Raw genomic sequence first — 50,712 nt, forward strand, 5'->3', positions numbered from 1 at the left:
AGCAGTATACTGTGGTTACTTGGTTCCAAAAAGTGAAGACAAGTTTTCTTCAACGGTAAATCTGTGCCTGGTTTGCTGGGACTAGTTACAACATTACGTCATCCTTGAGAGAGTACATGGTGTGTATATGACGTAATTTGTAACTAGTTACAAATTGTCTGATTTGTAACTAGTTGATTAGCAGTATACTGTGGTTACTTGGTTCCAAAAAGTGAAGACAAGTTTTCTTCAACGGTAAATCTGTGCCTGGTTTGCTGGGACTAGTTACAACATTACGTCATCCTTGAGAGAGTACATGGTGTGTATATGACGTAATGTTGTAACTTGTAACTTGTAACTAGTCCCAGCAAACCAGGCACAGACTGTATGTAGTTGTTCTAGTTACAACTACATACAGAGTATGTAGTTGTAATTTGATTAGCAGTATACTGTGGTTACTTGGTTCCAAAAAGTGAAGACAAGTTTTCTTCAACGGTAAATCTGTGCCTGGTTTGCTGGGACTAGTTACAACATTACGTCATCCTTGAGAGAGTACATGGTGTGTATATGACGTAATTTGTAACTAGTTACAAATTGTCTGATTTGTAACTAGTTACAAATTACGTCATATACACACCATGTACTCTCTCAAGGATGACGTAATGTTGTAACTAGTCCCAGCAAACCAGGCACAGATTCACCGTTGAAGAAAACTTGTCTTCACTTCGAAGAGACCAAGCGAAACGATTACTTGCGCGCTCTGCTTGCGCAAGTAACTAGAACAACTACATACAGTCTGTGCCTGGTTTGCTGGGACTAGTTACAAGTTACAAGTTACAACATTACGTCATATACACACCATGTACTCTCTCAAGGATGACGTAATGTTGTAACTAGTCCCAGCAAACCAGGCACAGATTTACTGTTGAAGAAAACTTGTCTTCACTTTTTGGAACCAAGTAACCACAGTATACTGCTAATCAACTAGTTACAAATCAGACAATTTGTAACTAGTTACAAATTACGTCATATACACACCATGTACTCTCTCAAGGATGACGTAATGTTGTAACTAGTCCCAGCAAACCAGGCACAGATTTACCGTTGAAGAAAACTTGTCTTCACTTTTTGGAACCAAGTAACCACAGTATACTGCTAATCAACTAGTTACAAATCAGACAATTTGTAACTAGTTACAAATTACGTCATATACACACCATGTACTCTCTCAAGGATGACGTAATGTTGTAACTAGTCCCAGCAAACCAGGCACAGATTTACCGTTGAAGAAAACTTGTCTTCACTTTTTGGAACCAAGTAACCACAGTATACTGCTAATCAAATTACAACTACATACTCTGTATGTAGTTGTAACTAGAACAACTACATACAGTCTGTGCCTGGTTTGCTGGGACTAGTTACAAGTTACAAGTTACAACATTACGTCATATACACACCATGTACTCTCTCAAGGATGATGTAATGTTGTAACTAGTCCCAGCAAACCAGGCACAGATTTACCGTTGAAGAAAACTTGTCTTCACTTTTTGGAACCAAGTAACCACAGTATACTGCTAATCAAATTACAACTACATACTCTGTAGACTTACCGTTGAAAGCCCACGGTATCTGGTGGGACCAGATTACACAGATGACCATTTCTGATGACGTAAGTCATACAACATTATGTTTCTGGATTGTATAAAATCACGCAAATTTCAAAACGTTAACCATTAAGCTTAAAGTCGTTGTAGTATATAACTAAATAACAGAAATCCATAGTAACTGAATACGAAGGTGACATTGCCAAGGACCTCAGAGCCGACCTACCATAGTAACTGAATACGAAGGTGACATTGCCAAGGACCTCAGAGCCAAGGACGGTCCCAGGTGACATTGCCAAGGACCTCAGAGCCAAGGACGGTCCCATCCTAAATAAATACGCAAGTGACATTGCCAAGAACCTCATAGCCGACCTACCATAGTAACTGAATACGAAGGTGACATTGCCAAGGACCTCAGAGCCGACCTACCATAGTAACTGAATACGAAGGTGACATTGCCAAGGACGTTAACCATTAAAACGTTAACCATTAAGCTTAAAGTCGTTGTAGTATATAACTAAATAACAGAAATCCATAGTAACTGAATACGAAGGTGACATTGCCAAGGACCTCAGAGCCGACCTACCATAGTAACTGAATACGAAGGTGACATTGCCAAGGACCTCAGAGCCAAGGACGGTCCCATCCTAAATAAATACGCAAGTGACATTGCCAAGGACCTCACAGCCGACCTACCATAGTAACTGAATACGAAGGACATTGCCAAGGACCTCAGAGCCGACCTACCATAGTAACTGAATACGAAGGTGACATTGCCAAGGACCTCAGAGCCAAGGACGGTCCCATCCTAAATAAATACGCAAGTGACATTGCCAAGAACCTCACAGCCGACCTACCATAGTAACTGAATACGAAGGTGACATTGCCAAGGACCTCAGAGCCGACCTACCATAGTAACTGAATACGAAGGTGACATTGCCAAGGACCTCAGAGCCAGGGACGGTCCCATCCTAAATCAATACACAAGTGACATTGCCAAGGACCTACAGCCGACCTACCAGTTCAGACAGTCAGACGTATACATCTAAACAATGGACCCATCTACAGGTATACCTTCGAATAAAAGAATTAAGAAGAACAACATAATGACCATCAAAGCATTAAGTTCTTTAGGAGTTGGAAGTCGTGAAAGTTGGAAAATCTTAGGACAAGTAATTACTAAAAGTGAAGAACGTAAATACACCAAAGGAGACGGAGTATACTTCTTCTTTCGGATTTCAGACAGTACAGCAACAATTAAGGTAATAGGATTTAATCAACAATCAGACAAGTATTTTAATTTAATTGAAGTAAACAAGAGTTATTTCATTACTGACGGACAATTTAAAGACATAAATGCCATTTATCGTACTGAACGTGAACAATATGAAATTATACTGAAATCAAAGACAGAAATTATTCCTTTTGATGAAGAATTACAACTTGTGAAACCAGTGTTTACTTTCACCAGGATACCTGATATACAGTTTTTAAATGAAAGATCTGTAATAGACGTATTGGGGATTTGCATTCTTTTCTCAGAAGTAGAGATTATTGAGACAAACAATGGAGCACGTAAAAAAAGAGAATTACAATTACTGGATTCATCAAATACAAAGATTATATATACAGCTTGGGGAGATTCCACTAACATGGATACAGTACCTCCTTTCTCCATTTTAATTTTACAAGAAACGACCGTAACCAATTATAAAGACAAGAAGACTCTGACTAGTAATACAAATACTATATTACATAGGGACCTTGATATACCAGAAGTTCAAGAACTAAGAATATGGTTTGATGCAGAAGGAAAAAACAAATTAAATGAGGGACCAACAGAACAGCTTTCTTTTCATATGAACAAGTTAAATGACTTAGAGACGAAAATATTTATTGGTTATTTGGGGAAGATTATTGACTTTAAATTGGAAGATTCGCCGAACAAATTATGTCGAACCTGTAATGGATTGGTTTTTCCACTAGCGACTAAAGGTTACTTCTGTAGCCTATGTGAATTAATATCTGACAATTGTAAATCTGGATTAAAGATAATATTAAAAACGCAAGATACATTACTGGATGATAATTTTATCCAAAATCTTTGGATAAGTTGTCAACATGATATTATTTCCAAAACATTGGGTCAATTAGAAGATTACTTGATTGATTTAAATATTAATAATAAAAAGAAATTTAATGAGCATCTAGATGAATTAAAATCTGAAATCCTTATGTTTAAAATCTGCATGGAAATTGAAACAAATAACATTAAAATCACAGCGTTAAATATAAAAAAAATTGATAAAAAACAAAGCAAACTTATTGATTCTTTATGTAAATAAATATGATTACATATATACATGAACTTTGAAACTTTTTTCTAAATGATTTTTCTTTTTTCAACTGGAATCCACATACAACATCAAATACAGAAGAAGACAAACATAATCTCAGCCATCTCAACACGCCTTAGCCTCACTATTAGAATAGGAACATGGAATGTTCGGACCATGCACGAGACAGGAAAGACCATGCAAGTAGCAGGAGAAATGAGGAGATATAGCTTACATCTGCTAGGAATCAGCGGAACACGGTGGATCCAATCTGGACAACAAAGATTGACGACAGGAGAACTCTTGCTATACTCAGGACACGAAGAAACAAAATCCCCGCACACAGAGAGGGTAGGTCTGCTGCTATCCAAAACGGCTCAGGGGGGACTGATGGGATCGGAAACACATCGATCAAGAATTATAACAGCCTACTTCAGAACAAAGGAAATTCAGAAGATCACTGCAGGACGTACAAACAAGGAGGAGAGCAGATGTGGCATCAGACACCAGATCACCACCTTGTAGTTGCCACACTAAAGCTGAACCTGCCAGGAAGTGCTTGGACCAAAGAAGAGCAAGCAGAAAGTATAGATATCAGAAGAAACACTACTAAAGACTGAGACAGAAGAAGTCCGACATCAACAACTGCCGAACACGGTCAAGCAAGACGAAAACCCAGAAAGACTACACGGAGACCAACAAACAGGTAAAGAAAACTGTGGAACCCCAACCAAGCTGTAAATAAAGAAGGCCATCACTCAACTCAAGAACGGGAAGGCGACAGGACCAGACAACATCCCTGCAGAGGCACTGAGGGCGGACACAGATGCTTCTGTAGAGATGTTACACCCACTGTTCAAGGAGATCTGGGAGAAAAGGAAAATTCCAACTGACAAGCCCTTACATGGAACCCACAAGGCAAAAGAAAAAGAGGGAGGCCAAAGAACACCTGGGCAGGGACCTTGACACTGACATCAAGCAGTGTGGACTGACATGGAAACAGCTGGAAAAGAAGGCCCAGGATAGAGGACTCTGTCGAACTGTAGTCAACGGCCTATGCTAATAAATATTATTATAATATATACATGAAAAAACCTTTTTTTTTCCCAAGTGGAATTCATGATTCCATATACAGCTGCCAATCAGTAAAATTGGCCCAGGATAGAGGACTCTGGCGAACTGTAGTCGACAGTAAGTAAGTAAGTAATTTCTTTTTTTTAAGTAAGTAAGTAATTGAACAAGACCTACCAACATCGCAAACTGAAACACCACGGCCATATTCACAGGAGGAAAAACGTCAGTCATCAAAGAGAAGATGACCATTTCTCCTGTTCAAGGAGATCTGGGAGAAAAGGAAAATTCCAACTGACTGGAAGGAAGGATACCTGGTCAAGCTCCCCAAGAAAGGAGACCTCAGCCAGTGCCATAAAAACAGAGGAATCATGCTGCTGTCAGTACCAGGAAAGATCTTTAACAGGATTCATCAACAGCTGCCTGAGGTGAATTCTGAGCATCCGCTGGCCAGACACCATCAGCAATAACGACCTCTGGCAGAGAGCGAGGTTACCACCAGTGGAAGAGGGGATAAAGAGAAGAAGGTGGGGATGGATAGGCCACACACTCTGGAAGCCCAATACCAGCATCACAAGACAAACCCTTACATGGAACCCACAAGGCAAAACAAAAAGAGGGAGGCCAAAGAACACCTGGCGCAGGGACCTTGACACTGACATCAAGCAGTGTGGACTGACATGGAAACAGCTGGAAAAGAAGGCCCAGGATAGAGGACTCTGGCGAACTGTAGTCAACGGCCTATGCTAATAAATATTATTATAATATATACATGAAAAAACTTTTTTTTTCCCAAGTGGAATTCATGATTCCATATACAGCTGCCAATCAGTAAAATTGGCCCAGGATAGAGGACTCTGGCGAACTGTAGTCGACAGTAAGTAAGTAAGTAATTTCTTTTTTTTAAGTAAGTAAGTAATTGAACAAGACCTACCAACATCGCAAACTGAAATACCACGGCCATATTCACAGGAGGAAAAACGTCACTCATCAAAGAGAAGATGACCATTTCTGATGACGTAAGTCATACAACATTATGTTTCTGGATTGTATAAAATCACGCAAATTTCAAAACGTTAACCATTAAGCTTAGTGACATTGCCAAGGACCTCACAGCCGACCTAGCATCCTCAAAGCACCACACCAGCACCGGTCTACCACCAACAGCTCTACCATCACCACCAGCTGCCAAGCAACTCACAGCCTACCTGCACAACCAGCCGCCAAAGCACCACACAGCCGACCTACCAGCTGCCAAGCATCTCACAGACGGCCTACCAGCCGCAAAGCACCTCACAGACAAAGATCTAGATCTGTAATAGCCTGTAGAACCGGCAGAAATCTACAGAACTTCCTAAACACTTATCTAAAAGTCAAACGTATACATCTAAACAATGGAACCATGTACATATACAAAACCATGTACAGACATGACTAAGAAACATATTTACAAAAATAAGCGAAAAGAATATATGAGAAATTACAGGAAATCAAAAAAAGAAATGAAAAAAAACAATGAAAATAAGCAAAAAGAATATATGAGAAAATACAGAAAATCAAAAAAAGAAATGAAAACACAAGAGGAAAAAGGAAGAGAAAAACGAAGGGAAATTTATCAAAACAATCAACAACAAGGAATTGAACGTCTTCTAAAAAGAAAAGATTCAAATTATAAAAAGAATCTGTGTAATAAAAAAAAAATATATAACCTTAAGAACAACGAAAAACGAAGGAAAATACTATGGGATATACGTCAAAAGAACAAAAAACATCAAGTTAAACTGACAATCACGGAGAAGAGAAGAGAGAAAATAGAAGAAATTAAGGGAAATGAAACACTGCGTTGTCAGAACATGATTGAAACTATTGAAAAATTCCAAAATGCAGTAAAAGAAGGACCTGTTTACATCTGTACATGTTGCCACAGACTTCTATATCGACAGACTGTCTCAATATTTAATGAGATAAAATACTCTGACGATGTTAAAGAGATAAACAACCTGACAAGATTGGTATTTGACCAGGAAAACAGAATAAGAATACCCGGAGAAAATGAATGGATTTGTTATACATGTAATAATAATTTGAAAGTTGGTAAACTACCCAGTCAGGCAGTGGCCAATAATTTAATACTTGAAGCTGTTCCAGATGAACTTATTGATTTAAACTCGATGGAAATTAGATTAATTTCTCAACGTATTCCATTTATGAAAATGGTTGTCTTACCAAAAGGAAAACAGAAGAAGATTGTTGGTCCTGCGATCAATATTCCTTGTGATCTCACTCCAATTTGTACTTTACTTCCAAGATTACCTTGTAATGCACAAATACTTTCTTTGAAGTTGAAAAGAAAATTGATATATAAAGGACATTACATGTATCAATATATCAGACCAGAACGAATTATAAAAGCATTAACTTGGTTGAAAAAAAATAATCCACTGTATGAGAATGTTACTTTCAAGGAAGATTGGGAAAAGGAATGGAAGACGTCGGATTCGAATATGTGGGAAGCCTTTATAACTGACCCTCAACAGGATAAACTTTACAAAAGTAAACCTAAAGATGTAATCGAAACACAATCATTAATATCAAAATCAGATACTCCTTTGGAAGATGATGATAAATATCCAATAATTGATAAAACAACTATCAATTTGTATCGAGAACAACAATTTAAAGTTGTTAATGTTAAAGGTGATGGAAATTGTTTGTTTAATGCAGTTTGTTATCAAATGAATTACCAGCATATAAAAAAGATGAATGGACCAGAATTAAGAAAACTACTTATTGAATACTTTGAAAAAAATCCCACAATAAATGGAATACATTATGGTAATTTCTTAAATAATGATAAGGATGAAACTCAAAATTGTAACCAAAATGTCCTATGGAAAGGTTATCTAGATGATCTGAGAAACAACGCCTGGGGTGATCATATAGCAATTCAAGGTTTAAGTGAAATGTTGAATTGTAACATAGAAATAGTTACAACATTATGGAACAAACCGACGACAATTGTTCCATCAACTAATACTGCAGATCAAAATATATGTATTGGTCTCATCGATCAATCACATTATGTAGCTTTGATAAAGATACATAAGGAACAAGTTACAGATGAAAATAAGTTTGACAACGACTACATGGATGACAATCAGGAGGAAAAATATCGTGGTTTACAATACGAATCATGTCTTCAACCAGAAAACCTAGAGACTGAAAAATACACTTTTTCCGTGGCACCAGGAGAAAGTGGAAAACCATTACACTTACTAGAAGATGAGAAATTTGAGGTAATGGCATTTCCAACTCATTACCCAACTGGAAAAATTTCAGGAATCAGGCCTGTTAAATTAACATTTCGACGTTACTTCCAACAACGTCTTTTAAATGTTGACACAAGATTTGCCAAAGATGTTGAATACCTACTTGCCAGTCAGTATGGTGTGGAATGCAAACAAGTATGTGACAGTGCATCGATCATGTTACGACAGACGAAAGGAAGAGAAATTAAAGGTCTAACTATAAATGCAGGTTTTTTAAAAAATAAATATAATGTTGAAGGATTATTAAGAAAAGATCAGGCTTATAGATTTTTGAAAGATGTCAGAGGTTCGAATGTATATTGGCAAAGGACACTATATGATCTGCTGGGTTACCTACGTCAAAAAGATATACCTGCCGTTTTTTTGACATTATCATCAGCTGATCTTCGATGGCCAGAAGTTATACAGATCATTGCTCATCAACATGGAATCAAATTCACTACTGAAGACATAATGAATATGAGTTTTGAGGATAGGAGCAAATGGTTAAGAAGAAATCCTGTGACTGCTGCAAGACAATTTAATTATAGATTAGAAATCTTTATACGAGATTTTATAAAATCTAAATTAGGACCACTAGGAGAAGTAATCGACTTTGCTTTCAGAATCGAATTTCAAGCAAGAGGTTCACCTCATGCTCATAGTATTTTATGGATCAAACATGCTCCGAAACTAGATGTAGATGACGAGGAAAAAGTGAAGAGATTTATAGATGAAATCATAAGCTGTAGTTTACCGGATGAAAATGAAAAACCAGAGTTAAGAAAATTAGTAGAAACATTACAAACACACGTTCATTCATGTGCATGTAAGAAGAAAGGAAATTGCAGATTTAATTTTCCAAAACCACCAAGTCCATTCATTATAATTGCAAGGGAAACAGATTCGGATGAGGAGTTAAAACGAGCACGTACTCTATTAAAAAAGGTAATAACATTCATACATGAAGACCAACTATTAGACAATATGCAGTTGAATGAAATGTTAAAATTACTTGAAATTACAGAGGACGAATACAAAACAGCTTTAACCGTTTCAAAGAGAGGAAATACGGTTATACTAAAAAGAAGACCAAGTGAAATATGGATCAATAACTACAATCCCGATATTCTTATGGCATGGAAAGCTAACATGGATATACAATACATTACAGATCCATACGCCTGTGTAATGTATGTAGCCTCATACATGATGAAAACCGAAAAGAACATGGGACAACTATTAAAAGTTGTATCAAATGAATGTAGAGACATGAACTTCAAAGATCAAATAAATAAAATAAAATCAGTATTTCTCAACCATAGAGAAGTTTCAGCACAAGAAGCAGCATACAGACTACTGTCACTACCTTTAAAGAAAATGAGCACTAAGGTAATATTTATAAACACTAACTCTAAGAATTCTCGGGTATCCATGATGAAACCATTGAAAATTATTCAAGATATGCAAGATGATGAACAGGATATCTTTTATTCTAATATTATCGAGAGGTACGCTGCAAGACCAGATATATTAGAAGATATTTGTTTAGCAGAATTTGTTGCTAATTACAATAGAAAAACGAATAATGATGACATAATAGAAGACGTAGAAATTGAAAAAAAAGAAGAAAACCAAAGAACTAATTTTATAATTCTAAAACATGGACTAGGTATTATGTACAAACGATGTAAAGAAGCTGTCATTCGATTTCATAAATACAATAAAGAAACAGAAAAGGAAAAACACTTCCGTGCTGAGTTAATGTTGTATTTACCATGGCGAAATGAAGAAGATGATCTAATAAGTGTATACAATAATTATGAAAACCATTACAATACCAAGATTGATGTCATTTTCAAAAATGAGAAGAAATACAGTATAAATCCAGAAGCAATAGATGCAGCTATAAGGAACCTTGAAACTAATGGTCCACCGGAACATGCTTGGGAAAATATTGCTCCTTGTACAGAACACGAAGAAATACTTATACGAAAGGAGGATGAAGAGACGGAACGTGAAATAAGTCAAGAGGACTTGGATGCTAATACAGAACTTGTATCTAGGAATCGAAGAAACTACACAGGGGATCTTTACAAACAAGAAGTCAGGAGAGATATATTATCTCATCAAGAATATTGTAAAATGATGAGATCATTGAACCAGAAACAAAAACAATTAATGGATTTCCATCGTCAATGGTGTAAAAATGCAGTTGTTGCTTTAAAGGAAGGAAAAAAACCTGTCCCATATCATATCTTCCTTAGTGGATCAGGTGGAGTTGGAAAGAGTCATCTTATTAAACTGATCCATTATGACTGCATGAGATTATTCAAATCAGTTAACTACATAAAACCCGATGACACTATTTCTATGATTACGGCATCGACAGGAATAGCAGCTTTTAATATTAGAGGTGTGACACTCCATTCCGCTTTATCTTTAAAATCATCGAGATTTGGAAATAATTTCTTACCACTGAATCAAGAAAAGGTGGCATTACTAGAAAATTCCTTACAAAATCTGCAATTATTAATTATAGATGAAATTTCTATGATTGGTGCAGACATTTTTCTCCAAGTACATAAACGATTAAGTCAAATTAAAGGCACAAATGTTATCGAGAATCGTTCAAAGGTACAAGAACTGTTTGGCAATGTATCTATTTTAGCCGTTGGAGATCTATTCCAATTACCACCAGTAATGCAAAAATACATCTTTCAAGGTACAAGTAATGAAATGGCTAATATATGTGGTAATGGATGGGATTCATTTAAATTGTTGGAACTTAATGAAGTAATGCGACAGAAAGATGATTTGAACTTTGCTGTAATGTTGAATCGCGTCAGAGAAGGAAAAATGACAGATGAGGATATCCAACTATTACAATCAAGAGAAATAAATCCTAATGATGATAAATACCCAGAAGATGCACTTCATGTCTTTGCAGAAAATGCATCTGTCGATGAACACAATAAGTACAAACTTGATAAACTAAATATTACTATTTGTCATATAAAGGCAGAAGATAGTAAAAAAGATAAAGACACACGGTTATTTGATCTGGATTGCACAAAAAGTAAACTATCACAAACAGGAGGTTTACCAACAACACTCAGTATAGCAATTGGTGCACAAGTGATGTTGACTACTAATGTAATGGTATCTGATGGATTAGTCAACGGTATCAGAGGACTTGTTGAGTATATTGACTTTGAGAAAAACGACACCTATGTTACAGTAATACTTGTTAAATTCCAAGACAAAGATGTTGGTCTTAATGCGAAGTCTAATAGTAAATATAAAAATTACCCAGAAGCAGTTCCAATATACAGACATGAAGCTATAATTTTCCATGGAGGCAGAAGAACAGGATCAACAAATAGGTTTCAATTTCCGTTGACATTAGCTTGGGGATTAACTATTCATAAGGTTCAAGGTTTAACTATACAAGAGATTGTCGTATCTATGAAGGGCTCACGTTTTAACCCGGGACAAGCCTATGTAGCATTCAGTCGAGTGAAAAGGATAAGAGATCTATATATACTTGATTTTAGTCCTAAAAAGATCAAAGTAGATAAGAATGTAGAAAGAGAAATGATACGATTACGACAATCACCTCTAGAAAATCCAAATATACGGAAGATAACTCAATTACCATTAAAACATTCATTAAAAATTGGATTGTTGAACATCAGAGGTTATCTAACACATTTACAAGATATAAACTCAGATTCCCAACTCGAAATGTTGGATCTAATAGCTTTTACTGAAACACACTTAAATAAAAATAATAACATTACTTTTAAATTAAAAACAATGAACACCAATTACAAAACAATCAGGAATGACAGAGAATCTGATATAGGTGGGGGAGTTATGTTTGCTATAAAAGAAGATATTGCCATTGAAATAATTCAAAAAGAAATCGAGATATTAGAAAAAGTAGAACACTTATGTATACATGTAAAAAATAAAGATCTATATATCATTCTTATGTACAGATCACCTAAAACAAACCTTACGGAATTAAACACATTTCTCAAGAAAATGGTAAAGTATCTATCATCTCCGACTTCCACAATTATGATAATAGGAGATTTCAATGAAGACCATTATACTGAAAAAGATATAAATATAAAGACCTTCATGTCAAGATTAGGCTTTAAACAATTAAATACAAATCCAACTACAGATTTCGGAAGTATTTTAGATCATGTATATTTCAACAAATTTGAAAGTATTATTACAGAAATTGAAGTTAGAGACACATATTACTCTGATCATGATTTAGTATTAATATCACTATAGTACAAAAATAAATTACAAAAATGAAATACATTTAAAACAATTGACAATTTACAATAAGTAATAAAATAATTATACTGTATAATATATTTTAATTCAGTTTATATACCTTTTTTTTTCATCACATATCAATGATTCATTTTTCTGTAAAAAAGTAGTTAGGTAGCAAATAGTTACACGTAATGATTATACATTTCAAACGTTCCTTCACAGAGATACTGAGATGTGATACTTTCCAGCGGTCGAAAGTACTTGCGCGCTCTGCTTGCGCACTAGTAGGCCATTTATGGCCTACTAGTGTGCAACAAGCAAGTATGCACTCGGCAGAGTGCAGTTCTAGTTTTAAGATTATTTTTTCCTTAATACACTAGTCCTGCACGTTCAACTAACTAAAAGCCAGAATCTACTCATTATTCAATTCTATCTACTCAATTGCAACATTAACTAATGTTTGTTCGAAATATCTACGCATAGTTGGATGTATAATGCCTTTCGTTTAGCAGACATTTATTTTGCACGAGCTGAAATTTAAATCGTGCCTTTATATTTTATAGTTTAATTTAAGTAGTTATCCTACTTTTAATAATCAAATATACCAGTAAGACGTGCGAACGCAGCTGAGACCCTGCAGATCATGTCTGTCTGTCTGTCTGTGTGTCTGTCCCGCTGTTACTGTATATGTGGACCTGACCCCTTTTGTGCCCTTATATGGAGCTGAGTGGACCTGGCCCCTTTTGTGCCCATATATGGAGCTGAGTGATTACTGATGCAACACACTCCATATTTGGATAGCGGGAGTCGGGACAGACACACAGACAGACAGACAGACAGACAGACACAGACATACATGATCTGCTAGGTCTCATAGTAAGTGCTCACTGATTTCGCAATAATACAACTAACTCAAGTTTAAATGTGATCAACATGCAAATTATTTAAATTACTTAGACATTCAGCTCCACCTTGTGGTGGAGAGGTGTCATTGTTCCATTGTGTTGAATGAGACTCTTGTACAAAGCAGGTGTAGAGAGTTTTGGTGTAAATCTAATCTACATAATAATATATAGCCTAACTATACATTTATCCGTTGTGGTCCTTTTGGGCGAAAGGGGAATAAAACAGAATACCATTTGTATTTTTCCCTGACCCTGTTCCTTTTGGAGAAGGGGGCAGGAAACAAAGATAACAAGAAACAAAAACACGAAAAACCCAACCAATACAAACTAGATTTTGTCTTATTTTTAACCTATTCTAATCTAAACGGTGGATATATTTAAAATATTAGGTCATGTTTATCAGCCAACCATCTTTTTAATGTGCATTTAAAGTTTTCGAAGGAACTGATCAGCTTGAGGCTGGAAGGCAAGTCATTCCACTGTAGTGCTGCAGAATATAGGAATATTGCTGTAAAAATGGCAGGGATTAAAATCAGTAGGGCTACCTCTGGTGTAGTGCTGTACAAAGCAAGTGTAGAGTTTTGGTGTAAATTTAATCTACATAACTATCAGTGGCTTCTCAAAGTGGAGGTGGGGGATGAGCATGTTTCTAGTATTTGTGGGGGTATTCAAAGTGTGCTAAATGTATTGTCTAACTATAACGCACATGTGCCACAGACAAATCCTCAGTGTCAATGCTAACATAACTGGGTCTGGTACACAAGGTTGGTGCGTGGCGTTTCAAAGACCTTTCTTGCAATAGTGTGCCAGGTTTTATCTTGTAGTCCAAAAGCTGAAAGGCTTCTTTTGTTTAAGTGGGACATTTGGTATATAGTATTTTTTTTTATTGGCCTGAAATATTGTATACATACAATATGCCGGCATTGAGCTTTTTTGGCATTTTTTTAGCAAAAAAATGCTGCTATTTGTACCAAAATGACCACAAAAGCTTTATACCCTGTATAGCATAACGATGCAATGTATATCTCTGTTTGCAAAATGCTGTACCCCCTCCAAATGTATACTTTTCCCATTTTGATTCGATTTTGACACTTGCTTTGGCAATGTAAACACATGCCAATAAAGCTCATTTGAAATCAATTTCATTGTGTCGTTATTATAGACTAGATTATAGACTATTCAAACTCTAGACGGACCTGGCCCAAAATTATTAGTGCAGTCGAGCCCAGCAGCCTGCAAAAACTCAACAGGACCGAAAATGAAGACATGTTCCTTATATGGCCACTACAGAATTCATTCCATGTTGATCCGACCGTCCATGTCAAAGCACCAGCGCTCTTCCAGCAGTCTGCCATCAACAAGGCGAATGCGTGCACGCAACCTCGCCCTTTAGCTTCTCGCCCTCATGCGTCTTACTGGTTTTATTTAGAGCTCATCATGAACTATCTAGGCCTACCTAGATGTGTGTTTTCTCCATAATCAAATATACAGGATTGTAGATTTAAAAACGCTTAGTTTTCTGATCACAGTGAGTCATTTGTCCAAAATGAATCAAGTTTTCCCAACAAATGGCATTCTGTCATTGGAATTTGAGATCAACTCCACCATCATGCTTTCCTTGAACAGGAGTGTGTTTACTGCGGTCAGAAAATGTATTGACAATTCTGCTGCTGGCCTATTTATGCTGATGTTCTCCCAAACTGTTCACCCCTGACACTTATTGTATTAGTTATGGATTCTTGCAAATATCCTCATCCCTAATGAATATTGACAATTTGTGAATCCACTTTTGCTATTGCCTTGGTCGTGGTTTTTGGTTCAATGTTTTTTTCAAAATAACATTTATATTGAGTAATGCCATTTAAAATGTAATAGTAAAAAAAGATGAAAAAAACTAATCTAATAACGCGTCCACCTTTACATCATCAGAATTATCTCATTGTGCAATTTTTCAATTGCCTAGGTTACATAAATTAGCAAGACATGAAGTCATGAAATGTAGAAATAAATATGACCCAGTGCAAATGTTCGGAAGGGTAGTGATAATACATCACATACATATTAATACATTATTATTATGATATAGAAGAATAGAGCAGAGCAAGGCAGATTTTGTCACTGAAAAAATATATATATTGTAGCGGCCAGCTATGGCTGCAGCCAATGGGACTGTCTTGGGGGTGGGACTTCTAGAGTGAGTGACGGGGTCCTAGGTAGAGGCTCTCTGTGCCGGGTAGTTTGGTTGAGAGTGCACGTTTACCTAACTAGGAGATATATCAATGCTGTTGTTATATGAGTGTCTACAAAGGAATAAAGAGGGATCTTTATCGTTCATGGTAACTACGTCTCTGCCTCCTGTTCCTGGGATCGTTACACTGGTGTCTGAAGAAAACTAAAACTAAAGACGGATTGTCGTACGGAGACGTAAGTTGCGCGCATTGTTTACTAGCTAGCTTAGCTTCAGTTAGCGTGTTAGCTAGACCGGCCGTTAGCATGGAAAGCTCCGGTGGAGTGAAAATAAAGAAAGAGCCGCGGAACGGAGCAGATTATGGGCTGCCTGGACCGTCGGACGTCATGCCCCAGCTAGAGTTGGCCACGGAGGCTGACCACCGCGGAGGTCGCGCCGCGGGGGACGCCACGGACAGCAAACAGCCGCCGCCGCCGCCTCCTCCTCCCGCCTTTTCTCCCGCGTCTGCTGCCTCGGTGAAGACGCCCAAGTACAATGGTGGCTCGGACTGGGAGGCGTTTCATGCTCAATTTGAACTGCTGGCAGACGCTAGAAGGTGGGAATCAAGGGACAAGGCACTGCAGTTGGCTTTGTGCCTTGAGGGGGACGCTCTGTCATGTCTCCTGCTTCTGGACCCTGTGCAGCGGCGGTGCTACGATGCCCTGGTGGGGGCCCTCAAGAGGCGGTTTGGAACGTGGTCCCAGCCAGCGCTCTTGAAAAATGAACTGAGGGGGAGATGCAGGAAGCCTGGTGAGTCGCTCCGGGGGCTGGCTAATGACATTGAGGGCCAGGTGCGGCGGGCATACAGTCACATGCCCGCCGATGCACGGAGTGAATTGGCTACTGATCTGTTCGTCGGGGCCATCTCCCCCCCTGATCTGCGTGTGCAAGTACAGCTCCAGCACCCGAAGTCTCTGCTAGAGGCACTGGAGGCGGCTATAGAGAGAGAGAGCCTGCAGGGTGCTGCTGCCAGCGGTGGGCAGGAAGTGAGCCCCCATGCGGTGAGGGCTGCGTCAGGATGCCCCGCCAGGGAGGAGGTGCCAGCATGGGCGGCTGAGATGACTGAGCTGCTACGGGCGGTGACTCTACAGGTACCGCCGCCGCGTGGCCCGCAGGTCTGCTGGGGGTGTGGCCAGCCCGGCCACATACTACGGAGGTGCCCTGCTGCTCTCCAGAAGCGGGGAAACTCCTCGGGGTCCGCATAGACGGGGATATGCGGGCCCCCATTTCCACCGCTGCCCCAACAACGTCAGCCCAGGCCTGTTGTCCAGCGGAGGGAGCCCAACGGTGCAGCGAGGGGGGAGGGGCTCCATCCCCCCAAGAAGTAGATGACAGCACGCCGCCACCTTCTCAGCCTCGCCCGTCAGCAGGAGGAGCCCAACGGTGCAGCGAGGGGGGAGGGGCTCCATCCCCCCAAGAAGTAGATGACAGCACGCCGCCATCTTCTCAGCCTCGCCCGTCAGCAGGAGGAGCCCAACGGTGCAGCGAGGGGGGAGGGGCTCCATCCCCCCAAGAAGTAGATGACAGCGGTGCTCCACCGGTCGTGGTGGGGTGGATCCGTGGGAGCTCCGGGGGTGGGAGCTCCTGCCATGTCGCTGTCACGGTCCAAGGGGTGCCTACTGCTGGCCTGGTGGACACCGGGTCGTCGGTGACGCTGGTGAGGCCGGACGTCCTGCCCGGCGGGACAACACTGCAGCCCACAGCGGTGCGCCTCCGCACGGCCACAGGTCAGCTGGCTCCCATGTTGGGGAAGGGGCTGATGTGGTTGTGCGTGGGAGGCAGACGTGTTCGCCATCTGGTTTGGGTGGCGGACGTGCAGGACTGCTTCATCCTGGGACTGGACTTCCTCCAGGACACGGGGTGTCTGCTGGACATGGGGAGGGGTACGCTTAGCTTCCCAGGGGGTCCTACAGTTGCCATGGGCCCCCTAGCTACCGTCCCCCTGCCCCCTGCCCAGCCCATCGTCCAGTCTCTATCTCCGCTGGCCCCTGTGTTCATCCCGCCACCCTCCACCAGCTTTACCCCGTGCCCAGCGTGGCCTCCCCAGGGGGGGGAGGAGACGTCGTTCGACGCTGGGCACCTCCAGTGCCAGTCAGCAGCCACGGCCCTGCCCGACGAGGGGGGCGGAGGGGGGCTGCCTTCAGGTGTGTGGAGAGAGGAGTACGGGGACTTGGAGGAGCAGCAGCAGGGACAGCTGAGACAGCTGCTTGTGGAGTTCCAGGACTGTTTCGCGATGAGTGAGAGCGAGGTGGGGAGGTCTACCATGGCAGAGCACGTGATAGACACTGGACTTGCGGCGCCCATAAAGTGCCGGCCACGCCGCCTCCCCCTCGCTCATCAGCAGGCATGTGACAAGGCCTTGGAAGACCTACTGCAGGCGGACTTCGTTGAGCCGTCAGAAAGCCCCTGGGCGGCGCCCGTGGTTATGGTCCCAAAGAAGAACGGAGACTGGCGGTTCTGCGTCGACTACAGGCGGTTGAACGACGTGACCACGAAGGACTCTTATCCCCTCCCCCGCATCGACGAGTCCTTGGACCTAGTCTCCGGGTCCTCGTGGTTCACCACACTGGACCTCAAGAGCGGCTACTATCAGGTTCCCCTCTCCCCTGAATCTCGCTCCAAGTCTGCGTTCTGCACCGGGCGGGGGCTATGGCAGTTCAAGGTCCTTAGCTTCGGTCTTTGTAATGCCCCTGCCACCTTCGCCCGGCTCATGGACAAAGTGTTGGCTGGTATCCCCCGCCAGGAGTGCCTGGTGTTTCTCGATGACTTTTTGGTGCACGGCCGCTCCTTCGAGGTGGCCCTGGAGTCCCTGAGGCGCGTTATGGAGAGGATAAGAGCTGCGGGGCTGACGTTGCACCCTGAGAAGTGCCACTTCATGCGCAGAGAGGTAACTTTCTTGGGGCACGAGTTGGACGCGGAGGGCATCGGCACCATGAATGACAAGGTGCGGGCGGTGGAGGAGTGGCCCACCCCCCGTGACCAGAGTCAGTTGAAGAGTTTCATCGGTCTGGCCTCGTACTACAGGAGACATGTGAAGGGCTTCGCCACCATTGCATCACCCTTGTACCGACTGCTGGAAAAGGACAGAGACTTCACGTGGACTGAGAGGTGCGAGGAGGCGTTCCTCGGTCTGAAGCAGGCACTGTGCGAGGCTCCGGTCCTCGCTCCACCTGACCCCACACTGCCCTTCATACTAGACACTGACGCTAGCGGTGTGGGGGTGGGGGGAGTCCTATCCCAGCTGTGGCCGGAGGGAGAGAGAGCAGTGGCGTACTTTAGCCAAAAGCTCAACAAGGCTGAGCGGAACTACTGCGTCACCCGCCGGGAGCTCTTGGCAGTAGTACTTTCTACCAGACACTTCAAATACTACCTGTGCGGTCTTCCCTTCGTGGTGAGGACGGACCACTCAGCTCTCCAGTGGTTATTGACTTTCAAGGAGCCAGAGGGACAGGTTGCCAGGTGGTTGGAGGAGCTGCAGGAATACGACTTCAAGATAGAACACCGGCCAGGGGCTCGTCACACTAACGCGGATGCCCTATCACGCCGGCCGTGTGCGACGGAAGGTTGCCGCTACTGCGAGAGGAGAGAAGCACGGGAGCTGGAACAGCGTACGGAGGGGGAGGAGTGTGCAGCCGTCAGAAGGATCGAGGAGGTCGTCTGCAAGGAGCTGCAAACTGTGACGGACACCCAATGGAGAGACAAACAGGAAGAAGACCCGGACCTGCAGCCCGTCTTGCGGTGGGTGGAGGCTCAGCAGCGCGTGCCATGGGAGGCGGTGGCGCCCCTCTCCAAGGCGACCAAGGGTCTGTGGACTATGTTCGACTCACTGCGGCTGTCCGGAGGAGTACTACAGCGGGCGTTCAAGACGGCGGCCACCGGGGAGGAGCAGTGGCAAGTGGTGGTTCCTAAGGACCTGCAGGAGACTGTACTGAAAGCCATGCACGGAGCAGGTGGGTCAGGTCACTTTGGAGTCACCAAAACACTCCGCCGCCTTCGACAGAACTTCTACTGGGGGCGGCAGAAGAGGGACGTCGCTGACTTCTGCCGTCGCTGTGACCTCTGCGTTGCCCGCAAAGGCCCTGCCGGGCGCTCGCAAGCGCCACTCCAACAGTTCCCGGTGGGGTGCCCGATGGAGAGGGTGGGGATAGACATTACAGGGCCGTACCCACGCTCCGAGGGGGGCAACTGTTATGTCCTCTCCGCCATAGACTACTTTACTAAGTGGCCAGAGGCCTACGCCATCCCAAACCAGGAGGCAGTAACGGTCGCTGATGCCCTGGTGGAGGGCATGATTAGCCGGTTCGGTGCCATGGAGTCCCTACACAGCGATAGGGGGACGAACTTTGAATCCCGGGTGTTCGCTGCCATGTGCGAGCGCCTGGGCATACACAAGACTCGCACTACCCCGTTGCACCCCCAGAGCGACGGGTTGGTAGAGAGGTTTCACCGGAACATGGGAGATCAGCTTGCCATCGTCACCTCCCGACACCAGCGGGACTGGGACAAACACCTGCCCCTGGTGCTCATGGCATGCCGCTCGGCAGTACAGGAGTCGATGGAGTGCACGCCGGCTCTCCTCATGCTGGGACGAGAGTTACGCACCCCGGCTGAGCTGGTCTTCGGTCTTCCGCCGGACGCCCCGGCCGTTCCTGCAGGGCCGGAGTACGCCAGGAAACTGCAGGACCGCCTGGACTCTGCCCACAGCTTCGCCCGGGTGCAGCTACAGGGGGCCGCAGTGAAGCAGAAGCACTACTACGACGTGAAGTCCCGGGGCCGAGACTTCGCACCAGCGAGCTAGTCTGGGTCTACAATCCGTTGCGGAAGAAGGGACGGAGCCCCAAGCTGGACAGCAAGTGGACGGGACCCTGCAAGGTGTTAGAGAGGCTGGGAGAGGTTGTTTACCGTGTGCAGATGCCTCCTCGGGGAAGGAAGGTAGCCCTCCACAGAGACAGACTGGCCCCCTACAGGGGGGGTCCCCCCTCCCCCGACACGGACGCACCGGCGACCTCTCCCTCTCCTCCGGCAGCCCAACTCCCCCCCGGGTCTCCACCCATGCCACAAGGAGAAACTGTTTCCCCTGCTCCTACACCCTTGTCCCGTTCCCCCCCTGACCCCCCCCCGGGCGCCCTTCCCTCCCCCCCTGCCCCTGTCCCCCTACCCCCGACCCCCACGAGGTCTCGGCCGAGGAGGCGGACAAGACCTCCGGGCCGTCTGGGAGACTATGTGGTGTCTTCTGGGGCACTGGTCTGACAAGGACGTTGTGAATTGAAAAAAAAAAAAAAAAAAAAAAAAACAAGAGTTGTGAACTGTATTTGGGATGTGGGGGATGTATTTGATTTCTTGCTTTGATTTCTAGGCTGTTGCCGTGGTGTACGTTGGCTGTTTATCTTGCCTGTTGGCCCGGTCCTCGGGGTCGAGGACTTTTGTGAGGGGGGGGTAGTGTAGCGGCCAGCTATGGCTGCAGCCAATGGGACTGTCTTGGGGGTGGGACTTCTAGAGTGAGTGACGGGGGTCCTAGGTAGAGGCTCTCTGTGCCGGGTAGTTTGGTTGAGAGTGCACGTTTACCTAACTAGGAGATATATCAATGCTGTTGTTATATGAGTGTCTACAAAGGAATAAAGAGGGATCTTTATCGTTCATGGTAACTACGTCTCTGCCTCCTGTTCCTGGGATCGTTACACTATATACAAACGCGATAAAGCTACAGTAGTTTTGTGTGTGTGTGTGTGTGTGTGTGTGTGTGTGTGTGTGTGTGTGTGTGTGTGTGTGAGTGTGTGTGTGTGTGTGTGTGCGCGCGCGCGTGTGTGTTGTGGGGGGCGGAGTTAGTAACGCCCACAGCTCGCTCTGCATGTCCTCCCTTACGTCCTCAGAACACACATAAAAAGGCAGGCTCTGAGCTCTCAAATCACTCAGTTTTCTAACTGCAACTACAGCTGAACTCAAAATGTCAGGGCGAGGAAAAGGAGGAAAAGGTCTCGGAAAAGGAGGTGCTAAGCGTCATCGCAAGGTCCTTCGTGATAACATCCAGGGAATCACCAAGCCCGCTATCCGCCGTCTGGCTCGCCGTGGCGGAGTGAAGCGTATCTCCGGTCTGATCTACGAGGAGACCCGCGGTGTCCTCAAGGTGTTCCTTGAGAACGTGATCCGTGACGCCGTAACCTACACTGAGCACGCCAAGAGAAAGACCGTGACCGCCATGGATGTTGTCTATGCTCTGAAAAGACAGGGACGCACTCTGTACGGATTCGGAGGTTAATAATGCTGACTTGATCTACCAACAACCCAAAGGCTCTTTTAAGAGCCGCCCACACCTTCTTTAAAGAGTATTACCCAATGTTGTACTCCATTGAGCTACCGTTAACTTGGTAGTGTATTAATACGGTTCAATCATGTGGTAGTGCAGGATCCAGTGGTGAGACACTTGGTTGTGGAGCCTCAACCATAAAAGATTGGTTGAACAACTACTTTAGCATAAGATTAAAAGTTGAAACTCTGTAAGGCCTTTAATGAAGGAGATTGCGTGCTGTTAAACAACACGCACAATGGGTGCCCCTGGAGGGGTAACGAATAGTTGGGATTGAAAACATAATATCAGATCTACAAGCTGACAGTGCAACACATTGAAGCAGATTTATGCCTACAGGGCATTAAGAACAGACAGGGTGGAGGAGAACAAGTACAGAGCCAAATCCGTTCAACCGTCCAAATATAGAGGTTAAGAAGACAGTAGCCTCTGACTGAATGTAATAGTTGGAGCCACAAACTGGCAATCAAATGTTCAAGTTTATTGGGAAACATCATTGCATAAGTTCATAACTATGAATTTGGATGTTTCTTACAAGAGGACCGCTCTGTATATTAAAAATCACACCTGCATGCTCTTATCTAACTCATGTTGCTATGTGACAAAACAAACATTACATTATCTTTATTCTTTTAAAACAAACATTGCACTAAAAACAAACATTAATTATCCCTTCATTGTCAATACATGGCGGTTTTAAAACAAACATTATAGGATGGGATTCAAACAACTATATAAAACAACACAACAGTTTCTATTACATCTGGCAAAGCTTGTACTCTCTGGATGAATGAAATTTGCCATAAAGAACATGTTAATTAATGTAGTAGTTAATCCGGTTCCTGGTTTCAGCAGGCCGGTTTCTGTCAGGTGGGACCTGATGCCTGGACATGATACACACTCAGTTTATCATTATCTTACTTTGCAATATTCAGAATACAGTGTTTCCCTGCATAGTAGTGATGATAACCATCATCTTTAATCAACCATCATCTTTCAGGCTAGGACTTACATAAGAACACACCATGCTGCCTGAGCTCTCTATTTTGGCTAATTAACATATTATTATATTAATACTAACGCCGGGAATATTGTCATCTTCTCAATGAATGCAGATATAGATATACCTTTATAATGGGGAAATGTGGGTGTCATAGCAGCAACAGCAGTCATAAAGGAGGATCAATGCAAAATCAAAACAAAACACATTATGATAAAAAGGGGCTTTAAATTATACATTTACCATACATATTAATAATGTATAAAAGGGACAAGGGGACAATAGAGCACACGAGCGGGAAAACATAATACAGAAAACTCTCTATGGTAGGATCAGCCAATCAGATGATAGTAGTCACACGCTTCATTTGCATTGGCTCTGTATAAATAGTCGTACGAGAGCGTCCTCTTACACATTCTTCACTGCAACTGAACTGTTCTGTTGAATACAAGCACAATGCCTGAAGTAGCAAAGCCAGCGCCCAAGAAGGGCTCCAAGAAGGGCGCCGTCACCAAGACTGCCACGAAGGGCGGCAAGAAGCGCAGAAAGGGAAGGAAGGAGAGCTACGCCATCTACATATACAAGGTCCTGAAGCAGGTCCATCCCGACACCGGTGTCTCTTCCAAGGCCATGGGCATCATGAACTCCTTCGTCAACGACATCTTTGAGCGCATCGCCGGTGAAGCCTCCAAACTGGCTAACTACAACAAGCGCCGCACCATCTCATCCAGGGAGATTCAGACCGCCGTTCGCCTGCTGCTCCCCGGTGAGCTGGCCAAGCACGCCGTGTCTGAAGGCACCAAGGCTGTGACCAAGTACACCAGCTCCAAGTAAACTCATCTGTCTGCTCTAAACACAACGGTCCTTTTAAGGACCACCCATATTTTCCAAGAAAGGGTTTATCCAAATGCTATAAGCAAATGGCCATTTCAGAGCCAGTAGTTTAAACGCAAATGGCCTTTACAGACTGTCTGCTAATCCAGTTAGTTCAGGTCAGTCATTTGACGCTGATCTGAATAACAATGCTAACACTATGTATGTAACTTGTTAATGAAGTATTGTGCACTAATTAATAAGCAACAAAATGATTGCTGTAAATGGTGTTCAACATTATGAACTTTAAAAAGCTTGTCATGTAGATTTCATATTCGCTCCACTACACTAGCAATCATGTAAAAATACATGGCAAATTGATCAGAGTTAAATACGTATTATGCACTGCATCATATGTACTTGGAAGTAAAACCGATACGGTATCAAATTAGCAATATGTAAATGTCATATATACATATGAATTAATGCAAGTAAAATAAATCAATGCAATGGCTAAGCAAATAGACTAGCGTGTGAGAGTATGTCTAGTTTGCAATCCCAAAGCCTGTGTAGATAAGGTTTGAAAACTAGGCTTATATAATGTATCCATATTGCTCAATAGATCACGAAAGTATTGCTTATATAAATAGAAGTGACTCTTTATATAGAAACAGTGGGTGGCTCTTAAAAGAGCCTTTTTGGAGTTTGTAACTTGAAGGAGAATTATTTCTTAGCGGCTTTCTCGGTCTTCTTGGGTAGCAGAACAGCCTGGATGTTGGGCAGCACACCGCCCTGAGCGATGGTCACTCCACCCAGCAGTTTGTTGAGCTCCTCATCGTTGCGGACGGCCAGCTGGAGGTGACGAGGGATGATACGACTCTTCTTGTTGTCGCGGGCAGCGTTTCCAGCCAACTCCAGGATCTCAGCGGTCAGATACTCGAGGACAGCAGCCAGATAGACCGGGGCGCCGGCACCGACTCTCTGGGCATAGTTGCCTTTACGCAACAGCCTGTGAACACGACCCACGGGGAACTGGAGCCCGGCACGGGATGAGCGCGTCTTAGCCTTCTGCCTGACTTTTCCTCCGGTTTTTCCTCGGCCACTCATTTTGATGTAGATTTAGTTTTGGAGTTGAATTTCGAAGAGATGTGCTGGACAAGAGGCGCGCGAGATATTTTATACCTTCAACAACACAGACTGTCACAGAGAATACTACTTTCTTTATGTGCGGGTGTGCGCCCCACCAATCAAAGAAACGGACGAGAGCGCGGGCTGAGTGTGTATGAGCTTCCAACCAATCAGTAGGCTAGTAGTGGCATGAAGTGCGCCTCCCAAAGAAGGAGGTTCCTGACCAGAGACGGCGTCTCAGAGCCAATGAGCTAAAAAAAAGCAGCCGTTTGCGCCCTTTTTGCTACAAGACAATAAATCAATCAAAGATCATGAATGAGAAGCTTCTTATTATAAACTCTAAACTGACTGTCTTTGACTTTGTCTTGTAAGTAAGCATAGCTAGTAATAGTATACACCATATTATGTGGTAGTAATCATTTGTAGGAAATAATATTACATTTAGCCTACATTTCACATGGATTCCAGACAGTACCTATATTCAAGTTCAATGCACATTTTAGTTCTAGTCCACAATCAACACTTATTTGCAGCAAAGCAACGACGAAGTTTAACCACATTAAATATGCTCTGAATATATAATATGAATTAGATGTTAATTATCTTGTTAAGATCCCTACTTATTTTGTATATATTGTGTATTGTACATGCATCCCTGTGTTATTTTGTCACAAGTAGAAATGCTTATTTATTTGCCCCAAAAAACGACCAAACATTGCTTGATTGGTACGTGTGAATGAGGCCTTACGGCCTATTCATAGTCTGGATTTTCGGTGGTGAGGTGACCATCGCTTCGGTGGTGAGCTGACCACCGGAGCTGAAATAACGTTGAGCGGTGGTGAGTAAAAACAGAGAGAAGGGCTGGAGTGGTGGCGGTGATTTGCTCTTTACCGTGGCTTGTGACGTCATGTGTTAGTTCGGCGGTCACCCCACCACCGAAAATCCAGACTATGTATGAGCTTTTACTCAACTGGACAATTGTATCTCTCACCTCTTGTTTGGTGATTGCCCCACCCGTAGAGTTATGGCCAACCTCCCTCAAATCAACTGAATCAAGGAAAGCATGCAATTTATATTCATCAATCGTAGTTTTCTAGTACATTCTTTCACAAAGATTTCTAACAGTTTCCCTTTTCATCTTCTCATCTTCTACCATGTCAACATTTTCATTTAAAATTGCACTGCTTACTTTGGAGTTTATTTTATACATATGTATTAGACAAAGTGCATTGCTGGACGCATTTGTGTCACCCATATGTAACCCACAAATTAGGTTGTACTATATTAAATAAATAAGTAATTAAAATTGATTAATGGAGTACGTAATTCATGACAGCAACATTGATAAACTAGAAAAAGTGCCCTTCTGAGGATAGGACTTTGTGAGATGTTTGGCAAAATGTTTAGGAGTAATATAAAAAGGTTTTTTTGTTTTAGTTCTTTGCAACAATTTTCTTAATTTTGTTGAGGAAATGCAGAGCCAGATCACTCATAGCATCTCTAAGGATAGAATTCTGGATGAGCAGGACATGTGCAGCATTTTGAACGGGCCACTCCTGAAAACTTTGGAAGACAATCTTAATTAGCCAATCAGTGTAGAACAGACTCGTCTTTGATCACATGACTACAGAGATCATGTGGATCGATTTGCGTGAGATTTGGATGAAATCTGTGCGACTAACATAAGCAATGTGTTTTGCAGAAATCGGCCTCATGGTGGCGCTATAACCGGCAGATGTGGAGGGATGCAGGGACAATGTTTTTCCATGGCCTCTAGGGAGTGAGCATACATAAGATGTATACAGATCGATGCAGTTATAGCTAAAAACAACACCGTGTGGCTGATTTGGGGAAAACATTGTGGCATGTCGTCCACGGCTAGTGGAAATGTGCTTGTATAATTTCACGGAAATTGCACACTGCGTTTGTAATTTGTGGCATTTTTTCGAAACGGACAAATCGTGTGAGCTTTGGAAGCCAATCTTAGCCAATCAGGATGGAAGATGGGAAATGGTGCCGCTCCGTGTTGATCACATGACTATGGAGATAGTGTATACCGAATTGTGTACATAAAATGGTACCGGTGTAATGTGTAAAATGTGTACGAGTAATCTACAGAAATTTGTTTTTCGTAAATCGGCCTCATGGTGGCGCTATAACAGGCAGTTGAGGAATATTCGTCGTTGGCATCCAGGGAGTGTGTGTGTGCAAAGTTTGGCATGGATCGGGCCAACGGTGCCGGAGATTAGCTGATAACGGACGCATGGAAGGACGGACGGACGGACGGAAGGACCCGATCTTGTAGATCTGCTACTATTTTATTTTTTTTAATCCTGAAAAGTAACAGTTTTCTTACCCCGACAGAGACGATATATTCCCTACACAACAACATTTTGTGTCGCACGCTGTGACAATTAACTGCGTTGAGATCCAGTGACCATTATGGTGGGAGGGCCTTGCATGTCAGTGTGGCCACCAGTCGTGTCCTGAACTTCTTGCAAAGGAATATGTAGATAAGTGGATCCAGACACGCGTTCGTGGTCGCCAGCCAAACGGTGGTGTAGTGGGCGATGTGCATGGTGATCTCTTCTCTGCAGCCACGGCTCGCGGTGTTTGGGCGGTTCAGTATGTAGGGAACGAGGAAAAAGTGGAAGGGGGCGAAGCAGACAAAGAACACCACTACTACCACAAAGACCGTGGCTTTGGTTTTGCGACAGGCCGCTTCGGAGCTGCTGCTCATGGTGGCTTTGTAGGACTTGTACACCGTCCGGCTGATGAACGAGTAGCAGACCACCATCAGAGCCAGTGTGCACCAGAACACCACCTGGACACAATACATCAGCAGAAAGTGTGTAAAACAGTGGGGATTTTGTTTTTGTGCAAGCAAAAAAAGAATAGGGGAGAAAAAATCACACCCATGTGAAATGAGGGGCGGTGATGTAAAATAAACGGTGACAAAATCAACATTAAATTATCTTTATTGTTAATGGCATTTAATGTTTTTGTTAGGGACAAGATGACGTGAACTTTCCCTTCATTGTCAATGGTGTTTTTAAAACAAACATTGAACTAAAAACACATTTTTAGTTTCTAAATATAAATATCTAGTATAAATATAAATATACATATCCAGTTCATCCACCTGAATAAGTAGGTTACACCCAAATAAGTGTGTACAGGATATTAGACATTAAGCTGTAAGAAGAATATATTCAGCGTGATTCTTCACAAAAAAAATTGCTTACAATTACAATGTATAAAACACACAAGTGTCTGTATTGTATGAAATGGAAAAAACAATTTGTCTTCTATGAGTGCAGAAATGCTGTATACCTTTATGCCTATGTCATTGGAAAATATATGACAGCACCCTTTTTAGGATATTTTCCATTGCGCTCTAATCTGTTCCTTATAGATTAGGTCGTAACTATGTGAAGCCCAACAAAAAAGCGCGTCAAAACAGCCGCCTCCGTTATTTTCAATTAACCTATCCCACACCGGCGGCGTCAGACGCGCGCGTTCACGCCTCGCCTGACGCTCCGATGCGCCGCTGTGCTATTCTCCAGGCGTTGCCGCACGGCCTCCATTTCGGGGATCCGTTGGGCGTGGCTGGCAGGTCTGTACTAGCGCGCCGCGTCCTGTGGGTGTTGCTGTGCGGCTATGACGCGCGGCAATACTGACAGACAGTGTTGGGCATTAGAGTGATGTTAAAATGCTACAGTAATGCTAAAGTATATCACCAAGTTTGCATGCATGCGTTACCTGCATATGAACAACGTTGATCTTATGCATGACCAGACCATGCTCGCTCATCAGGGAGGTACATTGCAGTTCGCCTGGAACAATGAGCCGCGGTGGTTGCTTGTTCAGGAGGACGATGTCTGCTATCGCTAGAGATGACAACACCAGCCAGACGGTGGCACTCAGCGCCTGACCCACCCTGACCTTCTGCACAACGTATTCCCCGAATGGCCAGACTATCTTCAGGTAGCGGTCCAGACTAATGAGGCCCAGGAAAACGATGCTGGTGTACATGGAGAGGTAGAACACTTTGAACGAGTAGCGGCAATAGGCCACAGACAGGCCCAAGGGGCTGACGCCTGCATAGTACAGCACCTTCACGGGGATGGTCAGAGTCATGAGAAGGTCAGCCACGACCTGTTGGCGAAGGAGATTTGACATTTGATAGGTATATAGAGCTGTATTGATACAGGCGAGAAGAAATTAATTTGCCAGAGGCAGCAGATACTGCAAAGGCAGCAGTGACACAAAAGAACAACATAACAAAAAAAGGGGAAAAAAGGTTTTAGAGATAACATATACCATGAAGGTATTTACTTGTTACATTAACCCGTCGATATTAATGTTATATAATTATTATCAATAACAGTAATGTGTTCTCTTGTCATTCGTCAATTATTTGGGGACCCACGTGCACTATCCTCGCGCCCCCGCCCCCCCCCCCTTAAGCAGTAAGACTTTACTGCTTAACCCATTTTGGGCGGGAACCCCTTTTTGTGTTTTAAACATTATGTTATAATTTAGCTATTGAAAAATAGCAGATATACAAGCTCATAGCGCGCCACCAGGTGGCCCTACAGAAACATGTCAGAAATCTGTCAGAATTTAGAAATATATTTATTTTTTTCTCGACGTCAGGCATACATTATCTGCTCCTCAGTCCCTCCAGTTTGCCTGCATTCAGTTTAGTTTGTTTTTGAAGACCTATATATACCTGGATGTTGACCGCCCTTTTGCTTGCTGGATATTGGATTTGTTGTTTGTCAGGACATGATAATTGAACAAGGAAAACAAATGCAGTGACCAACTTTTATTTACAGGGAAATAGCAACGTTTCGGCCTCTGCGGCCTTCATCAGGCTATCTTTATGAACACAAATGAGAAAGCATCCTTTTTGTAGGCTGTCTGGCCTAAAGGTAAGCCTATCAGAACAAACGAAATGACATGACATCACTTAACTTAAGGTGACAGGTACTCATGTGGTTAAATGAGAACAAAAAAGTAATATATAAAACCCAATACACCCGTGCAAAGTAATAAGAAAAAATCATAATAATCCATATTAATCATGACAGTATACAAATGGTAATATTATTAAATAAAGTATACAAAAATCATGATCAAGAAACATATTGCAGGTTGAAACTTCATGAAAAACTTTCCCTGTGAAAGAGAAAAGGGAACAGTTTACAAGAGGTTAAAACCAGGTACAAAATCAAATCATCAACAATACAATAAGTTAAAAACGATATGGAGCAAACGTATCCTTAGCTTCAGTTTCCTAGTGGTTTTGCCCACATAGGCTAGACCACAAGGACAGCGCAGCATGTAAATGACCTGAGTGGAAGCGCAAGTGATGACACGGTTGATGGGAAATACTTGTTTGCTATTTCCCATCAACCGTGTCATCACTTGCCTCGCCTCACTTACCTCATCTGGTACCACAGCACCTCAAAGGCCCTTAAAACAAGGCTCCAGACCTCCCAAAACAAACTGGTCAGGCTCCTACTTGGCCTCACCCCCCGAACCCACCTCACCCCTGCCCACTTTGACAGGCTGGGATGGCTTAGGGTCGACGACAGAGTACAGCATCTTGCAATGGGTCTGGTCCACAAGATTAGATACACCACCAAGATACCCATGTACCTGTCTAAATACTTCCTTAATGTAAACGAAGTCCACACCCACAACACCAGAGGGAGTGCAACAAACCATGTACAACCCAGATTCGGCACAAACAAGGGACTAAATTCTTTTCGCTCCTATGCGACCAAAATGTGGAACGCCCTACCAACAGTCATTAAGACATGTGAATCCCTTGGCTCCTTCAAAACTGCTCTCAAAGGGCACCTACGGATGGCTGCAATTCGAAACTGGCCTCTGTAAAAGCTGAATTTGTATCTGGATTGTACTATGTTTTTGTATGGACGTGGTGTTGGGTGCCTGCACATATGCACACATGGCATCAACGCATGGTGTTGTGTGCAGGCGCCCTACACTCTGTCTTTGTACTATGGATTGTACTATGTTTTTGTATGGACGTGGTGTTGGGTGCCTGCACATATGCACACATGGCATCAACGCATGGTGTTGTGTGCAGGCGCCCTACACTCTGTCTTTCGTTTTCTTTTCTTTTATCCCCCTGTTCCCCTCACTGTATATATACTTTTTTTCCCTTTTCGCTTCCTATATGATGAATTCCTGTTCTGTTCTTTAACTACATAGAAGTGTCTATTTGTTTGTCTCTAAATGTTTTGATGAATTGAACAATGTGGACCCTGTTGTAAACAAGTGTAAGGCTTAATTGGGTCGTCCACTCACAGTTAACAGTCTTTGTATTGAGTTTGTGCTTGAAATGTACTGTAATTCTGCAAACTGTTAATAAAGATTTCAATCAATCAATCAATGCGCTTCCACTCACGTCATTTACATGCTGCGCTGTCCTTGTGGTCTAGCTAGCCTATGTGGGCAAAACCACTAGAAAACTGAAGCTAAGGATAAGCGAGCACAAAAGCTCTATTAGAAGAAATGATAGAGACCTACCCAGTGGCGGTGCATTTCAACGATCACAAGCATGACATATCTTCTTTACGTTTCTGCGGCATTGAACAAGTTGATCCGCCCCATAGAGGTGGCGATCATGATTTGCTGTTAAAGAGACGTGAAGCATTCTGGATCTTCACACTCCAAACATTGGCACCTAGAGGCCTTAATGATGAACTTTTATTAAATGTCATGCTGTGATCTTTGATTCTATCCTTCAGTTTGCTCCATATAGTTTTTAACTTATTGTATTGTTTTGATGATTTGATTTTGTACCTGGTTTTAACCTCTTGTAAACTGTTCCCTTTTCTCTTTCACAGGGAAAGTTTTTCATTAAGTTTCAACCTGCAATATGTTTCTTGATCATGATTTTTGTATACTTTATTTAATAACATTACCATTTGTATACTGTCATAGTCACCTGCGTTCTGTTTGCCTGTTAGCCTATCCTGTGTTTGATTATATTTTGAGTTCACCTGTGTCCTGTTGCCCCTGTCTATTTAAGCCCTTTGTTTGCAGTGTGTCCTTGTTGGTCCGTAGACCTTTGTCGAGTGAGTTTTGTCTGATGTTGCCAGTGTTGGGTAACTAACACTACGTAACTTAATATATTACGTAATATATTACCGGAATACGGTAACTTCTAATATAAAACATTACTTAACAAAAATGACGTAATATGTAATATATTCTAAAAGTCTTTCTGTATTTATACTGCAGTACTTTCTGTATTACTTTCTGTCTGTCTGTCTGTCTCGTTGCCCGTGGCTCTGTCTTGTGACATTATGTGACAACTGCAGAAGTTAAAGGCTCCCCACTAATAGTTCTCAGGTCTGGTGTTTGTCCTCTTTTTTTTTCTTTCTCAGTCGCGTTTTCAAATGGATTTGGCTAGGCGGCCGTTTGGCCTCGCCTTATTGTAGATATGCCACTGGTCTACGCAATGTATAATTTATAATTATACAAAATATTGAATTGTTCGATTTGAGCATTTAAAAAAAAGTAATATTAATATATTAAATATAAATAATAAAAATATAAAGTAATATACCCAACACTGGATGTTGCCTATGAAATGCCCCTGATTCATAGTCAAATAAACACAATAATCTACTCTGCATCTGGTTGCCTGCTTTTGGGTCCTACTCCGTAAGCTAATCCTGACAGAATGAAGTCAAGTCTCGGCCTCATTCCCAGCATCACAGACAGAAGAGGAAAAGCAGCAAAGCTCTGCTGACAAGCACGTCATGTCTGAAGGCACCAATAAGGCTGTGACAAAATATATACCAGCTCCAAGTAACCTGCAGTCTAAACACAACAGTCCTTTTAAGGACCGCAGACCATCTTTTCCAAGAAAGACTTTATCTAAATAAGATAAGCAAAAGCAACATATTCATCAACATATCTCTTCTACCCAGAGCTGGTGCCTCCTATAAAAGTTACCTAGGTGGCCGCCTAGGATGCCATTTTGAGGCCAAAAAAGTGTCTGGATCATCCTTACCTGTGTTTTCATTTGAAGTTTCATGCAGCCTCAGTCCCATGCCTCACAGACAGAAGAGGAAAAGCAGCAAAGCTCTGCTGATAGCTGATCATCCTGCACACAGCATGCAGTCTTATATACTCACCCACCTCCAAAAGGAAGTAACAGCCTCTTTACTCGCTCATATGCGTGCGTGTGTGCGTGCATGTGTGCAGTGTGGACGTGGGTGGACACATGCATGTGTGACAGGATGATCTGAATTATAGCCAACTACGCCACCTGGGGAGTTGCACCCCAGGAGATATTTACTAAAATATAATAGGCCTACTGAACACAGATTTGTTGTTATACAATACCATAGGGCATAGGTTATACATAGATTATATGAAGGCAGGCAGAGACGTGTGTACCAAAATATACTACAATCTTTATTAAGTTAAATGGGTATTAGACAATAAAACAATTACAACTACTGCATCTGCCAAGGTCTACTGTGACATGGACACAGATGGAGGGAACTGGACAGTCATCCAGAGAAGAGTGGACGGCACTCTGTGACCTTCTACAGACGCTGCAGGCTCAGTACAAAGCATGGGTATTAATCAGGCTATAGTAGCCTACTGGCTGGGACTGGAGAACATGCACATCCTTTATCCTTACCAACAAAAAGTATCAGCTGAGGGTGGACGTGGAAGACTTTGAGGGAAACACAGCGTAAATTGCCTCTTACAGATAGACGGATCATGAGTTGGTGTTTTGTGTAGTATTGTTGTGTTGGATGAATGTTGTATGCTGTGAATGTATGCAATAATATGGAAAAATGTGTTATTTGAATGATTTGTTTAAGAGTATACTGCTGTGATTCACAGTATGGGGATCTAATAAATACATAAAAATCTCTCTCTGTGGGTTCTGAGGCTGACGGCTACAAGTTGCACGTTTGCTGGCTTCAACAATGGAGGAGCAGGACACTCACCTCACAATGCTAGATGCATACAATGCCAAGATGGACACCACTGTGTAGAGCTTATTGTCCACAGTTGTTTTCCCTTCCCGTCTGCACAGAAGGGAGTTTGTTTGAAAAATATTTTTTTAAATGGTCAGTGTTGTATGAGGCCTGTCTTGGAGATCCATTATGACCATTATGGTGGGGGGGCCTTGCATGTCAGTGTGGCCACCAGTCGTGTCCTGAACTTCTTGCAAAGTAATATGTAGATGAGTGGATCAAGACACACGTTCGTGGCGGACAGCCAAATGGTGCTGTTCGATGCATTGTAGAACATGGTGATCTTTTCGTCGCAGCCGTGACTTGTGGTGTTTGGGGTTTGGGTCAGTATGTGGGCAACGAGGAAAAAGTGGAAGGGGGCGAAGCAGACAAAGAACACCACTACTACCACAAAGACCTTGGCTTTGGTTTTGCGACAGGCCGCTTCGGATCTGCTGCTCATGGTGGCTTTGTAGGACTTGTACACCGTCCGGCTGATGAACGAGTAGCAGACCACCATCAGAGCCAGTGTGCACCAGAACACCACCTGGACACAATACATCAGCACATACAGTGGGCAAAATTAGTTTGTGTGCATGTGCATGTGCATCACGTCTCCAGAAAGAGAATGAAAAAAAGAATAGGGGAGCAAGGGGGAAGAGAATGAAAAAACTAAAAAGGTAGCTACATATTTACACATATCCATTATCCACCCAATTAAGTATGTACGTGTGTACGTAAGTATGTATGATGTGATGTGTACATGATATTAATGAATATATTCAGCTATTCTTCGCAACAAAAACTATCTATGTAAGTACAATATGAACATACAAGTGTCATATATATGAACACAGGTTGGTCCTATGGGGAAAAACTATTAGTCTTCTATGAGTAGGCTTACAGAATATTATATACCTTCATGACATGTCCTAATTAGTTAAAACATGACGTGACAGGAACAATAGCACCCTCTTTTGGTTATTTTCCTTTGCGCTCAAATATGTCCTTGAGAGATTAGGTCGTGACAAGCATCATATCAGGGTCATTGCTTAAAAGAAAGGTCTGTGCATCTCTATATTAGAGACGAGTGATGTTAAAACGCTACTTTAATGTTACACCCAGTACTACAGTATATCACCAAGTTTACATGTGTGTGTTACCTGCATAAAGTAGATTGATCCCTTATACATCTTCAGACCATACTCGCTCATCAAGGATAAGCATTGCAGTTCGCCTGGAACAATGGGGTGCGGTGGTGGCTTGTTAGTCAGGACGATGTTTGCTATCGCTAGAGATGACCACACCAGCCACACGGCGGCACTCAGCGCCTGACCCACCCTGACCTTCTGCACAGCGTATTCCCCGAATGGCCAGACTATCTTCAGGTAGCGGTCCAGACTAATGAGGCCCAGGAAAGTGATGCTGGTGTACATGGAGAGGAAGAACAGCATGAATGAGTAGCGGCAAAAGGCCACACACAGGTCCATGGGTCTCACCTCTGCATAGTACAGCACCCTCACGGGGATGGTCAGAGTCATGAGAATGTCAGCCACGACCTGTTGGCGAAGGAGAGCTTTATTGATCCCAGCAGGGAGATATTAATTTCCCAGAGGCAGCATAGCAGTTAAAATACAGTTTCAGAGTAAGATAAGTACTGTAAGATACAGTACAGGTAGCGACACAAAAGAACAACAAACTAAATATTATAAAGATATCATAACATGAAGGTATTTGCTTGTTACATTCAGCTGTTATATTATCAATAACATACCGGTAGTAATGTGTTGTCATTTGTCAATTATGTGGTGACCCACGTGCCCTATCCTCGCGTCCCCGTCCCCCCCCAGTGGGCTCCATCCACAGGTTGAGAGTTGCTGCTTTACCTTTGCCTTCACTCACCAGGTTCTTTAGATAGACCACAAATGTGGAGTTAGAGGGGATGTTGAAGAAGACCCATGCAGCCAGGCTGTTCAGTGCCAGGGCCACTAGAAACACGATGCTGTACAAGCAGGGGAAAACCACAGTGATCACGTAAGCTGGACCGCACCTGCTGGTGTTGTTGGACGCTGTGGAGTTCATCTCTATACAACCCTTGGTGGACCTTGAGAGTGGATGGGAGTTCAGAGAGATGATGGAATGAAAAAAAGAGGACAGTAGAGGAATGTAAATATATGGTAAATATTATTTTCTTTTTGTCTCCGCCAGGCCGAAGGCTTGGGGAGAGAGTATGTTTTGTCTTTGCTCTGCCAGGTCGAGCACTTCTTTCATCCACTCAACACTTGTCAGGAATACAGTTTGCGTTTTGGTTCTGGGCGGAGCTGTAATAACGTGGAGCGGTGGTGAGTAAAAACAGAGAGCATTGGTTTGCTCTTCACCGCAGCTCCGCGACATCATGTTGTAGTTGCGGCGGTCAATTGACTCAATTGACTGGGCCTGTGCCCGATCGAGTGGCCCAATGGAGGCAAAGTAGTAGTAGAGTAAAAGTATCAATACTGCAATATAGAAATCCCCCGAAATTTGCTTGAGTAAAGGTAGAAATACCTCAAACCTGTCAAAGTAAAGGTATTTAGTTACTTTCGACAACTGCTTAACCCATTTTGGACGGGAACCCCTTTTTGTGTTTTAAACATTATGTTATAATTTAGCTATTGAAAAATAGCAGATCTACAAGCTCATAGCGCGCCACCAGGTGGCACCACTAATACAGAAACATGTCAGAAAACTGTCAGAATTTAGAAGATTTTATTTTTATTTTCTATGTCAGGCCTAAATTGTCTGCTCCTCAGTCCCTCCAGTTTGCCTGCATTCAGTTTAGTTTGTTTTTGAAGACCTATATACCTGGATGTTGACCGCCCTTTTGCTTGCTGGATATTGGATTTGTTGTTTGTCAGGACATGATATTTGACACCCTTCTCTATGAGCTGCTAATCTTTGCAATCTCTGCTTTTGGGTCCTACTCCGTAACCTAATCCTGACAGAATGAAGTAAAGTCTGCATTGTGTTTCACAATGGGACCTGCTGTATCAATTCTCTGAGCTCACAACATTGTTAAGAAGGCAATTTTTCAGCAACACCTCTTTCCTACCCAGAGCTAGTGACTCCTATAATAGTGACCTAGGCGGCCGCCTAGGATGTCATTTTGAGGGGATGTCGCCAAAAAAGTGCATCATCCTTACGTCACGTGTGTTTTCATTCAAAGTCTCGGCCTCAGTCCCAGCATCACAGACAGAAGAGGAAAAGCAGCAAAGCTCTGCTGACAAGCACGTCATGTCTGAAGGCACCAATAAGGCTGTGACAAAATATATACCAGCTCCAAGTAAACTGCAGTCTCCTATAAAAACACAACAGTCCTTTTAAGGACCACAGACCATCTTTTCCAAGAAAGAGTTTATCCAAATAAGATAAGCAAAAGCAAATGTTTCATCAACATATCTCTTCTATACCCAGAGCTGGTGCCTCCTATAATAGTTATACCTATAGTGGCCGCCTAGGATGCCATTTTGAGGTGGTGTCGCCAAAAAAGTGGCTGGATCATCCTTACCACATGTGTTTTCATTTGAAGTCTCATGCAGCCTCAGTCCCATGCCTCACAGACAGAAGAGGACAAGCAGCAAAGCTCTGCTGATAGCTGATCATCCTGCACACAGCATGCAGTCTTACTCACCCACCTCCAAAAGGAAGTAACAGCCTCTTACTCGCCCATTATGTGTGCGTGCAGTACAAAGCATGGGTATTATAATCGGGCTATAGTAGCCTACTGGCTGGGACTGGAGAACATGCACATCCTTTATCCTTACCAACAAAAGGAAGACTTTGAGGGAAACACAGCGTTTGCCTCTTACTCCTCAAATGTAATAGATAGACGGATCATGAGTTGGTGTTTTGTGTAGTATTCTTGTGTTGGATGAATGTTGTATGCTGTGAATGTATGCAATAATATGGAAAAATATGTTATTTGAATGATGTGTTTAAGAGTAGCTGCTGTGATTCACAGTATGGGGATCTAATAAATACATAAACATCTCTCTCTGTGGGTTCTGAGGCTGACGGCTACAGTACAAGCTACAGGTTGCATGTTTGCTGGCTTCAACAATGGAGGAGCAGGACACTCACCTCACAATGGAATGAAATTCACGACCTTTGACAGTCAGTGATCAGGACGCGTACATGAACGACTGTGCAAGTTATTTTTCACGGTGCATTCAAATGTCACTATAAAAACATCAATGTACGGTCTTTTCCTCTGGGGACTCTTAGGTTCATATCCATATATTTTTGAAGAGCACAGCTGTCCTATAAAAGGCATGATGCAATGTTTACTCTTTTACTGGTCATACTCAGCAGAACAGCACATTATAAATAGTCAATACCATACTTAGTTAACAAGTTCATTGTTAATACATAAATAATGGATAGTGTTTGTCTGAAGAAAGAAGAAGAGAGAAAAAAGATGAAAACAAGAGAGAAGAAAAATGTGGCTATTATGTAGCCATTTTCGGTTTGATGTATGCACATATTTAGACTTTAGTCACCTTTTATGTTTTGGACGTGCGACAGACAGATTTGAACCGTCAGCCTTATGTTCCTGAAATTTTCTCCCCAGGGGATTGTCATTGTGAGTTTGTGACGCACATTTCCCGTATTTTGACAGAGTTGGCATGTTTTTGGAAACCCTGCAGTGTCTCTGAGAAATCAAGACACATGACTTCTACCTGCTCCCTGAGGTGCTGCCCCGTAGTGCCCAGCGCTCCTGTTACTTAGTTAGGATGGGTTAAATGCAGGAGGGTTGTTCTTACAATTTCCTTTTGGCAAACCTCCACCAGTAATGAAATATTATTCAGTTTTCTTCATCATGTCTTCACTATAATCGTTCACCATGGGTGTGACTTATAAATTGATGCTGGCTTGTCCGCCAGTTATATAAAAATACGGTAGTGATATTTTTGTTTAATTTTATAGAGCTACACGGCTAATAACTAATATAGCAAAATAGCCAAACAACTAAAAAGTGTAACACCTCTGTCTTGTTCCATCTTATCTAGTGAACATGAAGTTGAATATCTAGTTTGGGTGTTCATGCTCTCATTGTAGGTTGATAAAGTCATGCTGTTGAAATACTTTAAATCAAAGTACCACATTCTCATTTCTCATCTAAGGGTGGCAGTGGTGGCAGTGTCTCGAGTGTACAGGGTTTGTACACTCTAGTTCTGGGTCCGGTATGGCTGCACTAATAACTTTGGGGCAGACATAGACATCTGTCTGACATCGAAGAGGAAGGATGGGGAAGGATCATCATATCAGAACAGGTTCTGACATATATACTAATATTGATGACATCAGGGATCTCCATGCCGTATGGGCTTAATTGTGACAGCAGGTCACATTTACTATTGATTGCGAACGCAGGGCAGTGAGCACTTACTATGAGACCTAGCAGATCATGTCTGTCTGTGTGTCTGTCTGTGTGTGTCCCCTTTGTGCCCATATATGCAGCTGAGTGATTTGTGAATCACTCAGCTCCATATATGGGCACAAAAGGGCCAGGTCCACATATACAGTAACAGTGGGACAGACACACAGACAGACAGACATGCACACACACGAGCTGCGTTCGCTTCACGCGTTTGCGCGTCTTACTTGTATGATTATGATCCCTGATTTACTATCATGATCCATGATGATGTCATAGTGATCTGTTTGATTGAAATATGTATTAACAGTTTGCAGAATTCAGTACATTTCAAGCACAACTAAAGACCCAATAAAGCATTACACTGTCACGTGACGAGACGGTCGAGACCTATGGGGATTTTGAGTGACTATCCCTGATGTCATAGTGATGTCACGAGACCTGGGCACAATGAATACGGGGACTTTCTTACCCCATGCATGGGGATTTTGAGTGGGGGCTTTCCTTCGGTCGCAACTCGCAATTATAAGTTTGCTCTGCAGTGCACAGCCGTGCTGTGTGTACAGTGTTTTAAGGATGTTTTCGCGACATTCCGTGTAAAGAGTGACCAATCTGCATTTGTAATTCCTACACGCGATTCGTTCAGAGACTTGTGGGGGAAACAACAACATCACCCACCACTTCTCTGTATCTGTATATTTTTCACTGATCTCTGGACATGTTACACCTCAGCGCCTTCGTGTCGGAGCGGCTGTCCGCCGCGGTTGTGGACATCTGTGGAGAGGTGGAGAAGACCCTGTCCTTGTACCGGGTGGAAGTGTCCAGGTCCAGAGAGGAGATCTGTCTCCTGCGGCAAGAACTGGCCCTTCTCAGAGACAACAACACCACAGGCCTGTGTGAGTGAATTAATGACCACTTTTCCACGAGAACAACTTTGGTTCTAGAACTGGTTCTGTGCTTTTCACGGGGGGTAGTGTTTTGGTTCCAGTTCCAGTTTGATATCCGAAACAACTTTTAGGGCTCTGCAAATACAGACTGCCTCGCTAGCACGGTGCTAAGATGCTAGCCTAGCATGTTAGCACCGTGCTAGCGAGGCAGTATGATGTATACTGTATGTCAGAGCTAGCATTGCTAGCTTGTTTGTATTATGTAAACAATGGCTGGTACAGAAGTTGAACTAGCTCTGGTCTATCCCCATATGTGCCCTCGGTCCCTACGCTCATTCAGTAGCTACAGAATAAGTAGCCCCACTATGTTCCCTCAGCACTACGCTCATTCCGGAGCTACATAATGAGCGTAGGGAGAGGGCACATAAGGGGCTACAGAATGAGCGAAGAGTCTAAGGACCGAGGGCACATAAAAGGAGTTCATGAGAAGTCCTTCTACGCTATGGACCAGAGCTGGTACAGTAGGGGCAAATTGGCCAGTGATGGACAACACTAGCCCTGATCCATAGCTCTAATGCGTTGCAACGCATTAGAGCTATGGAATCAGAGGCTCAGCTACCCAGCTAGCAAGTCATGGCGCGCCGCCTGCGGGAGGCGGTCGCCGCGCGCCGCCGATCGTGTCCTCCGCCGGGCGCGTCGCACGATGTGGCCGCGTCGTTCTTGATCAGCGTGTGCCGTGCGCGCCGACGCGCGTGTAGCCGGCGCCCCGCTTCTCTGCCGCGACTCGAACGTCAGCTAACGAAGGCAGCAGCAGGACAGCGTGGAGCTGTCTTATGACACCACCCCCCCCCCCCCCCCCCATATATATTGCGACCCCGCACCCCTCGATCCTCCCCCATGCTCACCTCCCTCCCACATATTTATAGAAACATAATAAAGCAGCAAATGTATACTTAATTTTGTTTCTTTATTAGGAAAAAAAAAGTTACAATGAAATCATTTAGACAGCCATTAAACATAGGCACATAGAAAAAATATGTAAACAACCAAGTTTAGAATACAAGTGGTTGATTTTTATGTAATTTTGCTGAGAATGCACTTTAAGACCACTCTTTGAGAACCACTGGCTTCTAAAATCTATAAAACAGTAAAACACCAACTTTACTGAAACCACCAGAACATGTTGGATAAGATTGTGTCCACATTTCCACACAGTTTTCAGAAAAACCTATGTTTCTATATTAGTGGTTCTCAAATTATGTTATGTCAAGGACCCCAGAAATATTATGAAATTGGCCGCTGACACCTACAGTATCTGAAAATATGTTGTTCCAGGGACTACCCAGAAGCAAAGATGAGTTAAAAACGTTTGCTCTGAAACAATATATATTCAAAGATTTGCACATTTTCAGGATAAAACTAAATAGCAGACCTACAAGCTCGTAGTGCGGTCCCTGGAACGACATATTTTCAGATTGGAGTAAATCGTTTGAACACCAATGATACAGAAACATCTAGGCTTTTCAGAAAACAGTCATACCATTTTAACACTTTAACCATAATTTTAAAAGTCGTTCAGATCTACAAGCTCACGAGCTTGCAGATTTGCTATTTTTGAAAAATCGTGAAAATGTGGCCCAAACACAGTGAACGTTTTAACTAAAATCTGTGAGGATTTAGGATGGAATCAGTTCTCAAGTTTAATTTCTTATAAACACCAAGTCTATTCTGTGTGGAGTTAGTTATGTAAGCCCGGTAATGTTGCAATAACAGTTACACAGCAATAAACAGAACACACAATCGAGATTCACCTTTTGAGCAAGAAATCGTGCAGCATACATTCAAGAGTCCATTTGGAAACCCCTATAGCGGTGGGTTTGAACCCTTTTCATGCCAAAGTTATTCAGCATTTGAGCCACGGACCACCGTTTGATGAGCTGCCTGCCGTGCCTGTCCGTTTCCTTCCTTTATGAAGCCTGACTGGTGGTGGCCGCCAGCAGAAGTTCCAGAATGCACCCTGTCCAACGTCTCCGGCTCTCAGACCCCAGGTCCCTGTCACTGAAGTCCAAGATCCCCTGGTTTTAGCCACTTTAACCATTATTTAAAAAGCTGTAAGCTGTTGAAAACGAGCTTGTAGATTTGCTAATTTTGAAACATCGTGAAAATGTGGCACAAATCTGTAAATATATATTCTTTTGTAGCAAACGTTTTAACTAAAATCTGTGAGGATTTAGAAGACATATCAGTTCTCAAGTTTAAGTGCTTAAGTCTTTAAAACACCAATTCTCTTCTGAGTGGAGTCAGGAGTTTCTGAGCGTAGCAATGTGTGTATGTCCCCGTGTCTGTATGTCCGAGCACGGAAGCTGGGTGCGTTCCTTGAGGTCTGGATGTTGCGTATAGTAGAGGGTCAGGGAAACCCGACTGGTGGTAGCCTTTCCAGCAGAGGTTGCATTTGAAGTCGATAGGTCTTCCTCCAGCGAAAGTTCGTCTGAAATCACAGAATTAATTAAATAAATTATTTTCACCTTAATCATAGGCCTACCTACCATCACTGCTGTGAAATGTGGGATAACGTTTTGATGGCTGTGAGAACCACTGCCTTAACCCATTTAGACCTGAGGACGCATCTGTGTCGCCTCATAGGTTTTAAACATTATTTTAAAAGCCGTTATCTGTTGAAAAATAGCAGATCTACAAGCTCATAGTGTGGCACAGAGTGCCACAGTACTCATCATAATACACCTCAGTCATTTAAAATGTTATGATGGTAACAATGGTACACAGTTACACATTGTTGGGTGCCAATTTTCTGTCCTTGGTAAAATGAACAATTACCTTAAATTAAAGAACGATGTCTCAGCTCTGTACAGCATGTCACCTTGTCTGTAAAATGAAATCAAATTCAAGTCAAATTTCTTTCAAATGTAACAGCAAACTTGAGGCAAGAGAGCTTGTAGCATGCAACCTTAATTCAGTGGTAGAAATGTTCTTACCGTTTGTACGCCCAACAGATCCAAGTCCTGTGTCTGAAATCACAGTAACAACAAAATGGTAAACATTGTATGTACATAAAATCAATTTGATGAAAACAGAAGATCTACAAGCACACAATGTGCTGCGAGCTTGTAGACCAGCTATATTCAGCATGCAACCAAGTGTAAAAATCAGGCTTAGAATAAAACAACAAAATGACTAAAATGACAAAAATTAAATCAAAATGTGTTGTAATTAGACAAATCTTTATTTGCAATTGTGGCCTAGCAAAAGCACTAACTAGAGGAGACAACAGAGAGAAGAGTAAAAGAAATGGCTCAGAACGTACCTGCATGGCAATGCTCATTTTGGTCACTGCATCTGCACCTATAATAGAATAACAAAAAAAGTCTGTTTTAAACATTAGCCTACTATGTGATATTTTTTACATTTGCAAGACAGACATTTGACGAAGATTTAGCCTTGCAGACCCCACATACACACAGACCCCATGCTGTATTGATGTGGTACCATAGGAGAAGTTCTGAAAGAATGACAAAAAATGTGATTTACAGCTAAATGCTGTTTATGTAGTCTACACAAGCAACGTATCAAATCTTATCTAATTCGAATAATTGTGTTTAAGGACTTATCAACACAATAAGAAGTTACAAGCCTGTTAAAATAGCATGAGTTATACGTTTGCTAATGCTATCCCCTCGTCCAAACAATAGATTGCCCAGGTAGCTAGGCTAGCTAGCTAGAGGGAAACATACACAGATAAAGATCGAAACGATTCTAACACGTGAAATTACACTACACACGGTAGATATCGGATATAAAAATACACTGACCTTTCAACTGAATTTCTCCGGAGAAAAACTGTGTAAGAACTAATATAAGCATTTGTTGGACGGAGAGTCTTGTCTTCTGCCTCCACCGTACAACAACAAGTCAACAACAGACTCAGAGAAGCCGCAGTGCATGCCGGGTGAAGCCTCGGTCCCAGGCTTCACGGCCCACGGGTGAATTTACTGCACGACCACAGTAAAGTGTAGAATTATAAATAAATAAAATAAAATTATAAGTAAATATAGCTGCAAGAAGAAGTAGAAGAAGAATCCACTTAATTATATTCAATAATAGTTTAAAAAAAAAACATAATAATCCTACAAAATATAATATTATTATTATTGATTTATTTTATACATAAGATGCACATCCTTGTCAGAGAGAGAGAGAGAGAGAGAGAGAGAACGCAAAAGAAAGAGAGAAGAGAGGGGCGGGGGGGGCAAGCCTCAGGACAGCGTCACGAGGGCTGTAAATGCACACTGTTGCGCAGAGGAATGAAAATCTAACTGAGGCGTGATCGTTTGTCGCGGGGACAGCGGGGGGAAGTCCAAGCCAGCCCGGGCGTGCTACGCTGTGAAGGCGACAGCGGGAGGCGGTAGCTAGCGGGGAAATGTTAGCTGGGTAGGGCAACACCAGTACGTGAGTACTTATTCAATTAAATTAAATAAAAATGTATTAAAGTGTCAAATCACAACAAGTTGTCTCAAGACACTTTACAAACCAACAAAGATCCACCCAGAGCAAGCAATATAGTATAGATACTCATGACCTGGTCTAAGTTATTACAAAGCACATTTTCTCAATATAAATGCAGTGCTGCTGTGTTGAAATTCTTAAAAGATCAATAATACTGAAAATAGCCACTCTACAAAAAAAAAAACTCACAAGGCACTCACTTTCACTATTTGAAACGGGGCTTCCGAAATGTTGTGGGCCAAAAAAAGCCTATTTGTTTATTCAATGTATGAAAAAGAGGGAAAGAAAATATAGGCTATACTACATAATTGAAGTACACATACTCAAGTAATAGTATTCAAGTAATGTACTGTTGTGGGAAGACTTTAATCTATATATTATATTGATGTATTGTTCCATGCTGTTCTGTCTGGTTTTGTCTGTGAGCAACGACACCATGGCCTAAAAGCCTGTCATAATCCAATCAACCCTTTGATCAAGCTGTATATAAATGAAAGAACACCATGTCACACCTATATATTGTTTGTTATGAGACCCTGCTGGGCCCGACTTGGGTATCGTTCCTGTCTGAGGAAGGTGGCGACAGCCAAGACAGTCAGAGCATCTGTATTGTGTTGTACTTTTGTGATGGTCATGTTTATCTGTGGACCTGCTTCTTGGGTATAAGGTGACCTTCACACCAGAAAGCTTTACTGCGATTAAAACGAATCCTGCTGCACATTGTCGGAAAAGTGCGTTTCGTGTGAAGCATCATTCGAATCCTAATGCGCATCAAAGAACTGCATTTTACTCCGACCAAAAGAGAGATATGTGAGACTAGATATTGTTTAAGATTTTCGAATACATTTATATCATGATATGGCATGAGAAGTGTTGTTCTTCCTAGCGTTTAAAGCCTCTATTCTATTACATTATGAAAATGACAGAACACTCATGACCGCCACCGTTCTAGCTGTTCAAATATTTCCCTGTCCCCACTTAGTTATTATATAGCCATTAGTGCTCATTATTTATCAAACATATATTTAGCAGTAGTCATCCCCAAAATAGAGGACATTTCAGTGTAGATTGATTGGTGTACCAGGGATTAATTTAAAAAATCAAATGAGTGTCCATTAAATTGTAATGGAAAAGGCCTTTAGTTATGGCTATTCTTTCTATTGTATGAGCTTTCTTGATCCATTCACCATTCAAGTGTGCTTGTTTCTTTGTTTCTAACTTTTCCCCCACTGTCTTCCCCTGGCTGCAACTGTAGATCCTATCGAGGGCACAAGCACCATACCCGACCACGCGTACATCCCCTTCCTGCAGGAGAAGGGCAGAGGACCCCTGGCGTTCCCGGGTGCACCACTTGAGAAGCCAGAGGAGTCAGAGGACCACAGTGTGGGGCGTGAGTTCCTTCCAGGGCCTTCAGAAAAGACGGAACATGACGTGTGGAACAGCTGCATGACTCGGCCAAACGTCGAGACGCCGCAACTAAAAAAAGAGCAGGACGAGTTCATCATCACGACGGAGGTCGGTTCCTCTCCTGATGGCGTGAAGAGTGAGCCGTGCGACCGAGATGGAGCGGAGATGGAGTCTACGTACCAATCGCTGTCCCCCGATGACGCCGTCAGTGATGAGGAGTGGGTGATGGACGATGAAAGACACTCTTGTGATGAGAATCAAACAGTAAATATGCTAAATGTGGCAAAAGGTCAAAAGTGGCAAAGTGATGGTCATGAGGAGGTCGCAACAACAGCGCCTTGTGGTAATTCTATATCGAAAAACGTTTGCCCCGTGTGCGGCAAGGCTTTTCACTATGCAAGCGCTTTAGCGAAGCACATAAACTCGCACAACAACAAATGCGGCGTTTGTGGGAAAAATTGCGCATCCACGAAAGAGTTGTTAAGTCATTTAAAAGGCGCCCACAGCAAGTCACATTTTTGCCACATTTGTGGAAGGACGTTCTCAAAGCACTGCAAAATGATTGTGCACGTTAAAGCGCACACGGACGTACGGGAGCACGCGTGCGTGATCTGTGGAATGGCGTTTTTCAGGAAGGACCACCTGGTGGTGCACATGAGGATACATTCCGGGGAGAAGCCGTACGCGTGTGACATCTGCGGCAAGGCGTTCAGCCAGAGCCAGAGTCTGACCATCCACAGGAGGAGTCACACTGGAGAGAAACCGTACCCGTGTTCCGTGTGCGGAAAATTCTTCATCACCAGCAGTCAGCGCAAGAGTCACATGCGCAACCAGCATTCGGACAAGAGACCTCACGCCGCAAATAGTTTAGGCAAAGCGGACAGCTGACGAGACACGAGAGGACGACGCACACACACACACACGCAGGAGAGAGACCGTACGCTTGTGACCGTTTGTGGCCTGCGGTATGAATCTGCTCAGAACCTAATGTGTACTTAAAAACCCACAAAAAATTATAAATGCAGTATGTATCATTTCTACCACGGGGGATTCAAGTACAGTGACATTGCACGCGAACATGTCATACAATAAAAACAGAAATTAAAGGCACTAATGGTCCGATTACGGACTTGGTTCCCTTTAACGATTCAAGGCAGTGTTGTTTTCGACGGAAAATTTAGATTTGAGTTTTTGCCATAGTGTTTTGAATGATTTTAATTTGGTTTTAGTCACATTTTAGTCACATAGAAGTGTTAGTCGACTAAATCTAGTACACCAGCTCCAAGTAAACTGTTGTCTTTGCTCTAAACACAACAGTCCTTTTAATGACCACATATTTTCCAAGAAAGAGTTGATCCAAATACTATGAAAAGCTAAATGACCAACTATTACAGAGCTTGAGAACTAAAGCAGCTTGTCCAGGGCAGTCATCAGACATTCATGTGAATAACAGTGCTCCGACACAGAAATTACATGGAACTTGCAGATTAGGCAAAACATTGTGCAATTGTTAATTAATTTCATAATGCAACAAATGGCTGCTGTAAAGTTTGTATGAACTAGTAACTACGTTAGAGAAGCTTGTGAAAATGTAGATTCATTCCTATTTCTATTGCACTACCTCCACTACACTAACAGTAAATCTTAATTGTATTAAAACCCAATGAAACAAGTTAAGGTGCACCTGTATTCTATCATTGTGATTTGTAAGGACAGAAAATACGTTTTTCTTTTCTGGAAATGAAATGTGAACTGTTTTAAAAAAAATAATAGTGCGCTTGCGGAATTGAAGAAGGAAGAGCTTGATGATTGCTGAAAGTTTCAATGTTTTAACTAAATCATATGTTGAATTATGGGAAATAATGAAACAAAAGCAAATGGGCTACAAAGGATGAGGATAAAGAGAAATTAGCTGAAATGCAATCGGAATTGACCAAATTGAATGATATCTCCCAGGGCCTCCGCCTACAGGCAGGTATGTGTGTCACGGATGTGTAATAAATATGCATACAAAGAAACTCCAAAGTAAACATGTCAAACATACATACCGGTAATAATCAATATTAATGGATCCAAGTTACATGCTTTTCTTGATTCCATACAAATAAGGGAGGTTGGCCGTAATTCTACCGGTGGGGAATTTTCTAAACATGAGGTCAGTTGTGTAGGGTTAAATCACCAGGCCCTGATGCCCTGCCTAATGAGTTCTATCGCTCTTGTACAAATGAATTAGTCGATCTGCTAGCCTCTGCTTATAATGATGGAATCAGGGAAGGTAAAATGTAAAGTATGTATGTATATGTATATATATATAATATATATATTTTTTTTTAAACAAAATTATAGGGTCCTCGTATAGTCTTAGATAATTGGAGACATGTTACATTAATGAACGTATTGAAAAAGAACAAACGTGTCATTAAGGGAAGGTTGATGTGGCAACAGTGGCATAATATGGGGAGAGATATAACTAGGATATGTAAATGAGGAATTATTTATTGTAAGTTTAGACCTTAGTTAAGGCTTTTGATTTCCAGGGAGTATTCTTGGGAGGTCTTAAAGGTATTTTTAAATGATGTCAGTGGAGAAGATTTGGATAGTGTGCTTCTTTGATTGAAGTATGTATTGACAGTTTGCAGAATTACAGAACATTTCAAGTACAACTCAATACAAAAACTGTTAACTGTGAGTGGACGACACCATAAAGCATTACACTTGTTTACAATAGGGCCCACCATTTTAAATTCATCAAAACATGTAGAGACGTACGAATATACACTTCTATATAGCCACAAACAGGAAATCATAGGAGGTGAAAAGGGGTGGAAAAAACATACAGAAAAGGGGTGGGTGGGGGTTTCAGATTTTCAGTGAGCATCCAGCTCACTGATGTGCTATCAAAACCAATTGCTTTTAGCTTGTTAACCAGTATGGAGTGGTTCACGGTGTCAAAAGGCTTTTGGAGGTCCAGCATGACCGCAGCATTTGCCAATTTTCCTAGCGTCCACCTTGTGTTTGATGTGGTCTCTCAAATAGAGGAGGCGGTACTTTTCAACCTGTTCATAGACTATTTTTCCCATCACTTTCGAGATGAAGCTAAGAATAGAAATAGGGCGGTAGTTGCCAGGGTCTAATTTGCTCCCTTTCTTGTGCAAGGGGGTTACTTTGGCCAGTTTGAAATCTTGGGTGACCTGTCCCTGTTTGATGGAGAGGTTTATTACCGTATGTGGGTGATGATCGGGGCAATAGAGATGGCAGAAATGTGCTGAGGGAGGAATTCACAGTTACTCCGACTCGATGGCTGAGTGACTGAATGGACTACCGGTATATGGGAGAGGGGAATGTGATACTCCGAACTGTAGAGGGCAGCATTGTACTAGATTGCAGAGCCTGCCGGAAACCAGAAGAAGAGATCGTCCACCGGAAGAATTGCTGGCTAAAGTAAACACTCTCACAACGGCCCACTACACTACAGACCGCTGCTTACGCCGGTGTGTGTTCTACTGTTCTTTGTTACAATCAAACTATTATATTTAAATTGCTCTGCACTGCACAGCCCTGCTGTGTGTACTACTAAACAACAACACCACACACTTCTCTGTACAGACATCCACTGATTTCTGGAGATCAGATCAGACGACATGTTACACCTCAGCGCCTTCGTGTCGGAGCGACTGTCCGCCGCGGTTGTGGACATCTGTGGAGAGGTGGAGAAGACCTTGTCCTTGTACCGGGTGGAAGTGTCCAGGTCCAGAGAGGAGATCTGTCTCCTGCGGCAAGAACTGGCCCTTCTCAGAGACAACACCAGTACAGGCCTATGTGAGTGAATGAATGACCCCTTTTCCACGAAAACAACTTTGGTTCTAGAATTGGTTCCGTACTTTCACGGATCCGGCGGACATTGTTTTAGTTCCAGTTTATCCGAAGCAACTTTATGGTTCTGAAAATACAGACTGCCTCGTCGATAGCACGGTGCTAACATGCTATAGCTGCCATCAGTTTGTAATGTGTAAACAATGGATGGTACATAACTAGCTCTAGTCCATAGAAGGAGCTGGAGTACTTGCTTTAAAAAATAAATCACACCCGTGTGAAGTGGGGGGGCGCTCTTATTATCGTACACCATCATGACGTAACATGTCAATTTGCTCAGACACAAAGACGTAAATTCTTCTTTCATTGTCAATGGCATTTAATATTTGTGTTTAGCACAAAAGCCGATTTGCGACTATATGACGTAAATTCTCCTTTCATTGTCAATGGCATTTAGATCTTTACTGTCATTGTATGTTCAACGAAATTGAAAGTGCCAACCGATCAGTGCATCAAACACTACACACACATGATTTCACTTGACATATATTGCACAATGCACAATAATTGCAGCTTTTATTTCACAAACCCCTATTGTATTTAAATTAAAGGCATCTTAGCAGCATTGAGTGTGAATTAATGTTTGTGTCGGCACAAACATTAAATAACACAGA

At 42.6% G+C, this 50,712-nt stretch overlaps 4 protein-coding genes across 4 annotated transcripts; 3 read left to right on the forward strand and 1 right to left on the reverse strand.

Moving 5' to 3' along the window:
* Window positions 1–21,673: 21,673 nt before the first annotated feature.
* LOC308324097 (histone H4) lies at window positions 21,674–21,985 on the forward strand (the record flags this gene model as incomplete). The annotated part of the gene is made up of 1 exon (XM_080776012.1): window positions 21,674–21,985. One exon carries the CDS (start codon window positions 21,674–21,676, stop codon window positions 21,983–21,985), a length of 312 nt encoding a protein of 103 aa, XP_080632138.1.
* A 1,504-nt stretch (window positions 21,986–23,489) lies between these two features.
* Window positions 23,490–23,867, forward strand: LOC308324090 (histone H2B 1/2-like; the record flags this gene model as incomplete). The annotated part of the gene is made up of 1 exon (XM_080776005.1): window positions 23,490–23,867. The coding sequence occupies one exon, from the start codon at window positions 23,490–23,492 to the stop codon at window positions 23,865–23,867; it is 378 nt and encodes a 125-aa protein (XP_080632131.1).
* Window positions 23,868–24,569: 702 nt separating this feature from the next.
* On the reverse strand, window positions 24,570–24,953 carry LOC308323466 (histone H2A-like; the record flags this gene model as incomplete). Its single annotated transcript, XM_080775195.1, has 1 exon — window positions 24,570–24,953. The coding sequence occupies one exon, from the start codon at window positions 24,951–24,953 to the stop codon at window positions 24,570–24,572; it is 384 nt and encodes a 127-aa protein (XP_080631321.1).
* A 14,923-nt stretch (window positions 24,954–39,876) lies between these two features.
* LOC308324080 (uncharacterized protein) lies at window positions 39,877–47,846 on the forward strand. Its single transcript, XM_080775994.1, has 2 exons — window positions 39,877–40,306; window positions 46,074–47,846. The coding sequence occupies exons 1-2, from the start codon at window positions 40,129–40,131 to the stop codon at window positions 47,111–47,113; spliced, it is 1,218 nt and encodes a 405-aa protein (XP_080632120.1). The 5' UTR covers window positions 39,877–40,128; the 3' UTR covers window positions 47,114–47,846.
* The last annotated feature ends 2,866 nt before the right edge of the window (window positions 47,847–50,712 follow it).

Source organism: Protomyctophum bolini (genome assembly GCF_963924005.1).
Source record: "Protomyctophum bolini genome assembly, chromosome: 11".
NCBI lineage: Eukaryota > Metazoa > Chordata > Actinopteri > Myctophiformes > Myctophidae > Protomyctophum > Protomyctophum bolini.

Excerpts from the sequence above, each read along its gene's own strand:
- LOC308324080 (XM_080775994.1), top strand. The coding sequence starts at position 40,129 with ATGTTACACCTCAGCGCCTTCGTGTCGGAGCGGCTGTCCGCCGCGGTT. Across the intron at positions 40,307-46,073 it reads CAACAACACCACAGGCCTGT|ATCCTATCGAGGGCACAAGC; the intron begins GTGAGTGAATTA and ends CTGCAACTGTAG.